At 44.2% G+C, this 72089-nt stretch overlaps 4 protein-coding genes across 9 annotated transcripts in view; 1 reads left to right on the top strand and 3 right to left on the bottom strand.

Annotated features, from left to right (window-relative positions):
* The window catches only part of MYO1D (myosin ID), a 285823-nt gene extending 267748 nt beyond the window's left edge, over positions 1-18075 (top strand). The window contains exon 22 of the mRNA XM_081027840.1: positions 15678-18075. Within this exon, the coding sequence (XP_080883966.1) occupies positions 15678-15834 (157 nt within the window). The 3' untranslated portion in view covers positions 15835-18075. The remainder of the gene's footprint in view (positions 1-15677) is intronic.
* A 1476-nt stretch (positions 18076-19551) lies between these two features.
* Positions 19552-23814, bottom strand: CDK5R1 (cyclin dependent kinase 5 regulatory subunit 1). The gene is made up of 2 exons (XM_081027842.1): positions 23674-23814; positions 19552-23385 (listed from the first exon to the last, which is right to left on the bottom strand). The coding sequence occupies exon 2, from the start codon at positions 23242-23244 to the stop codon at positions 22321-22323; it is 924 nt and encodes a 307-aa protein (XP_080883968.1). The 5' UTR covers positions 23245-23385; positions 23674-23814; the 3' UTR covers positions 19552-22320.
* A 5992-nt stretch (positions 23815-29806) lies between these two features.
* On the bottom strand, positions 29807-56438 carry PSMD11 (proteasome 26S subunit, non-ATPase 11). The gene is made up of 14 exons (XM_081028128.1): positions 56295-56438; positions 53925-54026; positions 48301-48425; positions 43354-43425; positions 42900-42957; positions 40578-40772; positions 35788-35932; positions 34916-34976; positions 32863-32925; positions 31481-31606; positions 30947-30982; positions 30635-30686; positions 30196-30338; positions 29807-30079 (listed from the first exon to the last, which is right to left on the bottom strand). The coding sequence occupies exons 1-13, from the start codon at positions 56383-56385 to the stop codon at positions 30196-30198; spliced, it is 1269 nt and encodes a 422-aa protein (XP_080884254.1). The 5' UTR covers positions 56386-56438; the 3' UTR covers positions 29807-30079.
* A 14164-nt stretch (positions 56439-70602) lies between these two features.
* ZNF207 (zinc finger protein 207) overlaps positions 70603-72089 on the bottom strand; it is a 23540-nt gene continuing 22053 nt past the window's right edge. For all 6 annotated transcript variants that reach the window (XR_013991982.1, XR_013991983.1, XR_013991984.1 and 3 more), the window contains one exon: positions 70603-72089. This exon is cut by the window's right edge. The gene's annotated coding sequence lies outside the window, so the exon portion shown is untranslated.

Below are 72089 nucleotides of genomic sequence, written 5' to 3'. Positions count from 1 at the left end.
AAGAACAATTATAACAGTGTACTCTAACACAAGTTACATGAACGTGGTCTGTCGCGCTGATAACTGATCGGATAACGAAGATGGCTTCTAAGTGACTAACGGGCAGACAGCATATACCTCATATACACCAGACAAAGGGATGATTCACATCCCAGGCAGGACAGAGTGGGGCGGCATGAGATTTCATTCCGCTGCTCAGACCAGTGCACAATTTAAAATTTATGAATTATTTCTGGAATTTTCCATTTAATATTTTCAGATCATGGTTGATCGTGGGTAATTGAAACTGCAGGAAGCAAAAGCATAGATTGGTGGGGAGACTACTGTATCTTTGCAAATCTTATACAATCTCACATAAATGACTTAATTTTTATTTTCTGGAGAGTATCTTCCTAGTGAACTACTCTTTGATAAAGAAAACAGTTATCTAATGAGCTGTTTTCCCAGCAATGCTTTTTGCCAGCTTTCTTGTGACTAATATTTGCCTTGTATATCTTGCTCCCTTCCTTATTTCTAACTTTTCTTTGTTGTTATGTTTAGACGGCTCTCTTGCAAATAGCACATAGATGCATTTCTAAATTAAATCTGAGAAGTCCTTTTTAATGGGTTCACACACTAGTTTCACAGCCACATTAGTTTGTGTTTTCTTGTTCCCACGTTTCTTCCTTGCTTCTTTTGTTCCCCTTTTCTACCTTCCATTAGATCAAGCAGACTTTCTTTTTCCCTTCCTTCTACTTCTTTGAAAGTTGTACTCTAGCATTCTAGATTTCATTTACCATGAATTTTCTTCATACTTATGCTTGTCTGTGAAGTCTAAACTTCATCAGTCTCCCTACCTCCCTCCCAGACGAGACAAGGACCTCCGAATGCTTCCCTAGGACCTCCATCCCATCTTTCATGTTGTAAGGCAGGATTTAGTTCAACGTTGTTTAAACCCCCAAAGCTAGTCATTTTTCATGTTTTCTTACAGTGAATGCTTATGTAGATTTAATTGTGTGTTTGCCTGTTTATTTGCTACTGACATATCTCACATGCCACTCTTCCTCTGGAGTCAGCATCTTTCTTAATGCCGTATTCTTCAGAAATACTTTACCTGAGAGGTGAGGTTGCCCAATTCTCAAACCCTTATTGTCTGAAAAAGCATTTGGTTTGGCCTCACGCTCAGATGATTGGTTGGGTATAGAATTCTAGGTTAATGGTTATTTTCCTTTTAAACCCTCTGAAGCGTCTATGCTTTCCTTATTTTCTCACATTTTATGAGAAGCCCTTCTCTTCCTTCGCAAGTAGTGTGTCTTCTCTCTCTGGGTATTCTTAAGGTTTGCCCTTTGCCTTTAGTGATTCGCGGTAGATTTGCTTTTCAAGAGGTCAAGAGAGAGGAAAGCTTGAGGTTTCAGATTTTTACTGAAATTTTGTGTGTTTGTGTGTGTGTTTGTTTTCCCACACAGTGATTCCTTGCCACACAGACTTTTTCTGTTGACCTTTTCCTAGACTGGGTAACCTATGAGGACCCACCTCATGCAGGACCTCTGTCTAGTTCCCTTGCATGTGGCCTAGGCATGACTCCTGCTCAATCCAGTACATACCTGAGCTTGACATCCACTGGACCTTCTCTCCATAAAGGCTTCCCATCCCCTCCTTCCTGCTGACACCCAGAGACTACCCTTTCTTTCCTCCAGCCTCCATTTTGATTTTAAAGATTCTTTCTGTGAAATTCTGTTTGCATTATGGGATGCTCGAAGGCAGTCAGGGAAGCTTGTCAGCTCTGATCATGCGGCTGGGACCGGCACAGCATCACGTCATGCTCAGAGCTACGAGAGAACAGGGGACTCAGGTAAACACCCAGCTCAGCCTGGGGGTGGAGGTGGAGGGCAGGAGTCTCTCCAAAGTTCTGGGGAATGACCGAAGGATGTTAGCAGGGGAGTGACAAGATATGTTTGGGCCTTTAAAAGATCTTCCTGATGACAGTATGGAGGACACATTTGAAGCAGGGTATGGGACAAACCGAAGGCAGAGGAGTCAGGAGGCTACCTCAGTAATCAATGAAAAAGGGCTGAGGTTCTGGGCAGGGGCCATGGAAAGAGACCGAGAAAGGGAAATGAGTAGAATGTGGTGACTCGATGTGGGCTGTGGAAGGAGAGGAGGGATTCAGGCTGATCCGGGCTTTTGTACTCCGTGACTGGGTAGATGGGTACACCTCTCACCGAGACAGGCTTGACAGGAGAAGGAATGCAGTTTAGGGAAGGGGCCAATAGGGTGAGCTCAGTGTCGGACACATGAAGACTCAGCTGTCTGTGGAACATTCAAGGGATTTGTCTAGTAGGTGACTGAAAATATGTGCTTGGACATCATCTAGGATACGGACGCGGATTGGGTAACTGAAACCACAGGCATGTGGGATAACGTATAATATGAAAAGGACTAAAAATAAAACAGTATTTTAAGGAGAAAACAAAAAAATAATACTTTTGCAGGATTCCTCCTTCTTGAGGTGTCAATCTGGACGTCACCCTCTGGAAGCCCACCCCAGCCACCAAGCTTCGGCGGGCCTCCTTTGCACATCCTGTGGATATCCCTGGGTATTCACATTTGCCCACCTCCCTGTTAAGAATGCAAGTGCCTTGAGCTCAGGGCCTGCGTCTCACCCATTTTGTGTTCTCTTTCTCCGGGTGGGGCCCAAACTAGCATAGGTGCTCAGTAAATAACTGCCAAGAGAAGGGGTGCAGGTTAGTTGCTGGGTGATGGTGGTCAGTGAGGAGAGAGTGGTGGTGGAAGGGTAGCCTGGCCGGGCAGGGCCAGGAGCAGTAGCAGGGCCACAAGTAGGGTAAGTGGGAATTCTGCCCTGGACCTGGGAGCCAGATCAGTTCAGTGATGTGGTGGAAGCAGACGCCAGGCTCCACTGAGCCTCAGGATGAACTGCCTGATAAGAGCCATTTAGTGATGATAGTTTTATTTTCTAAATAAAAACGGTGTTGCCCCCATCTGTCACCAACGGCAAACCCCAAAAAGACTTAATAGATCAGGAGATATGACAGCCCCACTCTCAGGACTACATGGGCCCTGGACTCTTAAACTTGCTTTAGAAGTGACCGAAGTAAAAGTCCATTTGACTCTGACAAAAACAGAAATAGCATTTCCTATAGCAGGATTTTGAAAGACCTGCCCTCTGTGGTTTGACATGAGCAGAAGCACTTGCCGCTGGAAGGAAGTGAAATGCACTGTGAACAGCTGCAGACATGAGCTCTAGGTGGCCCATCAGTAGCCAGTGTCCTCAGTAAAAGCCAGAGTGCACGCATTTGTGTCCTGGCGGCATCCAGATGGGGAACTGCTTGCCTTGACTACATATACGACCACTTTGTAAAGTATCTATTTGTAAAGCGCACTCGCCTGTGCTTGGTGCAAGGCGAGCTTCCTCCCACCACATCCTGTGTGACCAAACATGAGAGAACGTTGCCTTGGCCGCACATTCTCAGGAACTCCTTGCCACACTCCCAGAGAATATGCTCACCAAGACACTGCACTTCACCTCACTTCCATTCCGCTCCCTTTAAAGATCATCTGTTAGACCAAGGATTATGACGACTCCAGTGGGGAATGCGATCAAGAGGAGACAGTGGCTCACTCTTCCCTGCAAGTCCTGGTATACACAGGGCCGGCCAGTGGGTGACAGTCTCCTAATCCCAGCTGATTTCTGGGCTGATTCAGCTCCTGGAGAGACCTGAGTTGCCCCGTTTTCTGCAGGACCTATAAATGCACGGCTGGCACACATCGATCAAGGCTTACATTTACCCACAGATTTTTCCAATGAGCAGAAGACAGGAGTCTAAATGACAAATGACGGAAAGTAATTTGATAAAGGCCATTTGCCTGCAATGATGGCTTGGAACAGATGAAACAAGATGAAAGTCCCTGAATTCCACAGTTTGCTGAGCCATTAAATCCTGTAACAGAAGATGGGGAGGAAAAAGCCCCTCCCCCTGCAGCCAGCCTCCATGGGCAGCTGTCATTTGGCTTGGCGCACCATCAAAGGGAGATACCCTGCCCCCATCTATAAAATCTGCTTTCTTTCTTTTAAAAAATAAGGACAGTGCTCTGGCTCTATAAAGATGTCCAGTGTGGTGAAACTCCAGCAAGAGATGTCACTTGACCATCCTGCAGTGTCCACTCACTGTCCACTACTCAGGCCCTGCTGCTGCTCTGTCACCACAATAGGCACAGGAAACCCTTTGCTGGTCTTAAAACCAGTATTGGTTGAACTTGAAATGGGGAAAGAAAATATGGTTTGAGGACAGGTTCTTATTTTTCCATTAAATCAGTCCACTTTTTAAAAAGTTATTGTGGTAAAATACACCCGCTTACTATTCGTCACATGCAAGACAGTCATAGAGTTGTGCACCATCCCCAGAAGATTTTCATCACCCCAAAAGAAAACCCCGTACAACTTGAAATGGTCCTGCCATGCCCCCACTCCTCTAATCTGTTTTCTGTCTCATAGATTTGCCTATTCTGGACATCTCATATAAGTGGGATTATGCCACATGTGGCTTTTTGTGTCTGGATTCTTAAATGGAGCGTGATGTTGTCCAGGTTCATCCATGTAGCAGTGCTTTGCTCCTTTTTGTGGCTGAATAATACTAATATTTCATTGAATGGGCATACCACATTCCGTTTGTCCATTCATCAGTTGGTAGTCATTTAGATTGTTTCTACCTTTCATTTATTGCAAATAATGCTGCTGTAAACGTTCCTGTACAAGTTTTTGTTCGAATACCTATTTTTCAGTTCTTTGGGGGGTATATATCCAGGAGTGGAATTGCTGGGTTGAGTGGCAATTCTATGTTTAACTTCTTGAGGAACTACCAGACTCAATGCACATTGTCTTACTTTGTTGTCTGTCGATGGCAGTGTGTGGATGACACCAGCCATGAGTTGCTTAGCCTAGCTCTTCAGACCAGAAGGCTGGTTCTTCTTCCGGCCCTCAATGTTCTGTTATAAACTCAACACATGCAGCCACTCTCAAACCCCTGTTTGTGCCCACACCCCACAAAAGCCCCATGAAGACAGGCTGGGAATCAGGGTAGAGCCATACAGGGCTGTGCCAAGGAAAGGAACAGAAGCATTCATACTGAATGATGAATTATGCTAAAAATGTGTAAAGAACATGAACTGATTCAGTAATAACTCTCCTGAACCATCTCTTGTGGGGGTGCTTAGCACTTAACTGAGGAAGGAGTGAAAGTTGCTTCTGTCAAGCGAAATCACGGTATATGCTCCCCACATACAGGGCTTCACATCTTACAGAGTGGAAGGCTCACTTACCACTCTGCAAGTCCCCGTGGGCAGGCAGCTTGCTGAGGCTGGAAGAAGACCCCTACCTTGGCCATGCACTCATTTTCAATATTTCCAGTGCATAGCACAGTGCCTGACATGGAGTAAGCAGATGGAGAGCAGGTGGCTGCATGCATGGATGGATAGTTATTCATCCATTTACCTTCACTCATGAGGTAGGCAAAGAACCTATTTATTATGCACATTTGATGGTTGCACAAGATAGATTCATGGAGGTTAGAGTGACATGGACAAGGATTGTACAGGACTCCAGACCCTCCAGCCCTCAGGGCCCTGCTCTTGCATTCAGACCTCAAAGGAATCAGGAGAGATCTCAAATTAACTGAGAAGACCCCTAGAAATCCAGGGAAAGTGTGGGGACCACCATTGAATGCTGCCTTTTCTTCCCTAACATATCTCTGATCAATTCTCATTCAGTTGAGGGATGTTGTTGGGAAGTTGGAATTAAATGTGTGCGACACATCGGTATCTGTAGTCTAGGAGAAGGGGCCGTCTGCATAAATATGGCTGAAAGGAGATGGAGGTGAGGCCAGATAACATGTGCTCTGCACACTCATGATGCCCTGCACCATCGTCCCCTGCTCTCCTGCCAAGCCAGGCTCTTCCTCCTTCTGGTGTGGGCCTGTAGGGTTGAATGCCAGAGAGCCAGCATCACCCATGGGAAGGAGAGGACAACCACCTGTCCTAGCACAGTATGTGGGACTACCAGGAAGGGGTCTGAACAGCTGCAGGGCTGGTGCAGGAGGGGTGGGACAGAGAAAGGAAAGGGGGCACAGAACTTATGTGCATCCATCATATCCATACCCTCTGCTTTCTTGGACTCTCAATTCATTTTGGTGCTTGGGGGCCTCTGGTCACCCTCACAGTCCAAATGATAGTTACTTCAAGATGGCTGAGTAGGTAAACACTGTGTTCACCTCTGCCCACAACCACATCAGAATTGCAATTAAATTATAGAACAATCGTTATTGAAAACCACCTGAAGCCTACCGGAACAAAAGTCCTATAACTACGGATATAAAGAAGCATCCACGTTGAGACTGCGAAGAGGGGCAGAGATACAGAACAGGCAGCTCCCACACCCATGGTGTTTCATTAAAAAGGTGTAGCAATTAAGAATCAGGAGGGACATATAAGCTGTGGAGGTCCCCCCTGAGGAGCAAGGGGGTCCCAGCCCCACACTGGGCAACCCCACGTCGGGCACAATGAGTGGCTGACCTTGGTCTACACAAGAGCCCAAGGTGCTCCAGAACCAACACACCCACCAGCCAGCTCAGACCACACCAGAGACGACCTAACCAGCTCCACAAATGACAAACCTGAAAGGCAGACGTGGCTGGCACCACAGCCCCGCTAAAATGACTCCCATTCTGTGGAGTCCACCGCTGCACAAGAGCTTGTCCACTGTAGTCACAGCCAGCCCTCACAGCCAATCAGCCTGAGGGTCAATCTCATCCACTGATGTGCCAATAGCAATCAAGTCTCAACTGCAACAGGAGGGTACACACAACCCACACAGGGACACTCCTGGAGCACCCGGCTCAGATGAACAGGAAGATGCGCCACTGGGCCCCATAGGACACCTACTGTATAAGGCCACTCTACCAAGATGGGGAGACATAGCAGATCTACCTAATACATAGAAGAAAAAAAAATAAAAAACACGGAGTCAGCCAAAATGAGGAGACAAAGAAACATCTCCCAAATGAAAGAACAGGACAAAATTCAAGAAAAAGAACTAAACTAAATGGAGACAAGCAAGCTATCAAATATAGAGTTTAAAACACGGATTATAAGGATGCTTAATGAACCTAGGGAGAGAATAGATGAACTCAGTGAGAATCTCAACAAAGAGATAGAAATCATAAAAACGAGCCAATCAGAAATGAAGAATATAATAACTGAAATGAAGAATACGTTAGAAGGAATCAACAATAAATTAAATGAAGCAGAGGACTGAATCAGCAATCTGAAAGATAAGGCAGCAGGAAAAAAATCAGAACAGCAAAAAGAAAAAAGAATTTTGAAAAGTACTTTAAGGGACCTCTGGGAGAACATCAGTGTACCAACATTCACACCACAGGGACACCAGGAGGAGAATAGAGCAAGCAAGGGATTGAAACCCTATTTGAAGAAATAATGACAGAGGACTTCCCTAACCTGATGAAGTGTAGAGAGTCCCAAACAAGATGAACCCAAAGAAGCTCACACGAAGACACATCATAATTAAAATACCAAAGGTTAAAGACAAAGAGATTATCTTAAAAGTAACAAGAGAAAAGCAGTTAGTTATGTATAAGGGAGCTCTGATAAGACAGTTGATTTTTCAAAAGAAACTTTGCAGGCCAGAAAGGAGTGGCATGAAATATTCAAAGTGATGAAAAGCTAAGGCCTACAACTAAGATTATTCTACCCAACAAAGCTATCATTTAGAATCTACGGAGAGATAAAGAGCTTCCCAGACAAGAAAGAGCTAAAGGAATTCATCGCCACTAAACCTGTATTACAGGAAACGTTAAAGGGACTTCTTTAAGGAGAAAAGATCAACACTATGAAAGTATTTTTGATCAAAAATAAGAAAATATAGGAAAGAAAAAAATTCTCATTGACAAAGGCAAACACTTAGTAAAAGCAGTGTATCAACTAACTGTAAAACTAGTGCAAAGGTTAAAAGGCAAAAGTAGGAAGACCATGTATAATTACAGCAATAAATTAAGGACACACATACACAAGAAGTAAAAAATAATGACAAAAACATAAACATGGAGGAGGTGAGTAAAAATTGTAATGATTTGAGAATGTGTTCAAACTTAGGTGACCATCAACTTAAAATAGACTATAATAAACACAGCTTGGTATATATGAAGCACATGGTAACCACAAACCAAAAACCTACAAGAAATATACAAGAAATAAAGAGAAAGGAATCCAAACACGACAATAGAAGCTCATCAATATACAAGAGAGCAAGAGAATAAGAAACAAACAGAGAAGAATTACAAAAACAATCAGAAAACAATTAATAAAATGGCAATAACTACATACCTATCAATAATTACTTTAAGTGTAAATGAACTAAATGCTCCAACCAAAAGACATAAGGTGGCTGACTGAATTAAAAATAAGACCCATACATATTCTGCCTACAAGAGACCCACTTCAGATCAAAATACACACAGGCTGAAAGTAAAGGGATAGAAAAAGATATTTCATGCAAATAGAAACCAAAAAGAGCTGGGGTAGCAATACTTTGTCTATCAAACAAAATAGACTTTAAAACAAAAGCTATAACATGAGACAAAGACAGGCATTTCATAATGATAAAGAGTCAATCCAACAAAAGGATATAACTCTCGTAAACATCTATGCAACCAGTGTAACAGCACCTAAATACATAAAGCAAACGTTGATGGACATAAACGGAGAGATTAACACTAATGCAGTAATAGTAGGGGACTTTTACACCCCATTGACATCAACAGATAGATCACTCAGACAGAAAATCAGCAAGGAAATAATGACTTTAAATTACACTATAGACCACATGGAACTAATTGATATTTTTAGGACATTTCACCCAAAAGCAGCAGAATATACATTCTTTTCAAGTGCACATGGAACATTTTCCAGGATAGACCATATGTTAGGCCACACAACAAGTCTCGATAAATTTAAGATTGAAATCATATCAGTCATCTTCTCTGATTGCAATGGTATGAAACTAGAAATCAATGACAAGAAGTAAACTAAAAACACACAAACATGTGGAAGCTAAATAACATGTTATCAAACAATGAATGGGTTTACAACAAAATCAAAAGATACCTTCAGACAAACGAAAATGAAAACACAGTGATTCAAAAATCTATGGGACACAGCCAAAGCACTTCTAAGAGGGAAATTTATAGCAATACAGGCCTACCTCAAGCAACAAGAAGAATCTCAAATAAACAATCTAACCTTATATCTAAGGGAAATTTAAAAAAGAACAAACAAAACCCAAAGTAAGTAAAAGGAAGGACAAAATAAAGATGAGAGTGGAAATAAGTGAAATAGAGTTTAAAACAATAAAAAGATCAATGTACCCAAGAGCTGGTTCTTTAAAAAAATAAAATTAATAAACTTTTAGCCAGACTCATCAAGAAAAAAAGAGAGAGGGCCCAAATAAATAAAATCTGAAATGAAAGAGAAGTAACAACAGACAGCACAGAAATACAAAGGACTATAAAGAAATACTACAAACAATTAATTATATGCCAACAAATTAGACAACCTGGCAGAAATGGATAAACTCCTAGAAACATACAAACTTTCAAGGCTTACTCAGAAAGAAACAGAAAATCTGAACAGACCAACCAATTACTAACAAATCAATAATAAAAAAACGCCCAACAAACAAAAGTCCTGAACCAGATGGCTTCACAGGTGAATTTTACCAAACATTCAAAGAACTAATGCCTGTTCTTCTCAAACTACTCCAAAAAATTGAAGAGGAGGAAAGACTCCCAAGCTCATTTTGCAAGGCCAATATTACCCTCCTACTAAAACCAGAGACACTGCAAAAAAAAGAAAAAGAAAAAGAAAAAAATTATAGGTCAATATTCCTGATGAACATAGATGCAAAAATCCTCAACAAAAGATTAGCAAACTGAATTCAGCAATACATTAAGAATACCATACACCATGATCAAGTGGGATTTATTCATGAGATGCAAGGCTGGTTCAATATCCGCAAATCAGCTTTTCACGAAGATTGCGCTGAAAGTAAAGAAGGAAGCCCCTGCTCCTCCCAAAGCCAAAGCCAAGCCAAAGCAAGGCTTTGAAGGCAAAGCAAGCATTGTTGAAAGGCGTCCACAGCCACCAAAAAAAAAAAAAAAGAAGAAGAAGAGGAAGGAGATCTGCACGTCACCCACCTTTCAAAGGCCCAAGACACTGCTGCTCTGAAGGCAGCCCACATGCCCTCGGAGAGCGTCCCCAGGAGAAATGTGTTTGACCACTTTGCCATCATCACATTCCCCCTAACTACGGAGTCGAACATGAAGAAGGTAGTAGACAACAGTACACATGTGTTCATTGTGGACGTCAAGGCCAACAAGCACCAGAGCAAATAGGCTGGGAAGAAGCTCTATGACATTGACGTGGCCAAAGTCAGCACCCTGGTCAGGCCTGATGGACAGAAGAAGGCGTATGTTCCACTGGCTCCTGACTATGATGCTTTGGCTGTTGCCAACAAAAGGGGATCATCTAGTTCAGCTGGCTAATTCTAAATATAAAAAGTTTTTCCACTGTGAAAAAAAAATACATCCACAAATCAATTAATATGATACACCACACTAACAAAATGAAGGATAAAAATCTTATAATCATATCAATAGATGCAGAAAAGGCATTTGACAAAATCCAACATCCATTTATGATAAAAAATTTTTAAAAATAAATAAACCTCTCAGCAAAGTGGGGATAGAGGGGACATAACATAATAAAGGCCATATATATGACAAGCCCACAGCTAACCTCATGTTTAACAGGGAACAGCTAAAAATGTTCTCCTTAAGAACAGGAACGAGACAAGGATGTCCACTTTCACCACTTTTATTCAACATAGTACTGGAAGTCCTCGCCACAGCAATCAGACAGGAAATATAAATACAACTCATCTGAATTGGAAAGGAAGAAGTAAAACTGTCATTTGCAGATAATATACTATATAGAGAGAACCCTAAAGAATCCACACACACACACAAAAAAAAAACTATTAAAACTAATAAATGAATTCAATAAAGGAGCAAGATACAAAATTAATATTCAAAAATGGTTGCATTGTTATACACCAATAATGAACTACCAGAAAGACAAATTAAGAAAATAGTTCCATTTACAATTGCATCAAAAAGAATAAAATGCCTAGGAATTAGTTTAACCACTAGACAAAAGACCTGTACTCAGAAAACTATAAGACATTGAAGAAAGAAATTGAAGATACAAATAAATGGAAGCATATACCATGCTCACGGATAGGAGGAATTAATATAGTTTAAATGTCCAAATCAATCTATAGATTCAGTGCAATCCCCATCAAACTACCAATGGCACTTTTCACAGATCTAGAACAAATAATCTTTAAAAATGTCTATGGAACCACAAAAAACTCCCAAATAGCCACAGCAATCTTGAAAAAGAAGAACAAAGTTGGAAGTATCACACTACCTGATATCAAAGTATACTACAAGGCTGTAGTAATAAAAAAAAAAATATATGGTACTGGCATAAAAACAGACACATAGATCAATGGAACAGAACAGAGAATCGAGAAGTAAACCCAAACTTATATGGTCAATTACTCTATGACAAAGAATGCAAGAATACACAGTGGGGTAAAAACAGTTTCTTCCATAAGTGGTGTTGGGAAAACTGGACAGATACATGTGAAAGAATGAAACTGGATCACTTTCTTACACCATATACAAGAATAAATTCAAAATGAATTAAAGACTATATTTATAAATATGCGACCCCAAACCATAAAACTCCTAGAAAAAACATAGGCAGTAAATTCTGTGACATTGCTCTTAGTAATATTTGGGGGGAAATAATGGGAGAGGGCAGGGGGGATGTGTCTCCTCGGGCATGGGAAACAAAAGAAAAAATAAATAGGACTGCATCAAACTAAAAAGTTTTTGCACAGCGAAGGAAACCATCAAGAAAAATGAAGACAACCTACTGAATAGAAAAAGATATTCCCCAATAATACATCCAATAAGGGGTTAATATCCAAAATACATAAGAAACTCATACAACTTAACACCCAAAAAATCCTATTATAACATGGGCAGAGGACCTGAATAGACATTTCTCCCGGGAGGACACACAGATGGCCAATAGACATATGAAAAGATGCTCAACATGGCTAATCATCAGGGAAATGCAAATTAAACCACAATAAGATACCACCTCACACCTGTCAGAATAGCTATCATCAATTATTGTAAATTGGTGCAGCCACTAGAGAAAACACTATGGAGGTTCCTCAAAAAATTAAAACTAGAACGACCATATGACCCAGCAATTCCACTTCTGAGTATTTATCCAAAGAAATCCAAATCACAATTTGAAAAGCTATGTGCACCCCTATGTTCCTTGCAGCATTATTTATGATAGCCAAGATTTGGGAGCAACCTACGTGTCCACGGATAGATGACTGGATAAAGAAGACAGGTCATCTATATCCATGTATGTATATCTCTATGTGCTTGTGTGTGTGTATTACACACACACAATGAAGTACTACTCAGCCATAGAAAAAAGAATGCAATCTTGCCATTTGTGACAACACGGACGGATGTGGAGGACATTATGCTAAGTGAAATAAATCAGTACAAATTGCCGTTATAAAAACAGTCACAGCGATGTAAAGTACAGCATAGGGAATATAGTCAATAATATGGTAATAACTATGGATGGTGTCGGGGGTAGTAGATTTATCAGGGGGATCATTTTGTAAGTTATAGAAACATCTAATCACTGTGCTGTACACCTGGAACTAATATGATAGTGTATGTCAACTGTATTCAGAAAAACACTTTTTTAAAAATTTTTAAAAAATAAATGATGGTTACTGTGCTTTATGGGGTTGGCTCTCCCAGAGCACAGTTCTGCTTTAGCTCTGCTCCCTAAGGAAGGGGACTGTCCCTCCTCCCTCAGCCAGTGTTGACTCCATAGTGCTGATGGACAGGGACACAAAAAGGGTGGCAGAGATGCTTTGAGCCCAGCCACCTGGAGCAGTGGTTGTCTGCTGTTTCTTTTTTATCCTGCCACCCCCACCCCCTCCCAGGGGCTCCGTTTTCAAGGTGAAGTTGTACCGTTGTGATCCTGGGGTGCTGTCCTATAATAGCCATTTGCTCCTCTTCGTTTTCCCACCAGCCCAAGCCCTGCACTAAGATCATAGGACAGATACTAGAGAAGCACAGAACTCAAAAAGAGGAAGGTTGAAATCGGGCCACTCTGCTGATGCTGAACTCCTGGCTGGGAAGGGGTCTCCCGACAGAAGCACTGTGTTGAAAGCGGCATGTCCTGAGAGAATGAACATGGGGTGGGCTAGTGATTCATAGTCTCTCTGTTAGTTTTTACAAGTTGACTTGGAATGTGGCCCTTGTAAAAGCCTTTCCCTAAGACTGTGAGTCCCCAGGTGGTTCTGGAATGCCCCATGTGTGTACTACTGTGCCAGGCTCCACAGATAGGGGAGGGCAGACGCAGGAAGTGGGAGGCAGAGCCTGTCCCTGGCCGTGGCCTAGAGGAAGGACACAATCCACCCGCAGGCCAGGGCAAGGGGAGGTCTCTGCCAGGGCCTCTTCCACAGCGTGCAAGTCCAGCGTGGAGGGACCCACGGGCGGTGCTGGGCTGACAGGGAAGCTGCCCAAGCTTGGGAATCAGCAGCGAAGGTACAGGATCCGGCCGGGGGGAAGGTTCCGGCTGGGGGGAAGTCCAGTCCTGGAGGCAAGTCGAGCTGCAGGTAGGGGTGCTGTGCTGACCTTTGCTTGCTCCGGGCCAGGACAAGGGCCTCAGGGCCCCACACCCAGAGCCAGCAGCCATGGCCACGCATCTACCCGGCAGAGCGGGGCTGGATCCCACAGGAACGGAGAAGTGCCTGAGTCACTGCCTCTGATGGGCTCTGCTATTTTTATGTCCAAATCTGGTTAAAAATAGCTGTCTAAGCCAAGGTTTTAGCTGCAGCTGATAAGACATTAAGTATTAGACACCTAATGCCCACAAGTGATAACCATGGGTCTCTTCCTGTGTCCATTTGCTGCCTCTACGACATGTTGAATGAGAAAGCAGGTAGGAAACAGGCGTGAGAACGCCTTGCGTGACTTCCCAGTCTGTGGAGTCCATCGTGGGGTGTGCACACTGGCACCCTGGGGAAACGCTTGGGGCAGGTGCTCTAGCGTGAGGCGGGCAGTGCCTGCAGCCTGAGTGCTGGCTGGTGGCCAGGATGGATTGTCTCAGTCAGGGCAGGAGGAAAAGGTGTCAGTGATGGGGCTTCCCAGGCCCCTGGTGCCTAGAAAGCGCCTCACACTCAGCGTGGCCCAGGGAAGCGCGTCTAGGCTGGGCAGGCGCGCAGCGTGTGCTGTGTGCTGTGTGCTGGCCTCCGCCTGGCCTGCCCCTTGCAGTGCACACACTTTGCATTCCTTCCTCAACACTAAGAGCAACATTCGTCCACGATCCCAACAGCGTATTCATGGGGGCCCAGCCTGTCCACATCCCGATGCCGCCCCAGAGAAATGCAGGCAGGCACAGCACTGGGACCAGAGCCAGCCCGTCCCACCTGGAGGCCCCAGGGCCAGCGGGCCTTGCTCTTTTTTCCTCTCACTTCCCAGCGCAAAGAAAGCTGACAAGGCACAGCGTGGGACTGTGCCACCTGAGGTGCCAGCCTATTTCGACAACTTTCTCAGTTCTTAAAATCAGCTACTTCTGCAGTGCATTCTGGGTGACGTGAGGAACTGAAGGAGAGTCTGCTCCTGCTCAGCAGGTGCACACAGCCCACCACCACCCACACTTCAGGCCTCCTCGGCGTGGACCCCACTCGGAGCCCTGGCTGAGCTCCCGTCAGGCAGCAGGCAGGGGGAGCCTCCGTGAGCCCCCACCACCCAGGTCTTCACGCGGCACTGACCTCCCTCCCCAGCTCCCTGGGCGGTGGGGTCCGCCAGCACACGTGGCAAAGCCCAGGCCCCTGGATGAAAAGCACCTGCGCAGAGAATCAGACCCAGTTCTAACATCTGGACCCTGTGACAGGCAGGGGCAAATCGGGACTCCTAGAAGACCTTTCTCTTGTCGGGGAGAGTATGGGGGCGGGGAGTCTCCATTTATCCCTGGACACAGAACCTCCCAGGACTCCCTGTTGCAATCAAAGAGAACTGAAAAATACTCAGGCCTCAGATCCCAGGCTCCTCATGACAAGCCGCCCTGCTGACAGCTTAAGCCCATGTGACTCGGGCCTCAGGCCAGAGACTGGGTGGCTGTGGTTTCACTGCATCTCCCCCTCCTCTGCTCCAGCTCAACATGCTGGGTGCCCTAGAGCCGGGCAGCGGCCGAAGGCCAGAGCTTCAGCCCCTCTGCTCTCTGAGGCCCCAGTTTGAAGCTGCTAGCGCTAGTCTTTCCTGCCCTTGTCTTTCTGGGGGCGTCTCAAGCCCTCCTCTGAAGCCTCCTGTGCCCGTGTGCCCTGGGGCCCCTCTGAGGCCCACGAGAACGTGGCCAAGGGTGGGCCCCAGGGTGGTCGGGAAATTCACCCCCGTCTGGCTGCCTGCTGATGGCCTGTCTGTCTGGTTTTTTTCCAGTGAGAAGCGCCACCTTCAAGTGAACGTCACCAACCCCGTGCAGTGCAGCCTGCATGGGAAGAAGTGCACCGTTTCCGTGGAGACAAGGCTCAACCAGCCACAGCCCGACTTCACCAAGAACCGCTCGGGCTTCATCCTCAGCGTGCCCGGGAACTGACACTCACCCACTGGGGCCCCGCCTGGAGCCCGGAGCGCTGCCACTCAGCATCATAGGTCCCCATCTAATTGCTGATCCCTGCTGCCGCCCAATAGAAATCAGCTCGCAAGGGTCCTGCTGGGGGAGGAGCCCCTCTCTGCCTTCTCTCAGGCCCCTCTCCTGAGGGCTTCTTCCTGGCTTCCTTTGGTCCCCATCTTCGCTGCCCCGACTGCCCACGGTCCCCGCTCAACAAACCAAAGACCCCGGCGCCCTGACATCCAGACCACCTCACACCTCGAGGCCATGTGATGGTGCCTTCAGTGGAGGAAGCCTCCTGGGAATGGCCAAGTCGAGTTAGTGTGCCTGGACCCATTGGCCAGCTGCTGGCCCTGCAAGGGGCGGTGGGGGGAGCCCAGGACATGTGCCCCCACCAAAGATGTGCCCCCCCAGGGAGGTTGGTGGAGCTGAGCTGGGGATGTAGCCCTGCTCTCTCTGCGAGCCCATCCTGCCGCCCCCTCCGCCCTGCCCTCGAGGTGATTGCAGCCCTTGTGACCTGACTCAGGGAGCTTCACAGAGCTCCTCGACCGACCCCCTCCCCCCACAGCCAGCCAAAGCCACCAGGTGAGCAGGTTCACCTGTAGGGCCAGACCCTCAGCCCAGGAGCCAGTGGCCAACAGAACAGCCACACCCAGATGGCAGTGCAGCCTGCCCAGAGCCTGCCCCGCTCCCCCGCCCCCTCTCCAGGAGAGAGCAGTGGGGGCTCCAAGGATCCCCTTGCTTAACCATGCAGCCTGCGCCCAAGATTGCCTGACACTTTTTTTTGCTAAATCAGATATCATGTCTGCTGTGTCCACACTCTTGTCAGGAGTACTAATAAGAAAATGGAGTTGCAGGGGCTGGGGGAGCAGTCAGGCACTTGGCGTTTTCCCCCCTCCAACACCTCTGTTTCGTACTCGTTTGGAGAACGAGGACTGGGAGAGAAGGGTCGGAGCACACAGGAATTTGGGGAAGTAGAGGGACAGAGAACAGCGTGGGGTCCTGGCACTGCAGGCCAGGCCAGGATGCCCACCCCCACCGCACACAGACCCCGTCTGCTGGGCACACAGGCCCCATGCCAGGAGTACAACGCCATCTTGCCAGTCTCTGCCCCGCAGAAAGCACACGCCTTCCTGAGCCTTCCTGAGACCACCCTGTGGTGCCTCCGCTGAGGGGGACGCCGAACCTCTGGGCAGCCTGGGCCCCCTGCCAGGAGCCTTGCAAGGAGACTCAGGACACCCTGTGTGGTGAAGGGGCTGAGGGGGAGCCCACACCTCAGGAGGAGCCTGGCAGGGTGTAAAACAGGGACATGCTGACGTTTTCTTCACTTCCTGCCACAGATGCTGCCCTCTGCTCCCCGCCTCCTGCCCCGCATGGTCCCGTCCCGCCACCCTGACCCCACAAAACACACCACGTGCCTGAGTGCAGCCTCTTGTGCCTCACCCATGACCTGACATGGTCACCTTGCTGACGCCCACATGTCCCAGCAGCCTGGTCTCCTACGCACCCCCACCCCTGCCTCCCAGGGCCTGCAGACATTTGCACCGTGTGCTATTTGCAATGAAGAACCCGACTAGCATCCTGTCCTTGGAAACCCACTCTCACTCCCGGAGCCTGGTCAGCTAGCTACCTGCACAGCGCAGGAGCGCCACCACCCCAGTTTAGCAACGCTCGTAGTTTTGCCAATCATCTTGACAGTAGTGGAACCATCTTAACTGGAACATCTCCTCTCCATTCCACTTATCCCCCCAAACTCGTCGCTTTACACTAGATACATGCAAATGTATGTTGTAGACACCAAAACGGAACATGCCAAATGAGTGCCTTTCAGAGGCTAGAGAGGAAGAGGAGGGTGTCGAGTCCTTCCTCCCACCTTTCCACCTTGCTTATGGCCCCTCAGCCCAGCTCCAGGGCCTCCGGCTGAGGACGTGAGGCCCGCCTGCGTCACAAGCACTTTTTCATGATGTCCTAAGAGCAGTCCGTGTGGCAACTGCAGGAGGATCAGGAAGGTCAGGCGACACCACAGCAACGCTTCCAGGTGCCGAGGGGAAGGCAGGAAGGAGGACACAGTGATTGTATGCAATGAAGTGTTTCTCTTGATTTAGTTCAATGCAGTTTTATGGGTTGGTGCATATATTCCTGTTTTCCATTAAATTAACTATTTCTAAAGCATATTTTGATTTACCATCAAGAGCAATAAAGCATTAAATCTTATTTGTAAAAGTGTTCTGCTTTTCTATAATTGGAAACTACCTATAATTGTGAAATTCTGGCTTATATGAAGTCAACTGTTATCCCAGAGGATGGAAGGGAGCATCAAGCACAAATAAGGTAAAAGAGAGGATAATTTACCTGAGGCTTTTGAACAAAAATATTACACGGTGAGCGAGAAGGAAGCTGGGAAGCTGTCGGAAGGAATGAAGAGGGAAAGGCAGTGGAGTTCTTCCGCCATTGGGAGGCCTGTGCACTAGACTCAAAGTTCAATGTTTGCAAGTTTACTGAAATCAAAGCAGGTATTTTATAAAAGGAAAGGCTGGGATTCCTAGGGCTGTAGCTTGAGGAGAGGTCTGAATGGCAGCCAGGCAGGCTGTCCCCAAGCTGGCTTGGTTGGGGGACAGTGGGAATGGCAGTAGAATGAGTGGGCGAGAGAACATCAGGAACTTCAGGGTGGTGGGAGCTGCAGACGAGGCAAGGGCCCGGCAGCCACAGAATGCCACCCGGTCATCGGTGGGAGAGAATGTGCGGTGAGGCTTCTGTGACTCAGACCACGGGAAATGCCCTGAAGAAAGCGAGTGGCCCTCATCGCTAGGCTGATAGCTCTCAAGTTGCAACCTGAGCAGAAATGCCTTCCTCGTGCCCATAGACAGCTCCAGACCACAAGTGCAGGGCCTGGGGAGGACCGAGTCCCCACCACCTAGTCCTGAAGCTTAGACTGGTGTCCTGAGCGGGTAGAGACCACGGGCAATACAGGCACACGTCGTTTGATGGCGCCTCACAGGTGTTGCATTTTTAACAAACTGAAGGCAAGACCCTCCGCCAGCAAAAAGACTGACTCGCTTGATTGCGATACTTGCTTTATTTCGATGGTCTAGAACCAAACCCATAGTATCTCCAAAGTATGCCCGCACAGCCAGACGGGGCCCCACCCTTGCACCATGATGGGCTGGGTGGCTGTTTATCTGGAAGCCCCAGGGCTGGATATCTCTCCTAGAAACCTGCAGAGCAAAACTGGCAGGGGTGGGCCCCAGGGACAGCAGGCCTGAGAGCCTCTGGGCAGTGGCGCTGAGCACAGCCAGGCCCAGGACACATGAGGGCAGTAGCCTTAGAGCCATGCTCCACAAATGAGGTTTAAGGCATGCTGGCCCTGCAAGACCACTCAGCCAGGCCTCACCAGGGCATGCCTAGGCCTGATCCTCCCCGGCCAGAGGTCCCAGTCACCCAGCGCCACCAAGCCAAGGGAGCCACGCCTGCCCCGCCCAGCAGCTAAACCAGAGTTGACTTAACCTGTGCTTCTTTCTTAATCACCTTAACATCAACGTGCTCGTTAAGCCCTCTCCTCCCCTATCCCTGCCCTCCTCCCAGCTCCCATGTCCTTTCCCTTCCCCGTAACACAAATCCAATTATGCTGAGAGCACGAATCATTTATAAAAGGGGACCCCAGACTGCTCGTGAATGATGTGCCCACAAAAGAGGTCTATGTAATGGATGGTCAGTGCATTTTATTTAATCAGCACGGTACAAAAATAAATAAAAATAAGGGAAGGGGAATTAAATTACAGCCAAACTGAGCTTCATGACCTTGTCAGATTATAAACCACACATACTTACAAACACACTACACATACATACAAAATGAGACAAATATAAATTAATATTAACAATACCCACAGTTTGGTCAAAGAATAGCTACAGAAGAAATTGCACTAAAAAATCAACATACATCGCACGTTGTATAATTAGCAGTTTCAAATATACAGCTATGAATAATTCCGAGTGAAAAAAATGGCACATTTTCTTTTCATTGCAAGTTTAACAACTGTTGGAACAAAACTAAATTCTAATAACTGCATGGAAAGAATATATCAACCCTTCAGCTTTACAAGAAAGAGTAAAACCAAATCCTGAACTATTATTCCTGTGACTTGTTCTGTGCACGGGTATAATTTTCACAGCCATCTGTTCTAAGATTATTTTTCTTACGACACAAAATGTTCCTGGTTTGCATGCACAATATCACTGTAAAAGCAACAATTAAAGAATAAGGGGTTTTTTTGTTGTTGGTGGTTAGTTTTTTCCTTTTTCCTGTTTTTTTGTTGTTGTCCTAAAAGTAGTCTTCATAGCAGCATGTCAAATGGGTTCATTGCTTTCACACCTAAGTGTATCAGTTCCTTTACACAATACTGATGGCCAGTACAAGAAGAGGGAGGACAACAGGACAGGCTTCATTCACATTGATGGAACCACAATTACTTTCTTAGTCCCCAACCACTCCTGAAATTTGCACCTCCTCCAAAAACTAAAAAAATAAATATGGAGAAAGAGAAGGAAACACACAAAACTGGAATCCTGTGGATGCAACGTAACTGCACAGTTTTAGGCCAAGTTCAGCCAGCCAGTCGAGTGACTGCAAACATACACCCCTCTTGAAACTCGGCACCCAAACCAGCCTCTTCCATGCCTCCGGTGCCGCTGCCCCTGAGGGCCTCCTACCTCAGGTCGCCCGTGGCAGCAGGATCTGAACAGACAGGCTGTGTGACAACTCCAGCAGAGAAGCGGCGCTGCATTCGTGAAGTCTGTGCCAGCAGCCGCAGGTTCCTTCCAGCTCTGCATCAGATCATCTGGCCATCCCAGGAATGGCTCGGCACGTGGGCCTTGAGGCACAGCTGGGGCAAATGCTCCCGGCCCAGCCAGGCCCTCTTCCTCATATCCGGGCATACCTCGGGCCCAGCGAGCTCTGCTCCAGGGCTCTTAAACTGGGACCTCAATTTCACAGCTTTCTTTTCATGTGAATTTCAGTAGTGCTTGTGCTGAAATTGGCAGCCACCAGGGACCTAATCCTATGTAAAACGACCCTCTGGCTTCCCTCCCCCCTCCCAGCCACCCATTCCAACACTCCCTGGGGGATTGGGCAGAGAGAATTCTCTGTAGCATTCACACTGGTCTTTGTTCCCCAAAGCCGGAGTGATGGGCCATGGAGGAAGACTGCTCCCTTCTCTTGGTCCTTTCCCAAGTCCCAAGCCACCAATCTGGGAGACTTAGGAAGAAAATTGATTAAGTACACATCATGTGTTTTTACAGCCACTAAATTCGAAACCCAAACCAGCAGCTGCAAACGATCAGTTGTAGAATCAGCAGGCTTCCAAAGCAATCAGGAGTTCTACTCCCATCTTGTAATTGTCCCCAAGATCCAGCTGTTTCACTGGGCCTCGCCGGGCAAGGCTTCGTCTTCAGAAGACACTGAACTGTTTTAAATTAACAGTTTTAAATTAACAGGGGTAGGGGTGAGGGTACATCATGACCACTCCCCACCCTCCAGCTCTGCAGAACAAATGTCGTGTGCACCAGCAAGAGGCCTTAGCCCTTCGGTGGGCACCGGCTTAGTCTCAGGCATGGCACCCCGACCTGCCCAGCAGGCAGGTGGTTGATAATGGGCACCTGCAGCTGTCCTGGCCTTCCCCACAGGGTGACTGAGCTGCATTATCCAAATGAAAAATTCACCCAGTAAAGGAGCTGTCCCCAGCTTCACCCCAACCTCTTTAGCTGGGACCCAAAATAAAAAGAATTTCATGAGTCAAACCAGCTCATTAACCAATACTACCAACACAGCTGGGAGCAGGGGACAAGGGGTTGGGGGACAAGTTCCGTGTCTCCACTACAGGAAAGCCCTTCTCCCTTAAAAAAAAAAAAAAAGAGAGCAAAACAGGGTTGTGTACGGCCAAACAACAGGACGCAATCTGGGCATCAGGCCGGCTTCTCTTCAACTGAAGCAGCATCTTGCCTCACAACCCACGGCAGAGCTCAGTCAAGGCGGCTGCTCCAGGAGCCTCTGGGAGAACGGACAACCCAAAACAGGAGCCAGAACAGGGCTTCCAACCAGAAGTGCTCGCTCTTCCTTGGGCCACCTGGCCAGAGGCCCCTCTCCAGCTCCCAGGCAAGGAGCAGCAGACAGCCTCACCTGCCCTGGTCCAGCAAGGGCGCAGGTGGCAGAAGCAGGTCAGTCCTTTGAATTCCCCAAAGTAGGAGGTCAGGGGCCCGGGTGGCTCTGAATACATCTTCTGGGTTTTGCACAAGGTGCTGGAGTTCAAAAACGCCCAGAGTTCTTGGCAGGGCTGAAGAAAACCCCAAGGAGAGAAGGTGGGCCAGGAGAGGCCCTTGGTGGCTTTGATAGGCGTACTGTACATAAAATCTGATTTGTTTAATAAATTTTTAAAAATGAATTGAATCCTTGAGCCATGACGCAGGCGACAGGGCTCACCGATCCAGCCCTAGGAGGAGCCGCTTCTTGTCCTCCTGGCCACTCTCGTTCTTCAGGTCGGAGAACACCTGTGTGAAGTAGTGTGGGTCGGCATTGATCTGCAGCATCTTGGAGCTCATGAGGTTGATGACAGAGAGGCAGCGGTCCCAAAAGGCCTCCTTGCAGCTCTCTACTAGGAAAGGCTTGAGCGGGTAGGAGATCTCGTTGCCCATGTAGGAATAAGAGAGGTACAGGCAGGTCAGCAGCACAGCCTGGAGCTCGTGGTCGGAGCCCACCTCAGAGGAGATCACGTCCCTGCAGAGCATGTAGAGGAAGACCACATTGGCGGGCGTGATGAAGCCCTGATCCTGCCAGCCCTGCAGAAGCAGCGAGCGGTCCACGCTGCGCAGCCAGAGCACAGGGTCCGTAGGGGACAGGTGCTTCAGGCGGTAGCACCGACGGCAGAGAAACTCGCCCAGGCAGCGTAGCAGCTCGCTGGTGGACGCCTGGACGATGACCCGCTTGGGCGTCCCCGCGGAGGTGACGGCAGGGTGCGGGGCCTTCTTGACGGAGGAAGAGACCCCGGTCTGGGAACCGGGAAGCTGGCTGGCAGCGGGGGCGGGCGGCTGGGCCGGTGGGGGCTGGGCGAATGTGGACAGGTTGGCGCACGACAGCGACTTCTTCAGGTTCTCATTGTTGAGATGGGTGACATTGTTCTGGTAGCTGCTGTTGGGCTGCACCTTCTTGGAGTTCTTCTTCTTGGCCGACACGGCCACGATCCTCTTCCACGGCAGCACGGAGATAATGGAGTGCCGCTTCAGGTTCTTGTCCTTGGCATTCTTGCTGTTCTGTACGGCCGTGTAGTGGCCCACCGTGGCCGCGCCATCCTCAAACAGCGTGGCCTTGCGGTAGCTGGGGGACAGGGACAGCACCGTGCCCATGGTGCCGTTGCGCGCCGGGCGGGGGCCCGCGCCCCTGCGCGCCCAGCCTGCCGGCCGGAGGGAAAAAACAGCTCACCAAGCCCGCGGTGGCCCAGGGGAGGAGACAGGGCGCTCGTGGGGGCGCGTGCTGCCCCTTGGGATCTGCGTGTAAAACAAGATGGTTCTCAGCACCCGGCGGGGCTCGCGCCGCGCTCCTCGGCCCCGGCCTTGGCGGGCCCCGCGGACCTGGCCCCCAGTCCCGCGCCCGAGCCTTCCCGGGGCTCCGCGGCCCCGCCCGCGCCGCAGCCCGGCCGCCTCCACTGCGGCACCCCCCGCCCGCCGCCGCGCTCCGTACCGCCGCGGAAGACACCCCCGCCTCGCCCCCGCGCGCGGCCCCGACCCCGGCCCTGGTTTCTCGGGGCAGCGGGGGGCCGCGAGGCGCAGGCTTACCTGGCGACGGCGGCTCCTGCGCTCCGCGCCCTCTGCAATGCGCGCCGCGGTCCCCGCGCTCAGCGGCGCTCGGTGGGGCTCGTGCGCGGCGGCGGCGTCGGGAGCTTCTGTCCAAGGTTCTGCAGGCGTCGCGGCCCCGCCCCCCGCCCGGCCGTCTTCGCCGCCGCCGCGCTCCCGCCCCGGCGCGCACTTCAGCGGCCTCCCTCTCGGGAGCGCGCGCGGCCCACGCGCCGGCGCGGGCGGACCTGGTGTCACCCGGGAGCCGGGGCCGCCGCGGTCGTCAGCACGAGCCGCGCGCGGTGCGGGCAGAGATGTGGCCGCGAGCCCGGGGCGTCTTTACTCGCCCCGCCCCGGCGAGGACCCGGACTCGGGCGGCGGCGGGGACTCGTGGAACCGCCCGGTCCCCGGGGCCGTCCCCCCTCGCACAGTTCGCCGCCAGCTCTGCGCCGCCGCGCCAGCAGCAGCCCGGCCGCGTGAGAGTCCGGGGCGCCCCGCGCAGCCACGCTCCGGCCGGTGGGGAGCAGCGGGGCGGGGCCGAGGACCGACCCCACCCGCCGCCCCGCCCAGACACGTGCTGCCTTTGTTCCCGCCGCGGCGCCCGCGGCTGTGGGCCGCGGGGGCGCTCTAGGCCGTGTCCCCGCCCTGGCGACGCGCGGCCAGCCGGGACCGAGGCTGCCTCTCGAGCGGTGCGAGAAGCCATCCACCGAGGCCGGGACACTGAGCTCCCTCCTCCTATTTAACATCCTCGGCCACCCGAAAAGAAGCTTGGGAGCTCGGGGAGGAAGACGGGGAGAGCCGAAGCCTTTACTGAGGCTGCCTGAATGACACGCGCATCCCGAGTGGATTGTCCCCATCGGTTTTAGTGCCCTCCCCTCCGGGACCTCCTTTCCCCCATCCCAGGTAAATGCGCACGCCTGCGTGGGTCTCGGAAATCCAGGCTAGAGAGGCGTAGCTTCCCCACACCACACCTGAGACAGGAAGGGCCCTGAGGCCCCTGGCCCAGCCGCAGCCGGAGATGAGCCAATGAATTCTAAGCTCATCACAAATGTGACCTCGAAATTTCCACTTGCCCTCTTCTCTCTTAAAAGTACAACTGAAGCAACTGCTTCTCCAACCAGCTGCTGACCCGCTGATTTGAATGTTTTTGATGCTAAACGTGTATACCCGGTTTGCCCGAAAATAAGACCTAGCTGAACCATCAGTTTTAATGCGTCTTTTGGAGCAAAAATTAATGTAAGACCCAGTCTTATTTTACTATAAGACCGGGTCTTATCTAACATAGGATGTTATTTTCGGGGAAACGTGGTAATTTGAAAATGGTGCCAGTAAAATTATTAAATGCTGAGTAAAATCCTGGTTCTAATTAAGAACTGCTCCTCTCACAGACAAGAACTCAGATCCTTCACAAAGGACATTCCTCATTTGTTATTCTTTTAGTTCGGTTCTGGAGATTGATTCAGATTTGACCACAAACCTGGGAAGAGATTCAAATCCTATCTTAATTCAAATTCTCACCCCTGGATCTCGTGAGGAGGAAGCAGCAATCCAGAAGAGAATGCCCACATCCCTGACTACCAGACCACTCTGGCATACCAGGCTGTCAATCTGTGCCAGCTCTGCCTACTGCCCTAAACAGAACAGAAATCTGGTACCATTCAGAACAATGCTATCATCAGAAAACACTAGAATTTGCTTATGTACTACCCAGAGATTTCTCCATCAATAGTGGCAATTGAAAACTTTAGGAAAGTATGGTGACCATACAGTGCAAAATGCATTGCTCTGCACCCAGAAGGCTACTTCTTCCATAGCCCTTCAGAAACATCCACAGCAACTGTCATCTTAACTTAAATGATGAAGGATACGCCGGTCCCTGTGAGTGTTCCTCAGTGTATAACCCCTACCTGATCTTCAGATGGAGCTGTTCTCAACCTTCCCTCTCTGTAGCAAGAAGTAATCTCCTTCAGGTTCCCTGAGTCAAAGACTCTCTTCCTAAAACAGCTGAACCCCCAGTCTTTTATCCTCCAGCCCCTTGTGGAGAGGCCCAGCTCCTGAGTTGGCCCATGTCTACATTGCATTTGCTGTTTCAAGGTCCCCTTCAGATTCTGGCATTGAGCAAAGGTTAAGTGCTTTCCACTTCCCCATATATGCCTAGATTTCTAAGGCTGTAACCCACCCCCAGGAACCATCGGGACCCACCCTGTTACCTAGATCTGCAAATTTCAGTTGTAGCTATTCCAATTCATGGTGGACAGTACCAAGCTCCGCTTCATGCCACTCCATTTCCTCTCCCGCCTTTGTCCAACCAGCTCTTCCCCACCACCTGCAAAGAGCTCTTGGCAGAATTACCTCAATCTCCTCCTCACACTTGTCAAAGGCATGTTTGCAGCAGAGCGTGAATGAGTTAGCACTGCCAGCCCGCTTGCTGTTGTGACTGACAAGGGGCTGTCCAGAACCCATCCACCATGCCATTCCTGCTGTTTCAAGATACCACATAGTGCCTCTGTTCACCTAACTCCCCCACCCCCAAGCTCTCATCACCACTCCAACTGCGAAGCAAGGAAGAAAGGGCAATAATCTGCCAGAAATGGCAGAATCAAAGACCCAGAAGGCAGACCTGGCTGAATGATGCGGAGCTGTTTTCCAAAGAACTGCAGGGAAGATCTCCAAATCCCACCCCCATCAATCAGCCTATTTATCCTATAGTCTATCTCTAGCTGCCAGCAGGGCCGGCCTGCATGTCATCTGCACCGCTGGGCGGGGGTGTCCATGCATCGCAGGAGAGTCCCTGCCCTCTGCATGCCCCCTGCCCTTACGAACCTGGGGAAGGCCAAGGCCAGCCAATAGCTTCCAGAAGGGCTTCCAAACAGAGCCTGGCTCCTGAGGAAGTCGTGCTTTGTTCTTCCAGGGATCACAGAGCAGCATCTAGTGGCCCTTCTGGGCAGCACAGATTACGTAACTAGCAGGCAGCAGGGCTCCAGAACCACGGCTGAGCTGGGCCTCTGCTCCCAACACCATCAGAATCTCATTAACACACAAGAAAGCCCTGGCCCCATGAAGGCTGGTGCCGGAAAGGGTCCCTAGGTGAGGGGGCCAGGCCCAGGCCACCTGAACCTCTCAGCTGAGTCTAGACCCAGCTTATTTGAGGCCTGGAAGGGAAGCAGTCCTGGAGGTCTAGAGCAGCACTGTCCAAAAACACAGAGCGTAAGCCACAAAAGTGAGCCACACGGCTCATTTAAGTAGTAGCCATATTTCAAAAAACAAACAAACAAAAAAGGTGAATTTAAATATTTAACCAAATAATGCTCAAAATATTTCAACATATAGCATTTATAAAAAGCTGAGCTGGGGCGGCCCATTAGCTCAGTTGGTTAGAGCAAGGTACTCTGAACAAGGTCGCCAGTTCCATCCCTACATGGGCCACTGTGAGCTGCGACCTCCACAACTAGATTGAAACACACTTAAATAAGTTTAAAAAAACTTTTTTAAAGCTATTTTTACTTTTTTTTTTTTTTTTAAGGTTTTACTGGGCAAGGGGAACAGGACTTTATTGGGGAACAGTGTGTACTTCCAGGCCTTTTTTCCAAGTTAAGTTGTTGTCCTTTCAGTCTTAGTTGTGGAGGGCGCAGCTCAGCTCCAGGTCCAGTTACCATTGCTAGTTACAGGGGCGCAGCCCACCATCCCTTGGGGGACTCGAGGAATCAAACTGGCAACCTTGTGGTTGAGAGCCCACTGGCCCATGTGGGAATCGAACCGGCAGCCTTCGGAGTTAGGAGCACAGAGCTCCAACCGCCTGAGCCACGGGCCGGCCCTGCATTTTTTTCAATACTAAGTCTTCAAAGTCAGGTTTTTGTTCCATGGGCAGTGAGTGCACCCCTGTTCAAAAGCTACATCTCAAGAGCTCAGCAGCCACATGTGGCTCATGGCTACCCACTGGACAGCAGAGGTCTGGAGGAGTCATCAGACCTGTGAAGGGAGCAAAGGAAAGGGCTGCAGCCCGACTGAGCTCCTCGGGACTGCCCTGGGCTTGAGAAACCCCTCTGCTCCAGCTCTGGAACCCTTTGTAATCTTTTGTCAAGTCCTTTATTGAATCAAATCTCTTTCTGCAAGGGAAACCATACACAGAAATACAGTACCGAAAAACAGAATAGCAGAGTTTCTCAGACTGAAGTAGAGTTGGCAGCTGGAGCTCACCCCACCCTCCTTGTGGCCCCAGCGCCCCTCAGAAGAACCATTCCCAGGGTCTGACAGTATAACAACCTGCTTTTTAGGGTTTTTTTGTTTTTCTGGGGGGGAATATTGAGGAACAGTTTTTCCAGGACCCATCAGCTCCAAGTCAAGTCGTCGTTTTCAATCTAGTTGTGGAGGGCACAGCTCACTGACCCATGTGGGAATCAAACCGGCGACCTCGGTGTTATGAGCGCCGCACTCCAACCACTGAGCCAACCGGCAACCCCAACAATCTGCTTTTGAAGATTTCAAATGGACACTAAACCACAGCTGTGTCAGGACTCTCCAAACACTTGCATTTCCATGACTTCATGTAACCATCAAACCACAATTACCAAGGAAGTGCCATCCACATCGTGCAGATGAGGAAGTAGGCTGAGGACACACCCCCACCACGTCCGTGTTGCCTTGGAAATACAGACGATACCTGAACACCATATCCCATTTCAGGCCTCACAGACCAACTTTCTTCCCCAAAGCCCCCCCCCCCCATTTTACCCCAGATCTAAACGTCTCCCAGGAAGCAAATGAGACAGTAGAGCTCTAGCCAGTCTAGAGGGCCACACAGAGCTGTCTGGGTCAATCTAGAAGCCCTCAGCACTCAAGAAAGAACACTTTTTGAAAAAAAAAATTGTTTTTATTGGAACTCATCTGAACATCAGATATACCTGGTGTTGGTTAGCAAGAACCGTTTGTACATTTGATATTGATGGTGCCAAAACCAAAACAGTGACTGGACATGATGGGGAGAGATGTCGAGAACAAAAACCTGATTTTGGAGAGGAAAATAAAAGCCAGTCAGATTCAGTGAGGATGCAAAACCTGGTACAACAAAATCCTTTTACAAAATATAAATTTATTACGAAAACCTGTAAGGATAATCTGAGAAAGGGAAAGATAATAGGAGGCCAACAGGAAGGAGGCAGAAGGAGGTGGAAAGAGAGAAGACAAGGAAGAGATGAGAGGAAGAAGAGAATAGAGCTGAGCACAACAGAGGTGCAGAAGCTTACCTGCCCAGTGGCATTAAAGCCTTGCTATGTAATCTCATCATAAAACAAAGCATGCGGAAACAGTGCCCTACCTCCCATCCGTTTGATTTCTAAGAGGTAAATAAAGAAGCTCCCTGGGAGGGGAAGGTTGTTCGAAAACCCAACAACAAAAATTAAAAAACAAACAAACAAACAAAAAACCCACCAAACCACACCCCAGTCTCATTTCCAATGTTCACTGTTTAAAAAAGGAATAAATCCATCTGACAGCAGGAGAGGAGGAGTGGGACAGGGTGAGAAGCTAATGGACTGCAGAAAGCCTGACTCCCCCAGAGGGGGGAAGGAAGAAGGAAGAGAGACATGTGATGGTCTCCTGGATGAGACAGGGGAGACCAGGGAGAGAGAAGGAGCAGAGGAGAGGGGCAATTAAAACGCTGACGTCTAATCTAGTTCACTGTGTTAAAAAGCCGCATGCACAGCAGGCCCCGAGAGCCCACACTGCTCCCCGTGTGGCCATGGTGGACACTAGCTCCTGGCCTTGTCCCCATTCCTTCACAGGTCGGAGCGGAGCCGTGCAGGTGCTGCGGCGGCGGCGGCGGCGGCGGCGGCGGCGTCTTCAGCCAGTCTGCTGGAGCCGTTGTTGGAGGGAAGGGTGAGTGGACAGGCCGTATGACAGGGCAAAGAACACTGAAACGCCTCATTTCAAATAAAAAAGAAAACAGCAGTCTATACACAGTTGTTTGTTTTGGTTCAGTACAAACAGAATAAAAAGTCGTTGCTTTGATGGTCAGGCAAACACCCAATTCTGGAGAGGAGGAGAGGTGACGCCCAGCGGGTGGGTTAGGAGCCCCAGTGGCTGGCGGGGCGCCTGGCTCGGTGGCCCTCTCCCAAGAGGCAGAGAGCACAGCTTTAGGTAGTGTAAGCCTTGTTCCTTTTATTTAGAATAACCTTTTTTTTTCTTTTTCTTTTTTTTTTTTAAGCAATGTCCCCACTCCCAAGTTGGGCCAGTAAAGATTACATGAAAACTGGCACACCTATAGGCTGGAATCCAGATGCACCAAATGAGGAATTAAAAACTTTCCGAGCGAAAAGTAGAACAAAAAGAAAAAAGAATCTCCTAGCATTTTCCCCAAAGGTTTCACTCTCCCGCCACACATACTCTCCAAAGGACCGCTACACATCCAACTCTGTAAGAGAAGACAGAGCAGTGTCAATGGGGAAGCTGGGAGGCCACCAGGAGGCTTTCAGGCCCGACAGGCAGAAGCCGGTGCCGCCTGGGCCGGGCCCTGCAGCCAGCACTCACCTATGTCAGTTTCTTGGCCTTGTTGTAGAGAGAATCCACTACTTTGCTCATGTTCTGAATTGTTTCCAGAGCAGCTTCGTAAGTTTTATCTACTGGGGGTTCATCGAAAATAATCAAGACACCCTCCCCCTGGTCCAAGATCCCTGCAGGAGACACAAGGGCAACCCACATAAAGAAGGGATTAGACACAAAAGCATCTGAGAAGCAACCCACGCCCTAGTTGCCTCACTTTCTCCAGAAAGGAGGAGAAACACATGTATCCCTGTTCCACTTGCATGTTATCACACACTCTCATCCCAGGGACACAAGGGCCAAGGATCCCAGGGAACCACCAAGGAAACAAGTGGAATTATCTTCTTGCAAGATAACAAGAGCATGATGTCTCTTCAACCATTTCATCGCCACCACTAGTCCCCTTGCCTGTGTGACTGTTACTCACCATGAAACTTCTTGTCAAGAATCATCTGTGATAATTTCCTTTCCACATCGGCCTAAAATCAAAGCACATGATTAAAAGGACTGGTATCCACTAGGCAGAGATCACACTGACACGAAAGCCTTGTGTAAAAGGGTCTCGGGGCAAATGGACTGAAAACAAAAGAGCAACAATGCAACTCCAGCTTCGAGCCCATGGCCCCCATTCCCCACTAAGAAGCTGGAGAGCTTTCCAACAGGCGTACTGGGTGTAAACACCAGCCCCTCCATACACCCCTTCCCTCATCCCTACCAAGACAAGCTCCGGGCTCCTTACCTTGGAGAGTTTGATGAGGCTAGATATGTGTTCAATCTAAAAGGAAACATAGAGAGACACCAACACTGAAAGCTTTGCTTTGCCTCTAATATGGGGAGAGGGGGTAGGGACTGCTGTAGCTCTTGAAATCCTGCTGGCTGTCTCTATGGCCAGACTCTTTGGCCACGCTTAGGTGTCTTGTGCTCTGTCCATCTGCCTTCATCACTACAGACATCCCTGTCCCACACACCCAGAAGAGAACACATTTACCACATGGGCAGTGAGGGCAGTGACTACAAAAGCAAGGAGGAGACTGTGCTGAATACAAGAAGGGGACTCTCACCAGCCTCTACCCTACGGCATCTCTCTCGACTCTCGCTCCCTTGTCAAGATCATCTCAATCAAGCTCTTGGTGGCTTCTTGTCCACCAGAAACCGCCCTGGAAGCGAGTTCCTATTGTGGATGCGTGTGGGAAGGGAGGGGCTGCAGTGAAGACACCTCGCCAGAAACCCCCTCCTGCCAGAGAAGAGCTCGAGTCCCCAGGAGAGTTCTTACCTGTACTCGGGAAAAAGGCTCAATGACTCGGATCAGATTCTGTTCCAGTAAGTTATCATACAACTTAGCCAAGTGTGTGTTGATGATTGGGTCATCCCGGAGCTCTGCCCGGTAATCTGTCAGAGCCTGCCAAAAGAGCCAGTCGCAGAGATTGGCAGAGATGCACCTGAAAGTCACACTACTCCTAGCTTCCTAAGTAGTCTGCTGGCCCTTGTAACTATGTGGTTGATTGTAGTTCTAGAGGATTTGGGGAGAACAGCCATCCACGACAGAAGATAGGAAAAAAGGAACACCAAGAACTAAAAGATGGAGCCACCTTGGCAACAGTTTTCCACTCAAAAGCTTCATGTTGACAGTTCAAGCTTGTAACTACACAAGCAGTTCTCAACATGTATTCCCCAGAACAAGTAGGATCTCCATGGGGAAAAAAAAAAAGATTCTGAGGTTAAACGCTGAATTGCACAGCTGGCTCTTGGAGTTTTACAGAGAACACGAGCAGAGTATAGCGCTCAGCCTCATGTCAGCTGTGCTATCAAGTATTAAGGGAAGCAAAGAAATCATACCAACTAAGGCACTGAAATTGACAAGAAACCCCCAGGAAGATGAATCTCGGGGACAGTCAGAGCCACATGGTCTATTCTCTGTCCACATTAAGTTTTTCTTCCAGAATCTAGATTTGTTTTCAGTAAGTTGGCCATGATACTCAGACTAAGGGGAGAAAGGTTCAGAAAAAAAAACATGTCTCACTCTACTGCTTACACAAGTTTTTCTCCCTTTTCAAACTTTCACAAACACTGAGTAAGACGCACAGGAGGCAAAACGAGCCTAGGACGTCATCCTGAGGCAGCGCCCTGCAGCGCAGATGCATACACCGAGACTTCTCTGTCGTCCACCAAGGAGAGCAGCAGACCTGGCATGTCACGAGCTGAAGGAGTAGCTAAGACTGTGCTGTGTGGAACAAACACTAGGCCTGGAGTTGAATGAACCCTGACACACATTTGCTGTGTGACATTAGTCATCCTCTTTGAATCCCAGCTCCCTCAACTGTAAAATGCAGGTAATAGGTTTGCTGCAGAAAATCAAAGTGAAAAAAGGACGACAGAAAGAACTTTTTGAAACGGCAAGAGTACTGTATGTAAATGAGGTATCACAACAACAAATTTCATTGTACAAAAGTGCTTTAACTATTTCCTGGTTCTGACATTGCACTATTTCCCAGTGGGGAAAATTGGGTGAATGGTACATGAGATCATTCTGTACTATCTTTGCAACTTCTCGTGAAACTATAATTATTTAAAAATAAGTTGCTATTTTTTTAAAAAAGTACTTAAATGTCCCCCCTCTCCTCCACCTGTTCCCTACCAACCCAATACCATGCTTACCTTTTCAAAATCTGCCAGTGATCTGTTCTTGCTAGCCTGGGCCACACATTTTAATGCTTCTGTCTAAGAATGAAGACAAAAATAGTGAAAATGACCTGTTCTGCACACCCACATCCCACCAAACAAGTCTCATAAGCAGTATGCTACATCCCAACAACTTCTGGCTCCAAGGGAAAATCTGCCCTGCCACTGTTCTTCAGAGGCTTGGGGAAAAAAGCTAAAAGTATATTACTGTGTGCTATTCAGTTGCCCTTTGAAATCTGAAGTGAATTAAAAATACTAGGCAACAGAGTTTTCAAAAAAAAGGACCCTGACAGAATTCTCCAAAAATGAGAAGCAAAAGGGGAAAATGACCAAAGAACTGTGATTTCTTTCCTCCTCCTCCAAGACTCACTGTCCCCACACCCCCCAGGCTCCTTCCTGCCCAGACCTTAACCTGGGCTTTATCATTCTGCTAGGTTTATACAGAGCACATACCAAGGTGTACTTTCGTTAGGGCTAAGGCATCAAAATTCTACATATTACACTGAACGTTAAACTCCAGAGTGATGAAAGTACAATCAGTGGTTGAGGGCAACTTCTAACCTAGTTATAAAAGGCACTTGGCCAAGCTATCGAGTCTCCAATCAGCAAGAAATCTACAACATTCATCTTTCTAGAACGGCCTGACTCCTGCTTGAAAGCTGTCATCAAGATACACAGAACCAGAAGGAGCTCTTCTTGTACCAGCCTAAATACTTAAATAAGGATGGTGTGTCTTACACAACAGACTTTAAAAATGATGCAAAGCTAATCATTAGTGTAGTTTGTCTCTGACAGCTATCCTATAGAAAGTGTCATATTGAGAAAAACCTGAAACTTAGAGCCAGATAACCCAAGTTCAAAGTCTGGCTCCACCATTCCTAGTTACCTGACCTTGTCCTGGACATTTAACCTCTTTTAGTCCATCTCAACTCTAGTTCTAGACAGTGTAGTTAAGTCTTTCACGATAGTAATAACCAGTATTCTTTTGGTCAAAACTAGGAGCTCATCTGAAACTTCTTCTGATGAAAAGCCAATTAAAGCCATTTGTAGAGAAGGAAGAAATCATCTGCTGTGGCCGTTCCTCTAAAGCAGGGGTATCAAAACTTTTTTCAACTTTTTTACCAAGGGCCATATGAGGTAAAATACACAAACAGCCGGGCCACTCAGTCTAGGTGAAGTACTTATTGCCTCACCTGGTTTATTTAACTAAATATATTTTTGGAATTTGCTGCGGGCCAATTAACAATGGATTGGGGGCCAATTAACAATGGACTGGTGACCACAGTTGGCCCAAAGGCCGCAGTTTTGACACCCCTGCTCTAAAGACACAGTGAGACAGCCAATGCGCTTACAAACGACCACATTTGAATCTACAAAGATTACTGTTACCTTAGTAGTAATAATCAAGCAAAGTACAAATAGAGATGGTGCAGACATCTGAGACATCATCCTTACACAGGTCATACTCATAGCTACTTAGGCACGAAAGGTAGCACAAGAAGGGCTACTGACCTTCAAAGGCTCTTCTCCACATCCAAAACTCAGGGCATGAGTGCAAGGGCACTATTTGTATGAGAAGCACTCAGGTGAGTCATAAAAACCTAAGTTTCTGCACCAAGTAATCCAACCCTCCCTAAAGCACATGTGCACCTGACCATACCAGGCTTCAGATGCGGAGAATCCAAGATTTCATATTCTACACATGTCAAATTTGCAAGTCAGGCTCATGGTAGATAAATGTTCTGGTCAAAGCGAAATACAAACTAACTCAATGCAAATGCTACAATTCAATTCTGTAAACCCCTCAAACCACCTGATGTCTGTAAGAGTACCAAACACTGACTTTTCAGGATAAGAATTTAACAGTACAGGAAATACACTGAATGATCTTACAGGAAAGAAAAGGAGGAAAATAATGAAATGTAGAACGGAGACCTGAAGAGCACTGGTCTCACCCAAACACCATGTCTGACAACATGCTGGCTTCAGGGTGAGCAGAGATCAGAACTGCAGTCGAGGTTTTCCCTACCTGCCTCCCAGCATACCGAAGTGCAAGCTTTCCGCTCACCAAAGCCTGGACATCTTCTGGGCTGGAGAAAAAGCATACGTGGTCAACTGCTCCAGGATATTATGCTTGTAAGTACAGGTTTAGGCAAATTTTTTTCTCAGAATTCCACTGAGAATCAATCCCCACCCCTAAATCCGTATGTCCCTCACAGTGCAGAAGCCAGGCTTTCCACACTCTGGAAGAAAGCTCAGCACTGAAGAGTAGAAAAACTCCAACATTAAAAAGAAAGCCAAAAAAAAAAATAAAGAAAGAAAGAAAGCCACACTGAACCTACTAAAAGTAATAAACCCAACAGGCAGAGTGAATGTAAGTTAAATCTCAATAGAATATATCTTATTAAAACCCCTGCGTAACCCAAAGATCCAAAAAGAATCCCAGAGAATATCTCATTTATTCCCAAAAGACTGGATAAATTCTGTATTATTCTTTATAAAAAGACCTAACTGTCATATTTGCTGTTGTCCCCTTTTTCAAACCTCTTCCTAACCTCTTCCTTAACTCACCCCCATTCTGGGTGGCCCAATTGGCTGGTGCTGGTCTATAAGCTATTTCCTGGCCCTCTGTCCTATACTCAGCAACCCTCTGGACAGAATAATTGCAGGATGAGGAGAACACTCCGAGCGCCTGGGAAGGAGACTTCTCAAATCCATCTGCCTGATTCTGGAAGGCTAGCAAGCAGAAGTGCTCTGGATTACCTTCGAACCTCCCCCTCTACCCCAACCAGCCCAGGGGCAGCTGCTGCTGCTTCTATAACTGGCCAAACTCCTTGCCCAAGCAGAAAAACTTAGTTGAAGAGCTTGAGTTCTCATATCCCAAAGTTAATGTGCACTTACGTATTGAGCATGATTTTGCAGAGCAACATGTACTTCAGAGATGTGATGGCCTTGGGGCTATCGATGGAGTCGTACCCCTCAAATGCCTCGTAGAAATATGAGTATGCAGTTTTCCAGTCTTTTTCCTCTGCTGCATGGATAATACCTGGGCATTGAAAAGAGTAAGAGCCGTATGAAATCATAAAACCGTACCGTACAAGATCAGAGATGGAAAGGGCCTCAGAAATCCACCCGCGCCCCGTCTACTTACTGATGAGGTCAGGAAAGGAAGAAGGACCTGCCCAAAGTCACTGCCAGCTAGTGGCAAAGCGGGGAATAGAGCCCAGGTCTTTGGCCTCCCAATTCAGTGTCATATTGCCAATATAAATTCCCAAGGAGTTAAGACCCAACTCAAAGGGGACCCTAAAACCTACATCTTTCTCCATGCTTCTCACCCCTACTGCAATCCTACTAGCTTTTAGAGCCCCTAGAAAAGGCCATGTTTACCCTGCATTACATCACCTTCACAGGTCAGGAAGTTGACCCAAACATCCCTGCACTGCCTGAATGACTTATAATAACATTAACCATTTCTTTAAAACTGCTTTTCTAAGCTTGACATTTTTATAATGTCAAGTAAGCAGCTTTCATGGGAGAATAAAAATCCAACTTTTTATATTCTCATTTCAGGTATTTGTCATTTATGGATGTGCTTTTGCCTAGATGCAATCAGTATATAGATTTCACATAAAGCCAAATCCATGAACTTAAACGCAGTTAAGCAGTATTTCCTTAGGCTGATATACCATACATAGTTCATCTAACCAATTCTCTGTTTAGAAATTGGGTTGCTCGCAATGAGCCTAACTTTAATTGAACCTGCTATTACTTCCAACCTATGCTATCATGTGGGATAAGCTCTGCAATTCTGTATAATCTGTTCTAACTCTGCCTCAGCCCCTTATGAGGTTATAGACCTCAGCACATTCCACTTGTGTACCACAGGGCTTCTCAACATTTTTCACTCAAGGTACACGTAGAAAGTATTCAGCACACTGTGAAAGGAGTGAAAGGATGTAACTGTTTGCACATGACCGACCCCAAGGGATCAATGTTTCAGCACACCTAACCCACCTGACACATACCAGTGTCTGGTACGCTAACTGGGAACATCTGACTTAATAACCATTTAGTGACTGATATGTGCCATACCCCAGTACTTTAACCCTACCCAAATCAGATCCTCCTCCTACTGTTCATAACTACAGAAGTCCACCATTCTCTGCAGCCAAGGAAAGCTCCATCAAGAATACACAACAAACTATTAACACTGCTAAACTAGATGAGACAAATCTTCATTTTTCAATACCTCCCAGTCCAGACGTAGAGAACAGACTAGACCCAAACTAAGCTTAAAAAAAAAAAAAGGTAAAATAAGCTCTCCACAAACACACCAAAATATGGTATATTGTTTTCCCAAACGCATTAGTAAATAGGAGCCACATCAGAACTATGAGCTTCATGGTTGGGATAAGATTTACTGTTTAAAAAGACAAAAACAAAAAAAACTAGACCATCGCTCATTGAATACAAATACTAATAAGGGCCTACCACGTGCCAAGTGCTGATATAGCTACTATAGAGAAAATAAATATGAATGAGGCCCTCACGGAGCTCAGAATCTCACAGCGGAATGATGGTCACCAAAACAGAAACAAGGGGATTAGTACCATAATATGTACACAATAATATACCTTTAATAGGGAAGTCTGAAAGCAACTAAGAGGGTTTATAGACAAGACATTTGAGCTGGATCTGGAGTTTGCCAAGGGGACAAGATGAAAAAGGGAATTTCCAGGCAGAGATGTCAAAATATATAAACACCCAGAATCAGGAACACATGAAGTCATTTGATGACTAGGAATTAAAGCCAGAGATGAGGATGAAAAGGAAATGATGCCTTTCTTTTGAATATCATGTTCAAGTATAATTTAGCCTGGGGATAACGGGGAACCATTGGAGAATTTTAAACATAGGAGTATATGATCAGTTATGTGATTAGTTATATGTATTTCAGAAAAATGACTTTAGGACCAGTAAGGAAAATGGATTGGGAAGTGACTATGGACAGTCAGACCAGTAAAAGACTCCAGTGGTCTAGGCATTAATTAAAGCGATGATTGTAGAGATGGAAAACGAAGGACAGATTTGGAGACAAACTCAACCTGATCTGGCAACTGACTGGATATGAGGGGTAAAGGAGAGGAAAAAGTCAAATTACTCCAAAGACATAAGCTTGAGCAACTAAGTCAATAATGATACCATTAACTAAAATAGAAATTGCAGAAAAGAATGGTTGAGGGGGGAGGGGTGAGATAATAATTTTGTTTTTTGACATGTTGAATTGAGATACCTCTGGGAAACTTAGGTGTGCATGTCCATTACACAGCTGGAAATCTGGATCTGGAATTTAGGAGAAGGTGAAGTTACTGAAGATCTAGATTAGTGCTGTGTGGCAGCTAAAGCCATGGGAGAATACGGGGTTAGACAGGAAACAGGGTAACAGGAAGCAAAAAGAACTAAGCAAACAACACCGAGGAACACACACAGAGAAAAGGCAGTCAGGGAGGGGGTCCAAGATGGCGGATTAGGTAAACGCCATGCCTACTACATCCCAGGATCACACCAAAATTACAAATACATTATAGAACAATCAGCCTCAAAGCTTCTGTTTAACTGAAGACTAGTTAAACAGAAGCTTTGAGGCTGATTGTTTAACTGAAGACTAGTTAACTGAAGACTAGTTAAACAGAACCCCTACAACTAAGGGTATAAAGAAGAGGCCACATGGAGACTGAAAAGAAAACAGAGGCACTCAGAAGGAAAAGGAAATAGCAAAGGGTAACCAAGGATAATTAGTCAAAGGAGGAGACCAAGAGGACAGCAATGTCCAAGAAGCCTGGAGTGTTCAACAGGGTCCCCCCCCCCAGAGGTTATAAGGTCGTTACTGACTGCTTTCAAGGAGTCAAGAGGGACAAGAAAGAGATACTCTTTCAATTTTTTCAAGAAGCTTGAGAGAAAAGGAGAACATAGCAACTTAAAAAGGAGAGAGCTGTGCCTTTTTTAGCTGCTGTAGTTCAAAGCCTGAGAAGAAGCTCCAAGTGGAGAAGAAAGACTACAGACTTAGAACGGACCTAAAGGACAGGCAGAAGGATCACTCTTGATAAGGGGTAAAAATGGATAGTGATACACATTCTGGAGAAGAAGAAGTAAAGAGGTTCGCATAAAAATGGCCTCTATTTTCTCTGAGAAATCAGATGCAAATTCATCCCTTGACCATGAAGGAAGGGCATGATTAAAGAGGAAGGGCTTAAAGCAAGTGCCCAGAGTTGGTCAAAGCTAGGTGCTGTGATAAAGGCTTCACATTCATCATCACATTTAATCCCCACCATAACCTTATGAAGAGGTACACTTATGATCACCATTTTACAGATGAGCTAAAGCTAAAGCTAAATTACCATAGTATAATATACTCCCACTTTTTTGGACCAAATTTTCAGGGAAAAAATTCTTTCGTTTTTATTTTCTAATTCAAATTTTTATTTGTTTTCATTTAGGTACTTGTTTTTTGTATTATAAAGGAATTCCAGCATTCATTTTTTAACATATTACAGTACAAGAAATTTTATGTAATAAATAATTACAAGACACAAGAACAAATACAAGGTACAGGAAATTTTATGTACCTGTAACAAATTTATGGTATTTACGCATCATAGAAGGCCAAGAACTCATCATCGTTGCAAGTTCATCGTAAGTTCAACAAACCCGATTATCATATTCCAGGGTTATTATTTTGCATACGGATATCGTTATTGATTTCTAGAGTTACACTTTTAACCCAGAAGCATAAATAAAAGAAGTAAAAACATTTATATAGATACGGAATTAGTACTACCTGTGTATAACATGCATCCTTATTTTTCCCTCACAAATTTGGGCAAAAAGGAGCCCATTTATATATGGCAAAATACGATAAGTAACTTGCCCAAAGTCAGACAGTTAGAAATTGGCAGAACCAAAATTTCCATATAAAGTCTATATGTATAAAGTCGGTTTCTACTCTTCTTAACCTCCAAATGACAAAACATGCCATTTGATACAATACCTGAAAGGCATGTAGGGCAGGTATTATCTCTTGTATAGACATGGAAACAAAGACTACAGAGAGATAACAACACCAGGGCTTAAACTAGTCTTCTGCATCCAATTCCAGTGCTCCTTCAATTACGATAATAAATTACAACTAATAAAAGTTGCTGACTGTAATAAAAAGTATTCTACTGGCCATGCCTCCTAGCCCCAACATTCACATTTTCCATCAGAAAGCTGAAATGGAAGGGTGGGAGGTGCCTTTCCTCAGCCCTAATCTGAGGCCTTTCGGAAAAGTCCAACATGCTTCACAAAGATTTCCAAGTAACAACAGACTTGGGTTAATCAATCCTGGAAAGCAACTAAGATGGAAATGAAAGGAGCTTTTTAAAGCTAAGTGAGACCTCTTTAGGGTCTTACCTCTAAAAATCAGGTTGCCTGGTCAACCAAGGATAAGCATGTTGTTAATATATTTTAGGCAGTTATTAGCAAGTTAATTGGAGGGGGGCAGCTAGTTAGAGAGGTAGCTTTCTGTTTGGTTTCTCTGAGGAAGTTCAAGTCAAATTAGCCAATTTTATTTTCCAGCCCCAACCCCATTCCTTCCACCTGTGAAATAAGAAGTTTTAAGAAAACATCCCATGAGTAGCTACAGGTATTACCTGACTGCATATCCAAGGTGGCCTGCAACTTAGGGGGGCAGTAGATGGCATTTGCTGTGGTTCGAGCAGAGGTTAAGGCAGCTCGGGCTTTCGGCAAGTTGCTCAGGGCATGGTATGTTTTGCTTTCTAAAAGCTGTACTTCCACCAAAAGGGCTTTGTCATCCATCTTTTTCAACTCCCGCAACAGCTGAGAACCTGGAGAAGGAAAAAGAATACACCGTTTTCTCATTCATAATCTTAATACCTTAATGCCATAACATCTCCCTCTCCACCCTTAGAAGAACACTCAGGATAAAGAAACCTACCTGAACTCAAAAAGAGGTTATCTATTTACAAGAATTGAATTTTCTGCTAATGGGCTGTCTTCCAAAAGAGAAACTAGGATCTCTGTGAAGCTTTCTGCATTCTAAGGACAACATTAGAGCCAAGAGTCCTATAAGCTTACTTCTAAGATTGGAATACAGGGGAAATCTCCACACCGAAAATGCTGTAACTAGTTTTCCAGTTCAGATAGGCACTTGATCTCACTCTCTTCCTGGTCAGCAATCACAACACTACATAAGAAACACCAGGGTTGGTGCAGGAAGGAAAGAGTTCAGACTTGCATAGTAACAAAAATTAACTTAAAGACCAAATGCAAGACCTAAACCTATAAAACATAGGCGTAAATCTTTGTGATCTTGGATTAGGCAATGATTTCTTAGGTATGATACCAAAAACATAAGCAACAAAAGAAAATAGACACATGGGATTTAATCAAAATTAAAATGTGCTTCAAAGGACACCATCAAGAAATTGAAAAAAACAACTCATAGGATGGTAAAAAATATTTGCAGATCACACATCTGGTAAGGGATTAATAAACAGTAAAAAGATAGAATAAACAGTAAAAAGACAAATAACCCAATTAAAAAATAGCAAAGGATTTGAACAGCGATTTCTCCAAAGACATACAAATGGCTAATAAGTACATGAAAAGATGCTCAACATCATTAGTCATTAGGGAAATGCAAATCAAAACCATGAGATACCACTTCATGCCCAATAAAATGGCTAAAGTAAAAAAAGACAGACTATATTAACAACTGTTGGTGAGGATGGAGACACCGAAACCCTCACACATTGCTGGTAAAAATGGTGCCACCACTTTGGAAATTAGTTTGTTAGTTACTTAAAGCTAAAGAGAATTACCGTATCACCCAGCAATTCCACTCCTAGCCATTCCAAAAGAAAAACATGTCCACATAAAACCTGCTCACAGCAGTATTCAGGATAGCCAAAAAGTGGAAACAATCTAAATGGCTATCATCGAATGAATGGATAAAATGTGGTATAGCCATACAACGGAATATTATTTACCAATAAAAAGGAATGAAATATTGATATATGATATGACAGGGATGAACCTTGAAAACATTATTCTAAGTGAAAGAAGGCAATCACAAGAGACCATATATTACATGATTCCATTTATATAAAATGTCCAGAACAGGCAAATCTACAAAGGCAGAAAGTAGATAAGTGACTGCCTGGGGGGTTTGTGGTAGGGGAGGGGAAGGGCAGACAGAAGACGAGTGGAGATTAATGGGAAGTGATAACTAATGGGTATAAGGTTTCTTTCTGGGGTCATTAAACTGTTCAGAAATCAGACAGTGGTGATGGCTGCACAACTTTGTGAAGTTCATGCTAAAAAACCACTTAACTGTACAATTTAAAAGGGTAAACTTTATGGTCTGTGAATTGTATCTTAATAAAACTTATTTTTTTAAATGCTACTATTCATTTGAATATGAAATTGCCATTTTTGCAGGATAAAAATGGAATATTAGCAGTTTTTTTCAACTTGATAAAGATTATAAAAACCCATGTTCTTCCATCTGGGAAAAATAGTCCAGGATCTACCCATTAATTAAAAACAAAAAAGCAGCAAGCATAGATTTCAGGATGTTTAAAGGTCACATAGGAGAAAGAATTTAGTTGGCCCACTCCAACTTCCATATATATTTGCACTCAATTTCTTTAATTTCTTTAAAACAGATTTTATGTATAATTATAAACAGATATAGTAAATGTGATAGACAGTAAAACACTTTCAATTTGACCCTTTTGTTCTCTAAATTTAAAAGATTAATTCTAGTTAGTTTGTTAGAACTTCCAAATGGCATTTTTCCATGAGAGTCAGTAAATATAAGCCATCTTAAATCCTTTGTAGAAGTAGGAAGAATATAATTTATTATTTCATAACTAATAAGAGTAGTCAGGTTCTAGAATACATTCACTAGCCAGTTAGGATGACTTATGAATTTCTCCCAGCTTACTCACCCAAATGCAATGCTTCCTGGTACCTCTTGGTATCAAAGTACAAAGACACCAGTCTTGCCTAGGAAAGAGAAAAGGCATTGACTGATGAAAAGGGGGAAAAAAGCCAAAGAAAGAAATCAAAGATTAACAGTCACAGAACTGTTACTGTTAAATATTCAAGTCCTTATGAGAGCACCAAATTCAGCCTAAAAAAGTTATCTAGCCCATGGTATGGTCTCCTATGATGGCCAGTGACTGTTAACTTTACCCTGTCGCTTCTTCTTTGACTCAAGTCAGCAGGTCTGTCTCAAAACTTCCACCAGAGCAATTCTCATGAGTGGGACTACTACCAGTAATATTTGGGTGTCTGGATAATACAAAGTTGCTGAAAATACTTTCGATTAGGATGACGATACTTACGTTCAGTCTGTCTAATGCCTAGAGACCTGAAATCAGTACTAATACAGGCACATACCTCCAAAGCTTGGCGTAAGAAAGTTCTTTTCTCTGATTTGGCCCATTCGATGCACTCTAAACACAACTCGACCTACAACAGGGAGAGAGAGTACATGCAACATTATGTCCTCATTCTTCCCACAGACCTTGGTTTGGAGACTAGCTTTCATTCCCTTCTTATATATTACCCATGTTGCTCTATTTAATGTCTCAGGGGACATGCTTTGATCCACAGTATCTCAATGTGCAATGGTTATATCATAATGGAGAACCAACTAGGTTTTTAACACACAAATTATCTTTGTGCTTAGATTGTGTTCCTTTGGAAAAGAACTTCATTGTAGGGATTCCTCTTCTACCTTCCCAGGAGGGACCCAGAATTTCCAACATACGTAGCCCTGGAATGTAGATTTCTATGATGGCTGAGAAATTTTTAATGCAGAAATTTCTCCCTGAATAGTTGCAAACAGTAACAGTAACGTGTTAATGTGAATACACTAGTAATAAAGGGGAGAAATTCTCAGCCCAAGTACAAATGCCTTGTTTCTAACAGTTGCTTGTCCAGCTAGCTCCTCCCGTTCAGATTCTAAGAAGGGCAATACTGCAAACTTAGCTTGTACTAAAGGGAGCAAAAAGAAATTAAAATGAACCTAATACTTAAAAGGGCCTTTAAGATTTAAAGGCAATCTGAACCCCCAGTTCTACCTGCCCAAGCAGTGATGCCATGTGCAAAACAACTGATTTAAAGTAGTGTTCTGTGCTAGACGGTCTACTTGCCATCAGGTATCCTTGACATATGAGCTTTGACAAAGTACATATTAAGTACTGCAGGTTTTATATCACTTTTGTATTAAGATTCCCAGTTAGAGCCTAAGATAAAAAGAAACTGAGCTTTCTTGGGAACTAATTGCTAATTCAACAGGTTTTTATAGAAATCCAAAATTCTCTTAAGACATGTTGTAAGGAGAGAAAAATAAAGGAACATAATCCAAACTGACACATCTTCTGCCTTTCAATCCTAAATGCAAGTTCAGTATGTAAATGGATGACATTAAATGGTGTTTGGAGGATTCAACAGTGATTCAACGAAACCTTTACAACTCAGTGGAGCCCTCTGCTGGCTACTTTAATCTCCAACTGTAAACACAACTGACCTCATAAAAATTCTACAAAAATCAAAATAAAAGCAAGCCAATCACAATTTCAGAGTTTTGTGTATGTTCTGGAAAACCAAATTGAAAGTAAGATCTCTTTCACGACATGAATGGAACTGAAAATATTTTGCTGACTATTTTAGCAACAAAAATACAAGAGTCTGTAGTCTTGTGCACCTTGGCAAGGAAAGTCCCCTCCCCCATACTCTTGGTACCAAACTCCCCAACACAAAACTCCTAGCTCTCTTAACAGTGTCCTAAAACTTCATACTTTGCCACAGGCCTACTATGACAGTGAGCCACCTATGACTTGCTCCTCTGTCCTTTCCCATGACTCAATCAAATAATTTTAAAAGAACCAAGAATTTTCCAAGATGAAGACTATAACCAATGTCCCCAAGTCAGAGACCTTGAGTTACCTAGACAAATGTAGTAACAACAACCCCTGCTTATACCTCAATTCAATAAACTTAAGTCTTAATTCAATAAAATATCTCCTGAGCATCTACCATGGGGAAGGCATAATCCATATATTCCTTCAACAAATACTAGTTATGTAGCTCTTCTGGGCCAAACTATTACTGCAGAGGGTGCAGCAGAGAACAGGACGAAGTAGCTATCCTCATGGAAAATGCATTCTGAGGAGACAGATGTTAATAAGTGAAATCAATATGAGGAAAAGTAAAGCATAGACAGGGTATTTTAGATAATGTGATCAAGGAAAGTCTTTGAAGAAGAGAGATATAAATAAAGACTTGAAATCATGTGAAGAAAAACGCCATATTAAGATCAGGCCGAGGGCAATCAAGATGTACAAAAATGCCCCAAGCCTAAAACAGCTTAAAGTTAAGTCAAAAAAGGCCAATATTGTAGCTATAAATAAAGTAAGAGGGAGAATAGCATGGTGGGTAAGGAACAGCCGTGTATAGGCAGACCTCAGACACGGCAGGTCTGGTTCCAGACCACTGCTATAAAGCAAGTAAAGCAATAAAGAGAGTCGTAATCTTTTTTGTGTAAAAACCACAACATCTGTGGAGCACAATAAAGCAAAGCGCACTGCACTGAAACAAGGTATGCCTGTATTACCATGTTTCCCCGAAAATAAGACCTAATTGGAAAATAAGCCCTAGCATGCTTTTTCAGGATGACATCCCTGAACATAAGCCCTAATGCGTCTTTTGGAGCAAAACTTAATATAAGACCCAGACTTATTTTCGGGGAAACACAGTAAGAATGGGAAAGACATGCGCTACTGCAAGGTATTTAGGGCTTCACCTGAATGGGATAATATTAAAGAAAATAAGGCAAATGTTCAAGTAATTGTCCTATAAGACAAAATAATCAGAAATATAACACGTAGGGGGCGGCCAGATGGCTCAGTTGGTTAGAGTGTGAGCTCTGAACAACAGGGTTGTCAGTTCGATTCCCACGTGGGCCAGTGAGCTGTGCCCTCCACAACTAGATTGAAGACAATGAGCTGCCACTGAGCTTCCGGAGGGGCGGCCAGATGGCTCAGTTGGTTAGAGCGCCAGCTCCGAACAAGGTTGCTGGTTCAATTCCTACATGGAATAGTGGGCTGTGCCCCCTGCAATTAAAGACTGAAAACGGCGACTGGACTTGGAGCTGATGGACCCTGGAAAAACACACTGTTCCCCAATATTCCTCAATTATATATAAAAAAAAAAGTTTCACACACACACACACAAAAAGCTAAACTGATAATCAATCCAAAAAAAAGACCAGCCTATACTTAGCACTAAAACGACTTAATGCCTCAGTTTCCTTTCACTATAGGAAAAGGAAGACAGGGTTCTAGTTGACAAAAATGTTATGAGCAATGAACAGCAGAAATGTACACACACAGTTAAGGGAGGGCCTAACCAGACACAGAGTCACATGATGAAGGCCAGTAAAGCCCACCAGCCAGTGAGTGACAGGAGAGCACTAAACTATGATTTGGATATACTTCCACAAAGAAGTAGGAGAACTGATCATTAAACAAATGTGGTTCTACCCACTGAGACAGCTCTGTTATTGGAAGGGGCAATGGAGCAGCTTGGATAATTAATTTTTCTGCCTAAAAAGTTCTAAGTAACATTTATTAGTCTGTTTCAAACTCACATTTATTTGGTCAGCCCATTCTAAGGCACCCTATTTCAAACAAAAGATGGTGCCAAGTTTTCATGAGAACAAAGCACACATACACACCCAAAAGTTGTGGCCCGGTCAGTGACTCAGGTGGAGCGCCGTGCTCCTAACACGGAGGTCGCTGGTTCGATTCCCACATGGGCCAATGAGCTGCGCCCTCTATATCTAAGATTGTGAACAACGGCTCTCCCTGGAGCTGGGCTGCAGTGTGCTGCCAGGAGCGGCTGGTGGCCAGCTTGAGCGGCCGGCAGCTGGCGAGAGCTGCCGTGAGCTGCTGTGAGCAGCAGTGGGCGACCAGTCGGGGGAGCGCAAAGCTCATAACACCAGCATGGGCCAGGGAGCTGTGTCCTACACAACTAGACTGAGAAACACAGCTTGAACCGGAGTTGGGGGGAAAGGGAAGAAAGAGGGAGGGGGAAGTTAGGATTAAATAAGACTAACACCCCTTTAAAAATCACTTTTTCTTTTAAATTATTCATAAAAAATAATTCTAATGGCTTTGTTCAAAAGGCAGCCATCTAAATAATTATTTTTGACCTACTATCATGAGACAGCTCTATCAGAAACAAAAGAATTTTGAAGACTTCTCTACAAGTGAATTTTCTACAAATAATGTTAGATTATGGTGTTTAAACCACATCTCAAAGAATCACTACGGCAAGAAACCAGATTTTACAAATAATATTTCAAAGTGGGATCCATTATGTCCTAGGTTTCTGAATTCCTCATTATTTACTCAATATGCTACTATGCCCTTTCAGACCTCCTACTTGTACACCCAGAGGCCACGCAAACAATTAGGCATATAACCAACCAGCAATTCCTACCCTTGACCTTATACTATCTGACATTTTATATATTTGTTTACTGCCTTACTTCCTCTTTAAAATGTAATCCTCATGAGAGTGGTGGCTGTGTGTTTTTACAAATGTATCCCTAGTACTTGTAACAGTACCTACCACACAGTAGGCACTCAACAGTACTGATCAATGTTATCTATAGGAAAGACAACTTTATTCTTCCTACAGATTCAAGCAACCACAATATAACTTACTTGAATCTCCCACTTTTTTACAAAATGAGTTTTAACTTTGGTAGTATCTCCTTCCCCTGAATCACAGCCACCATTGAAAATACAGCGACCACTGAAAAGGTGGGACGAGGCTCAGTGATTCCAATGAGGCACTCTTCAACGCAGCTCAGGGTCTACTCTGAACTGGTAGAGGACACATACTGGCACACCAGAGTCACTGATGCTCACCCCTCAATAAAGGCCTGCACGCAGTACAAAACATGCCAAGAGGGGATGCCACAAGATTTAATTAGTGCTCATAGGAGCTTTGTGACACAGACTAAAAGGTACCACAGACACAGAAAACATTACAAAGGTGTGGCAATACAATACCTCAAAGACAAGAATCAGTTTGTGACCCTGATGTAATGAGGATTCCAGGGACCACTGACAATCTCCACTTACAAAGCAAAGCATGGAACAGACCCAAAGTATCAAATGCCCTGTAACAAAAAGAAACTGACATGATAAGTCCTGAGCTGTCTTCCCAGCTGTCCCTTCCACATTAGTACCACAGTGCAGGCAGGCATTTCTTTCACTGAAACCCTTTTTTTTTCCATATTGTCCACCTTCTGTCATTAAAGTAGCTTACCTCCTGCCCTGTAGCTGCTTCCATATCAAGAAACAGATCGAGAAGAGATCGGACAAGACGAGCAGCTTTAGCCTTGCTGATGGAATTCAAGAAGGGGCGTACATACTTCAGGAGTCCTCCAAGCTCTGTACGGAAGGCAATTCAGACAGGAAAATGTAAACATCAATATTACTAGGAACAAATACCCATTTAAAAAATGACCCACGATCATACACTTAGTACTTATGTCACTGGAATCAGTCTAAATGAAACTTAGTAGAAAATAAAAGCATTCTTAGCAGGTTAAGAGTAGCAAAAATAAGTTAACAACATACACCAAATTTGTGCTATCTTATACCCCATTCAGCCACTGGATTACTATGAGGGCCCCGGGAAAAGCTCATGTCTCTCACCTTAATGAAAGATAAACAGTAAAGTACTCAATACTCCGAGAGCAGTTTTCTAGAATATAAAAATATGTTATGCCTCTTCCACCTTGGACAAAATCACTTCCCCACAACCAACAAATCTGATCAGATTATAAGATTTTGTTTGTTTGCTTTTTAATTTTCAAGTCTGCCTTAGTTCTCCTTGAACAGACAAGAGATTTTTGCTTCCAGGTTCCGTTTTTCCTCCCTTCCCAAAGTACTCCCCAGTTTAGCTTTTTAGTAATATCACCTCCTTGGCATCCTTCTGAATAAACTTCACATGAAAGTTAAGATGTTTTTCCCTTAAAATTATACTACCCCCTTTTAAAATTCCTCATTAATCTGCAAAACCTAAGTCTTAAACTATGACCAAAAAAGGTGCCTACCACAGACACATTTTCCCCCTCATGTCAGAAAAAAGGGTAGTACACAGTAACCCTAAGGGAGCATCTTTAGAAACAAGAGTTTCTAAAAATCAGAGAATATTTCCACTAAACAAATAAGTACTTTTGGAATGTAGGTTAAAATGCCTTTAGTGCCACTGCCTCTTTAATATTCTCCAATTGTAGACTCACCCTCTTGAGAACTCTAATTCAGGGCAAGCAAACCTCACCCTCCTGAGAATGCTAATTCAGGGCCCTGAAATCTTCATCTGCCTGAAAAGTCACAGGATGCATGGGACTGTGTCAGGTACAAAAGGAACTTTACACAGAGTGGAAAAGTTCATCTTTCCCTCCCCGCCCCAGTACTGACCTTCGATTCCCACTGAGTTTGTTTCCCATTCGCCACTCCATTCACCCTTGCATAGACTACACACACTCATGCTTCCATGCCTCACTCACGCTGCGTTCCCATCTGGGATTTCTTCCCATCTTCTGGACCTATATAAATCTGAGATATCTTTTTCGGTCCAGCTAAAGTCCTATTGGGTTTTCCATGCCAACTCCAGGCTATAATTGCTCCCCCTCAAATTCGTTTTGCATTTATGCAAATTTCAATGATAGTATATAATCATAGCTTTTTAAAAGGAGTCTAGTGCAGTGTCCCTTCTCCCACAGCATGTCGTACTATGCTTGAACAATTCTAAACAATTTCTAGTGACAGAAATGTTCAAATAGCAGACTATTCCAGCTCAACTTGGTCAAGCTCAATTGTTCTTTTTGAAACATGAGTCTATACTCTCCTTCCACATGGCTTCAGAGATTTGAAGATCGCTATCATTTATGTCTCCCCAACTTTCCCTTTCTCCAAGCTGAACATCTTTAGCTATTTCAACTGTTCCTCCAATGTCATGGTTTCCAGATTCCTTATTACCTGAGTTGCCCTCCTCTGAATACACTCTAGTTTGCAAACGTACCACTTGTGGTACCCAGAACTAAAAACAATGCTCTAGGGTCTAACCAGTAGGGTCAGGGCTTAATTCTCTTGATCTGGCCACCGCATGAACAAAACAGCACGTTTTCCCTTTTCCAATAGCATTCTTTGTTCACACTGAGTCCATTAAGGTCTTTTTTGCAGAGACAGGTAATTTCCCCACCTTCCTCTGTTTTGATAAATATTTTAAGTATATCACTTTATACTTACCACACTGAATTTAACCTTACTGGTTTTGGCAATAACTCTGCATCTTAATTCTATCCTCTACTATACTGAGTCATCTACAAAAATAAGCACGCCTTCTGAAATTGCTTTAGCCATAATGCCAGGTGCTGACCAGAACAAGGACAGATCCCTACGACATGATGCTAGAGACGTCTCTTCAGGTTGACAAATGATCAATTCGTCATCATAAATTCATAACCTGTACCTGTTATTAGTATTATGGCAAATGTTCAAATACCCTGCTTATATCAGATATGTAGTCATTATCACTCCCCTAACACAGGGGTTGGTTAACCTTTTCTGTGAAGGGCTAGGCAGTAGGTATTTTTGACTTCGGCTCTAAGGTCTCGGTGGCAGGTACTCAACTCAGCCACTGTAGTGCAAAGCAGTCAGACAATATGTAAATAAATCGGTGTGGCTATGTTCCAACAATACTTTATTTACGAAAACAGCTGGCCAGCCACTGTCTGTGGAGTCCTGCATACCGTGTTTCCCTGAAAATTAAGACGTAGCCGGACAATCAGCTCTAATGGGTCTTCTGGAGCAAAAATTAATATAAGACCCGGTCTTATTTTACTTATTTTACTATAAGACCGGGTCTTATATTAATTTTTGCTCCAGAAGACGCATTAGAGCTGATTGTCCGGCTACGTCTTATTTTCGGGGAAACAGGTTATCTATCTACTAGTCTGATAAGTCTAACCAAAGAGAACCAAGGTGAGTCTAGAATAATATTTCCTTAATTAACCTACTGTTTTAAGTGATTAAAACCTACTTATCAGATAATCTGTCCCAGAACTTTACTGATGATCACCAGTGTATAGTGTCTAGAATTTATTGTTTTCATTACCTTTTTAAAAAGTGGAACAATGTTTGCCCATCCTCAGTTTCCTTATACCTCTCCATCCTCCATGATTTTTCTCAGAATAATAACAGTGTCTCTATAAATACATCTGCTGGAACTATTCTTTTGATATTAAAAGGCAGACATTGTCAGAGGTGAAGACTTGAACGTATTTAAAGAGACTATCTGCTCTCTCTTCTCTCACCTGCCTTGGCTTTAATTCTCTCTTTCTGATGTTATTTCTATCTTTTTCTTTTTGAAAATTATTTTCCTTCCTGTAAAAGGCAGACGCGAAACATGAGCTAAGCAGTCTGCCTTCTCTCTAGTACCTACTAACATTACAGTATTTTCTCCAAGAACTGAGTGTGTTACTCTTCTCACCCTAACAGAGAAACAAATGACCTCTTCATTGCCAAAAGACTCAGTTCATTTTTCATTTTAGTCTTCTATTTCTTATTCATTCTTGGTTATATTCTGTTTCTCTCCATTTTCCTACATACTGGATTCATTTTTTTAACTACCACAGAATCATACTGACATCTTCCTCCTATTTTTACTGAGGTTATTTGCAATAATATGACCAGCACTTCCTTTTTAGAGCCTCTCAGAACTCAACATAATCCTTTCAGGAGTCTCAGGCTATGACCCTGCAGACCCTGAACCGAGGCATCACGTCTGAGGACGCGCAGCCCGACTTTCAATCACTACTATGCACCAGACTTGTCTTATTCACTAATTCCCAAATGACTGCTGTCAGTCTGGGACCCTGTCTTAAACTTTTTTTATTTTTAAACTTAAGTGAAACTTTATTTAGTCTTTCTAAAGCAATCTAGTTTAAAAAAGAGCTGATATCTTTAACTTTTTAAGTAGAGTACTTAGCACAATATTAGCCATATAGTGAATGCATAAAAATTGAAGATTAATGGAACAGACATAATTTCTTTTCTCAGAAAACCCCAAATCAAAGGAAACAATACAAACCTATCAATTATTAATAGCTCAGTAAGGTAAATGAATATAGGCCCCAAGACTTCTGTAGGGTTTCTATTGTATGTACTTATACTCATCAAACTCTTTCTTAGAAAACAAGTTTTTAAAAGTCCTTATGATTCCCCTGTTCAATTCCAAAAGGTTTAGCAGTATACTTCTAAACTGCTCAGGCAGGGATCACAAGGAACGAGGGCAAGGAACAAGGAAAGAGTAAAGCAAGAAAAAGGAATTTCAAGCAAAACAGTAACATTTTTGGATAAATTTTCTGAAGTATTGACTACACTACATGCTGTTTCTAATTATCCCATGCTAGGGGAGAAAAAAAGACCTTTGGATGTTTCAACAGAAAAATCTTAAATCACTTCACCTGGCTTTCTAACTCTTTCAAGAAAATTACCTTACTAATTATATTTTGTGTGGACTAATTATCAAAACTATTTTCTAACCCCCAAACTCACATTAACTGACAGGAAAAAGGAATTCATAAAAATGTTAAATAGCAGGAAGTCAGCATACAATGTAAAAACACCACTCACCACTGATAGTCCCTAAGTAGATAACTATGCAAAGTAATAACCATTATACCATGAGGCCGTGAGCTCTGAGGTTGGACTACCTGGGTTCAAATCCTGCCTCTCGCGTGAACTAGCTCAGTGACCCTGGGTAAAACAGTCAACGTTTCTGTGCTCCGTTTCCTCAGGTGTAAATGGATAATAGTATCTACCTTATCGAGTTGTTTCAAGTGTTCAATATGCTAAACTATGTTTGTGCTTAAAACAGTAACTAGTTCATAGGAAGCACTGAAAAACTGTTCTTATTACAGATATTTTAACCACTTTTAAAAAAATACAAGACCCATATAATTTCATATATCTTTACTGAACTTTCTAGTGATTGAGCCTAATAATTAATACGTCAGTCATCCTTCATTGGCAAACACCTTGGTTCTCAAGTTCAAGCAGTTTTGCTAGCTTACACCTATCATTCTCTTGGATAACAACATAATTTAGGGGAAAGTAATTCATGAGGTCATTTAGCAGAGTTTAATCTATTTTAATCAGATAAACTCTAAGTTCACTTTAAGGCTGACAAAAAAAAAAATCTTCCGTTTTAAGTTGAAGCAAGCTTCTCTCTAAATACTGTTTCCACTGATCAAAGGCCCTTCCTGGTCAACAGGACACTCTCATTCCAAGGACACACCCACCATCATCTGGAGCCTGGGAAGTCAATGGTTCAACGACAACTACTAGAATGTTGGGCAATCACATACATAAATTCCTAGTGACCAATAGAGAAATCTTGGGAAGACTCTTCCCATTTACTGTCTGACTCATTTTGTGTCAGAAATAAAAAACAGCAAGTCACTTACTTAGATGCAAAATCCCTACTCATTTTCACTCCAGGAACATAAAGTCACTGTCCACTTTTAAAACATCAGAACTGCTCAATGAAATCACTGAAGACTGCTGCTGCCCATATGTAAGGGAACGCAGTAAAAATTTACACCAGAAACAAATCACAGATCACTGCATCCAACACAAACAAGATTTCCCTGCACCTGCAGACCAAAACTCTTCCATGAAAGAACTGAATTTCAAAGCCATTTAACTTCCTGCTAAAAACTGAAGTTCAACAAATTGGCAGTACAAGGGAACTGTCCATGCATTATGCCTTCTACATGGAGAATGGATGCATTCCCCTGCTCCTTCACTCCAACAGAACACTGAAACTTCACCCAGCGTTTCAGGTAGAAGAGAACGCAATCCATCTGTAGCACTTACCTGCAGCTTGTCCAGTCTTCGCCAGGAGAGACCCCAGCTCCAGGATGCTCTGCTCTTTGACCTGCACGGCCTCCTCATCGTTCTCCTGAATGTCACGCTTCACTGGGAGAGGAAAATGCAAACCTCTGAAAGTTCTGACAAAAAATGAAGCCTGAAGGAAGTTTCACCTTCACAAGAGCAATTACAAACTCAGTTACCAAAACACAAATTTTAGAAAGCTTCAAAAAGTAAATTGATCATCTAGGACATGACCCATATAAATCATAGATTCTCCTCCTTGATTTTAGATGTGCCTTTGCAGCCTATCAATTAAAATTTCCCTTACCCACATACACTGAGGTTTCCGTTGCAGTCATTTCATGAAAGCAAAAATTCAAACAAGTTCTGCATACCTGTGGTGGTAAGCCCCAGGCTGAGCACTGTAATGTGAAAATATTAAACATACCTGTGCATTTAGCTGCCACAAACTAAAATCAAATGACGAAGTTACTAATGACTATAAAGTCAAAAGCTTTTCAATAAACTTCAGGCCTGTGGAAAGCCTCAGCTAATGGGTGTATTAGGGATAAGCAATTCTATAAAGCCATTCAAGAAAAATAACCCTATCAAAGCTCCCATAGGATCCTTAGAAGAGACTGCTGCTTTTTTACTGGATTCAGGACCTGTTAAAATAACTGTGCTACCTGTCCCACTTTCAACTGTTAATAACTATTCTATCCCTGGCACACTGAATAGCCTCTTAAATCTGTAGTGGTGATTTTAGTGACCATCACTAGTTCTCACTTCCCTTACAAAGCATCATGACTTGACAAAACCTAGACTTTGATACTCCACAATGGAGTCGGGATAAAGGAGGGCCGTCAACCATCATGACTCCAGCTTGCTCTAACAGGGATGCTTTCAGGGAACTCTCTCCTGGCATAGTGGGCAAGCAAGAAATACTCTAATTATATTTACCATAATTGCCATTTTATAAGACCGTAGCAGGCACCAGGCATGAAAAAGAATAAAACGCATGCTTTTCACAGTAGTTCCAAACGTTAGTGTGTATTCACGGAACATAAATACGTAACAGTGATCGGGATGGCTCTGGTCCTGTAGCTGTAACTGACTTAAGGTCAGAACTTCAAAGTGAAACACCCTTCATGTGCCAGCACCACCCAATTCACGGATGCATCTTCGCGCCCACCTCCTCTCTCTCTCCTTTACCCCCAAAGAGAAGGACATCAGGATCTCGTCACCTGTGCTTCCTCCATGCAGGTCGGTCGGGACCACCAAAGTCCAAGACTCGGAAGCCCGCACAGCAGCCCAAAGCCCGGAGGCCCGCCCTACCCGTGCGTTTTCCTGCCACTTGTTGATCCAACTAAAAAGACGGCACGACCGCCTGGGCGGTGAAGGACCAGCCCGAGCCCCAGCTGAACCCTTCGTGACTGCACGTCAAAAGCCCTTCTGTCCGCAGGAATGTATTTCTGCTCACACCTGAATCTCAGTAGAAAGCTGTCGGAAGGGACCGGCCGGGGCCCCCATTTCAGTTCCCCGTGGCGTGCCAAGTGTAAAGTTAGGGAAGCCACACGACGGTGTTACAATGCTCCCTCCCCCTCCCGGCGCGGGGCGCGGGGCGCGGGGCGGCCCCAGGAAGGTGCCCGCACGCCGCGGCCGGCCCACACCCAGCTCCGGGGCTCCCTCCCCGCCTCCCCGGGGACGCCGGGGCCACTGGTCCCCCCCGCTGGCCGCGCGGTCCCGCCCCGGCCTCCCGCTCCGGCACCCGCACGCGGGCAAAGGCACGGCGGGGCCACCTGCTCGGGCCGGCGCCGGTGCCCTCGGGGTTTCCCACGCTCAGGGGCAGCCCCCCCGGAGTGGAGCCTTCGGCCGGGGGACCTGGGAGGACAGCAGCTCCCGGCGCCCCGCGGGAGGAAACTCCACGAGAGAAGCAGGAGCTCGCTCTCCCTCCCCGAGCGGGCTGTGCCGGTAACGACGGCGGGAAGTGCCCGTCCGGAACGGGCTCCTGCAAAGCCAGCCCACCGCGGTTCTCAGACCAGCTCCCCACACGCACGCCAGCCGCCACCGCTCCGCGTCCCGGGCCAGCTCGCACCGGACCCGGCTCGGCCCACTGTCCCGCCCCGCGCGGAGCCCACCGTGAGTCAGCAGCTGGCGAGTGGACGCCGGGGTTGCCTCGGGGCCTCCCACCCGCGTGGGACCCCGGGGGCTCCAGGGAGCTCCGGGCGGCCTGTGCCCCCGGCCCGGCCCCCCTCACACACACAGTGAGTCAGCAGCACCGGAGCCGGCTAACCCGGCCCCGCTCCGCCGCCGCTGACCGACACAGGCCGAGCCGGGCCAGCAGAGCCGGGGAGGGGGCGCGACAGCCTTTACCGATGGAATGGAGGATGTCGATGGAGGCCTCCCGGTCGGTGCTCAATAAAGACTGGGCTCTCTGGAACTCCACCACCGCCGCCGCCGCCATCTTACCGCTCTCACACCGTCCCCCGCCGCGGCCGCCGACGCCGGAAGCACACTCCCGGAAGACCCGCCCTCGTGTCCCTCCCCCATTGCTCTTTGACTCCCGAAGCACCACGGGAGTTGTAGTCTCTCCGCCGGGCGAAGCGGGTGAGGGTGAGAGCTGAGGCGCCTCGCAAGTGGGCGGCGAGCTCCCTAGCACCCCCTAGCGGCCTTCCCGCGAGTAAAAGAGGCGGTGCCTAATAATAGGAGCCCAAGGCTAGTCCCCAACCACCCTAAAAAGGGTCTCAATCCCAAGTCCCCTCGCTCGCCCCTCGCTGAAAGGCGTATTTGAACACCAGGCAAAGGGCTTTTTTTGTAGCTTCTACGTTTAACCATTCGTTCAGGGCAATAAATGGTCTTACAAAGTGCTCACTATGTGGCAAAGAACAGCATCATTCAAATGAGTCCAACTGTCAAACGACACGTGGGCAACACACACACACACACACACACACACACTTTCCAGACTAGAATCCTACAGAATTCTAGCCACCCTTTGATTAAACCCATCAGTGTCAGAGAAAAGTGATGTTAGAAAGTGAAATACCATCTTTGCCCCATGCACTCAATAAATCCCTCTTGCGGGTCACACAGAAGTCTAACAGCTACCCAAACTCCAGTTCAAAAAAGAAAACCTGGATTTTTCTTTCCAATATCTTCAGTTGTTTCAACTAAAATCACAGATACCTGAAAGTTTTGACATTCTATGCGACCACTGAGGATTGAGCTTAAAGGGATTGAGGACTGAGTTCAGTATGAGGAAGATCTCCAGGTGAAAACCCAAAAATGGAATATGCTGTCACCTAAAAGGGCCTGTAAAGGGAAACAACATTGCAGTGCTCTGAATCTAAGTTAGGCAACTTATATATCTATCACCTTTTATCTTCCCAACAATGTTCTGTGAAGAAGACATTATCTACACCCCTTTCACAGACTAGGAAGCGGAGTTTTAAGTGACTTGGTGAAGCTCATATAGTAATTAACAGAGCTGAGGTCTAAAAGTTAGGGAATGTGTTCCTAGTTCCCAGACGTGTTCAAACGAAAACTGAACATCTCATCTAGTTATTGTAAACAGGATTCATGATGTTGATAGGAATTGTATTAAATGACTCCTAAATTTCTCCTAACTCTGAGATTCTTTGAACCTCAGTGTAAAACTGAACTTTTCTTTACTCAAAAAGGCATTCCTCCCTTCTCAATTTCGCGTGCAATTAATATTGTACCAGAATGCTAATGGGCTATGAAATTCCAAAGCTGAGAACAACTGGCCATAAGTATCCCCACCTTCTATAGAACTACTAGTTACATCCCTAAAGAACTTGCTCAAAAGTGACTAGGCCAGTCCTGTCACCTTCATTCACTTCACCAGGGAGACACAAAAATTCAAAAGGAATTCAAAAGGAATTCATTAGAAGACATCACAGGAGAGGACAGAGTACTCACCTCATACAAAGAGGAAATACTACAAAATACTGGGGATGCCTGCCAGATCTTTCTCCCAAGTCAGTGCATCTTACTGGCTGTGGGAACTTATAAGCTCACCTCTGTGCAACCACCCTGGTGAAAGTTTGGAGGTGAACCAGACAAGATGGTTACCCACTTTCAGCCCGCAGAATTCTGAATTAGGGAAGGTGGATACACTCCATAATAGGACAAGGAGAAAGGGCAGCAAGGGGACAACCTCCACTATCTGTGTTTGGCATGCGCCAAATGGATGATGCAAAGGTAGATTATCCAGGATCGTCTTCAAAGGACAGACTCAATAGAGCCACCTGCCAGAGTGAGGACCTTACTAGAAGTTGGAAGGATGGACTTCAGAAAGCCCAGAAATGCTCCCAACATGAGAGACCCAACACCTGGTCCCTGCCTCTGATGGCATTCACCATGTAAGACACTTTTTAACTCTTTTCTTTTAGTCCCTTCTCCTCCTTTGCCCTCCCCAAACCAACTCCACCCCTGCATGCTGGAGGAGACCCAGACACAGCAGAGGGAAAGAGGGAGGAGAAAGAAAGGAATGAAAGTATAAGCAAAACACATCATTTCAATTGAGAGTTAGAAAGGGGTGAAGCTTTAAATTAAATATGAAATTGAAACTCTGATTAGACTCAAGTGAACATTTTGTTAATAAATTATATTTTTTGGAGAACAGTTTCAGGTTGACAGTGAAAATGAGCAGCAAGTAGAAATAGACTGGACTTTTAATCATGACAAATGATCTAAAACTTAGATTTGCCTGAGATGTTATCCAGGGGAAGGGAAGGGAGATCCTACAGAGAATGGATGTAATTTGTACCCACATCAGGTCCTTCAACACATCTATTACAGTATCATCATCTGTTCAATTTCCTAGGTACCTAACCTGATTCCTCTATCTTCTCCAACCACTGCCAAGGCTAATTATTACCTCTAGTTATTCTCCTGAAAATGTTCCTCGGTTACTAGTTCCACACTATCTTCTCTAACACTATCTAAGATTACGAATGAATGGTTATTATGTATACGTATGTGTGTGTGCATATACATACGTTACACACACACATATATATGAGCTCAAACTGCTCCTACTATTTGGAGCCACACAGGGATCTCCTGGGAGATGCAATAGGCATACAGGGCTGGTTTATTATACCAGTCACCATTGATCATTTCCCTTTTTTCACACTAAGTCCAAGAGGGTGATCTCAAAACGTAAGTTGTACCTTTCTCGTAATCTTTCAAAATGTATCATCAAACAGAAAAATGCAATAAAAGGACCACAGGTTTGGGGGTCCCATTCTTGCTTTCAAATTCCAGGCCAGCCACTTAGTAGCTGCTGATTTTATCGTGTTTTAAAATTTCTTTGATCTTGTCTGGAAAACAGGGATATCAAAACTTACTTCTCAAGGTTGTTGTAAGGATAGGAGATAAGATAATATGGGGACATGGTGAATGTTTTCTTTCCCTAAAGCATCTTCATTACGTGACACTGAAAAGTAACTGATTATCATAGGGATCACTAGCTATTACCTAATAGTCACCTTTCATTGATTGCATTGAGAGGTAGCCTGTGTTTCTAAACTTTAGTACTGTAAATGAACATCATTCCCAGGAATGACATTCTCAAGGTCACCAACAGCTCCCATTCAGTCTTACCATTGTGCCATTCTTCTCCATTCCTTCCTGTCGAGCTTCTTCATTCCTCTCTGCGTGAATCTGACATTCGGGGCCTTGTGAGGGTCTGGTCAGCATCCCCCTTACGGGGGTCCACAAAGTGTTGCATAGCCTGGCTGGTTCCTGCCTACTTCTCCAACCTCCACTCTTAACGCTTTGCCCCTTACTGGCTCTGCTCGGCTGGCTCCTTTATTTTTTTTGTTCTTTTCTTTTTTTCTCAAACATGTCGAGTTCTTTCCCACGTCAAAGCCTTGATATTCCCTCCTTGTGTTTCAGCCCAAAGATAATTTCCTTCCATTCCATACCATTAAAAGTAATGTCCTATACCTTCAATCCAGTAACCAACAGATCACTGTTTATTTCCTTTCTACGACTTAACAGTCATTAACACATTTTACTGTTTCACTTGTTTAAAGCTCATCTCCCTCCACAAGGTTTCAGAGACCTCGTCAATCTTGTCCGTAGTTATAGTCTCAGTTCCTACAAGAGTGGCTAGCACACATGGCACACACTCAGTGAATATTTGCTGAATGAGTGCTAGAATCTGTCCTGCCACAACCTTCTGCTTCCCTAAAGGCCCATGTCCTACCATCTGCGACTCTGTTCACCTTAGTCATTGCTGACTGGATTGGGTTGCTGGTGAAGGGACTGACACAGGTCCGCCAATGGCCTAGGATTTAAATGGCCTGGTTTGGCAAGATTAGCTGGATCCATCTAATTTCTACCTCAGGAATTGGGGGATGGAGAGACTGTGCCAGTTAGCCAAGGGAAATTAATTCAAAATCTATCACTTGGAACCACCCAGGACCAAGCTGACAGACAGGACTCAGGAGACGAGTGGGGAGAAGCAGCAGTATCATGGAAGGGAATTTAAACACCTCCAGAGAAGGCCACTTCAGTTCCCAACAACTTTCTACTTTCCAGTTCCATTCCCAGGAGGCCTCCTATACCACAGTCCCCATTCCTGGAATACTGTGACATGTTCCATTTCCAAATATCTTCCAATCTTTATTATGTTTAGAAGAAAGGTTCAGTGTGGTGCAATGTTTTTAATGGCTCTCTAATATTGTCTTTCTTTTTTTAAAAAAAGTGAGAGGAGGCAACAATATCTAGATAGACTCTAGGTGTGTCTGTCTTTTATTTTTATGGATACATTCTATGTATAGCCAATACTCCTACAGGTTTTTCCATTGAAGGTAGAGACAAAGTTACAATTTACATTCTGATGAGGACTCACTGTGCTTTCTGAATCTTTAGGATTCATTTCTTCCTTTAATTTCTTAGCCATTATCTCTTCAAATATGGCCTTCTCTCTCTCTCTCCTCTCCTGGAAATCCTTTCAGATGTAAAATGCAGACCTGCATTGTCCAATACAGTAGTCACCAGCCACACGTGGCTGCTGAGCACCTGCAATGTGGCTGATCCAACTCAGCTGTGGTGTTAAGAGCAAAATACACATAGGATTTTAAAGACACAATGAAAAAAAGAATGTAAAACATCTTTCATAATTTTTATGTTGATTACATGTTGAAATATTTTGGATTATTTTCACCTGTTTACTTTGTCATGTTGGTACTAGAAAATTTTTAATTATGTATCTCACATTGTATTTCTACTGGACAGCACTGTATTCTTTTCACATTTCTTATCTTTTCCATCTCCTTCTCTCTGTGCTACATTATAGGCAATTTTTAAATATTTAATAGTTCACTGATCATATCAGCTGGTTCTGATCTACTATTTAATGCATATATTTTAACTTTAATCAAATTGAAATATATATTTCCAGTTATACATGATTTGGTGCTTTTCTAACACTGCCCTTTTTTTTCCTAAAGATTTTATTGGGGAAGGGGAACAGGATTTTATTGGGGAACAGTGCGTACTTCCAGGACTTTTTTTTTGCAAGTCAAGTTGTCCTTTCAATCTTAGTTATGGAGGATGCTGTTCAGCTTCAAATTGTTGTCTTTTCAGTCTTAGTTGTGGAGGGCGCAGCTCAGCTTCAGCTCCAGGTCCAGTTGCCACTGCTAGTTGCAGGGGGCGGAGCCCACCATCCCTTGTGGGGACTCGAGAAATTGAATTGGCAACCTTGTGGTTGAGAGCCCACTGGCCCATGTGGAAATCGAACCACAGCCTTTGGAGTTAGCAGCATGGGGGTCTAACTGCCTGAGGCACTGGGCCGGCAACACTGCCCTTTTTACAAAGTATTAAATTGTTTTGTGTTCTTTCTTTTATGTTCTTAATCATTTCAACCAAAGTCTATAATCTGTATTTGATCATTATTGATGTTCTTAGGGGTCTATTCTTGCAGTTTCTAGAGTCTACTAACTCTTCCTCCTGGATGATTTTCTCATGTGTTTGTAATTTTACGTTGTGAGCTTATCTTCAGTGGGGTTGTATCTTCGTTATTCCTTGGAGAACTGGGTTGGGTTTGCTTCTATCTTACCCCAATACCACTGTTTCAAGACTGTAATTTATGTTAGTTCACAGACATTGGGGAAGTCCTGGACTATAAAAATAATTAGTATTAAGAACAAAGTCATCTACATATAAATAATGTCCCTGAAGTAAAGAAGCTAACAAATAAAACAGGAAAACTATTCAAAGAAATACCGTGTTTGCCCCAAAATAAGACATAGCTGGACAATCAGCTCTAATGCGTCTTTTGGAGCAAAAATTAATATAAGAAAAGACTGGGTCTCATATTAATTTTTGCTCCAAAAGGCGCATTACAGCTGATTGTATGGCTCGGTCTTATTTTCGGAGATACATGGTATTTAAATATACTGAAGTGAAGCCCAAAGAAATACTGTTAAAAGTAGTTCTTTATGGTTGTTCAGTGTAGACCTGGTACCTCTTTTGTGAAGCAGCAGCTGAGGAGACTCCAGCGCTCGCCAAGCCTGAGGAACAGCCCAAAAGAGGAGTCAAGACTGAGAACAATGATCACATTAACTTGAAGGGGCAGGATGGTTCTGTGGCGCAGTTTAAGATTGAGATGCAGACACCACTTAGTAAACTAATGAAAGCCAATAGTGAACAACAGGGTTTGTCAACGAGGCAGGTCAGATATGATATCTGATTTGACAGGCAGCCAATACCTCCCCAGTTGGAAATAGTGACGATGTAACTGATGTGTTCCAGCAGCAGACAGGAGGTGTCTGCTAAAATGGGAAGCTGCTACTTTACTCCAGAACTCAGTTCCTCCAGACCAAGAAGACATTCTCAATTAGGAAACCGCAATTTGGTTCCACTGCATCCTGACTGCTACAGTACAGTTTTCTCTATACAGCAGTTTCCTCTTCCCCATTCCTTTATTGTACATAAAGTAACTGATATATATGTACACAAGCATTTGCATTTTTTAAAAACTAAATGGCCAGTGGCATGTTTTGACCGACATCAAATGGAGATGGGATGGGATAAGGTACTGCTTCTGTGAAAATACCCTTTCTCCATTAGTGGCATGTGCATTCAGCTCTTATTTTTATATTCCAGGAAGTTATTTTGCTGTTTAATGAGAAAAAAAAGAACATAAAAATTTTTGCATACCTTGTTCAATTGGAGAATTTTAATGTTTTCCATTTATCACTGTAAAACCAAGGATAATTTTATAACTTTTTTGAACGAAGCTGTTCTTTGTAGGGCAATCTGTCTTTAAGCACGGATAAATTATTCTAAAAGAAATGAAGCCTAGATTGTTTTACCTTCAAGTCAAGCATCTTGCTGTTTAAATTTTTTTTAAATGAAACAAAAAAGTAGTTCATCCTTGGGACTATGCTTTGGGACCCACCCTTGGGGGTGGGGCAGGGAACTATTGCTTTTTTTTTAATCCACATTAAATTTTTAAAAGCGATATGCAATACTTTAAACAAAAATTTACTTTTCAAAAAAGGAATGGTATGAACTTTGAACACTATGAACAAATGTCTAGGAACCAGGTAAAAGATTACATGCCCTTAGTAATTATGAACTACTGGACTTAAATCCTTTGCCTTTTGATTTCACTATTTGCTGAATGAAAAACAAAACTGAGATATGCTTTGTCAATATCCTGGCAGTTATCACAGCGGTTTTTGAGGATAATATAGAGGTGGTCCTATTCACTGTAACATTTAGGGCCCACTATGTTCCAGACACTATGAACCAGAGGCAGAATAACCTCTTTCAAACACCAGAATAATAAACTTAGTCATCTATTATGACTATTTCCAAGACATGCCCTCTCCCACCCAAACGTGTTCCTTGTGTTCTGAAGTTTTATTTTTGTGATCTCAATCCTCTTGAGGATTTGATTTGCCCAAAAATCCTTCCCGGAGCTGAAATCCTGATGCTGAACACTAATAGCTGTATTTATTCTAACCTACAACCTGTGAGTGGATCCCAGTGGCCAATTATTTATTCAAATGCACCAGTCTTGTCCCCTAACATCACACTGACAGATCATTTGCTGCTTGTCTATTATTAAACCTTCCTCTCTGGGACTATCTGAGTTTCCTGCTATTGACATCTGCTAGATAAATTCCCACAAACATCAGCTTCCATCCAAGAATTCCCACACTCGTAACACACAGAATTTGCCTGCAGGTATGTTTGGCCCCGTAGTGTTTCACCTTAATTTTTTAAACATAACTACCTTTTGGCCAAATTTGAAAAAGGTTTCTAACTTCCCTAGAAAAATTAAATCGGGCACCCCTGACCAAACATTACACATGATATGAACCTCATTTAGAAGGGCCATGAGTTCACCACTCTTCCCTGGCTTGTTTCACTCATTTCTATTACCTTTCTGGTTCTTGCTGGAATTTTAGTTTGCAATCCCTAGTCTAGCCTACCTCCATTCTAAACTACAGCTCATCTTTCACCGTGACAGCTAAACTTCCAGAATAAAAATAGAAGCTTTCTATTCTGGCAGACATCTCATAGGAAAAGTTACTTCTCAAAAATTCTGTTTTTTCCCGGAAAAATACAAATCAACATTGTTTCTCAGAATAGTTCTGTGCAAGAGACCTTTGCTGTTGCAAAAGGTTATTCTTTAGTCAATCAATAAATACCCGCTAAAGATCCTGCTCAGAAGAACAGCATGACTGAGCCAGACTTCAATTGCACAAAGTTCAAATAGAGGCACACGTCTATCTGGACCTTTAGTCTGTTTTGAAGAAATCAATCAACCCACTACTGGCAAATTATTAGTTGAAATCAGCAATTATTAAGTGCCTCTCTTTAAGTACCGTGCAGCAGCATGCTAGGTTTTAGGAATGCAATGACAAGACACACACCTGCCTCCAAGGAGGCTGCAGTCCAGTAAAAACAGGCAACATTAACATTTAAGTAGCTGGTGCAACGAAAGCACATACTCGTCTGAAGGTCATCATGAAGACTCAAGAATGCATACAACGAAATCACCTCTATACTAAAATTTGGTTAAGTTTGAGAAAGTGGACGTTTACAAAGTCAAAGAGGTAAGGGAAGGGCATATGGTGTTCAGGCAGAGAGAAGTGAGAGCTAGAGCTGAGTACCATGGGAGAATGTCAAGAAATGAAACTGGGAAGATAAACAGGGGTCAGATTATGAAAGGTCTTCTGAGCCAAAGAGAGAAGTAAAACCTAAGCAACATTGTTGACTCCTACCCCTTATGCCACTACCAACCATTCAAGTGTTATCCTGAGGGAAAAAGAGGAGTCAATAAAAGAATGAGAAACAGGAAAAGAAACTGAACACCAAAAGGAATAATCTAGAAACCACTAAGGCAGAAACTGCTCTGTGAAAGACACCATCAAGAGAATTAGAGGTCAAGCCACAGACTGGGAGAAAACATTTGCAAAAGACACATTTGATAAAGGACTTCGTATACCCAAAATATACCAAAAAAAAAACTCTTAAAATTCAACAACCCAATTAAAAACTGGGTCAATGACCTCAACACTTTAGCAAATAAAATCTAAATATATGAAAAGATGCTCCACGTTATGTTCTCAGGGAAAAACAAATTAAAACAAGATACCACTATACACCTATTAGAATGACCAAAATCCTACACCACCAAATTCTGATAAGGATTGGAGCAACGGGAACTCTCACACATCACTGGTTGGAATGCAAAATGGTACAGCCACTTTGGAAGACAGCTTGGCAATTTCTTCATTTTTACCATACAATCCAGCAATTGCACTCCTCGGCATTTACCCAAAGGAGTTGAAAAATTATATCCACACAAAAACCTGCACACAGATGTTTATAGCAGCTCTATTCATAATTGCCAAAACCTGGAAACCAAGATGTCCTTAAGTAGGTGAACAGATAAACTGGTACGTTCAATGAAGTATTCAGTACTAAAATGAAATGAGCTATCAAGCCATGGAACGATATGGAGGAAACTTAAATGCCTATTACCAAGTGAAAAAAGACAATCTGAAAAGGCTATATACTGATCACAACTATGACATATTGGAAAAGGTAATACTATGGAGAAAATACAATCAGTGACGCCACTAGTGGCAGTGGGGGCTCCTCAGGCAGAGCCAAGAGGATTCTTAGGGCGGTGAAACACTCTGTATGGTGATTTTTTTCATTACACTTTTATCCAAACTCATAGAACATTCACTAAGAGTGAACCCTATGTTTTAAAAAAACGTAGGGCTGGCCCAGTGGCTCAGGTGGTTGGAGCACCGTGCTAATGCCGAGGTCACCGGTTCAATTCCCACATGGGCCAGTGAGCTGCACCCTCTACAGCTAAGATTGTGAACAAAAGCTCTCCCTGGAGCTGGGCTGCCGTGAGCAGCCAGAGGTCGGCATGAGCTGCTGCACAGCTACCATGTGCTGCCATGAGCAGCCGGCGGGCGAGCGAGTGATCGACAACCAGCAACCAACTGCCTCAGCGGGGGGGAGGGGGTGCAAGGCTCATAACACCAGCATGGGCCAGGGAGCTGTGTCCTACACAATGGCTTGAACCGGAGTGGGGGTTTGGGGAAGGAAGTACCATTCTGGTTAACAGAGTATGTGAAAAATTTCTGTACCATCCCCTCAATTTTGTTGTTAAAACTAAACTTGCACTATAAAAGAAAAAAGGGAAGAAAAAAATAAAAAATGCATGAGTTGGTGGGATTCCAGAGCATAGTAAAAGAGGTTAGCTACAAAGAACACCTGGTCTAAATCAATGAGTGTAAATACAGGCTTGTATTTATGGTAAGTTAAAAGGCTTTGACTTTTACTATCTTCATGAATTAGCAAGTTACCAGACAAGTGCATGTGTGGTGGCAGGGAGTGGTGATGGAAGTGAACAAAGGTTTGTAGAGATGTGGAACAACGAATGGAAAAGGTGACTGCCCTTATGAAGAATTGCTTTGCAGCATCATGGACCCAGCGAAGGATGAAATGTATGGTCTACAGTATACATCTACAACGTATGATTATATACATCGTTAGACACCAATGTGCAAGGTCGTGTGATTCTCTTCAGTAGTACGGCACTATAACCAATATTCTTCAGAGAACACCCCCAAAAAATGTATTTAGCACCTACGACGTAATATACCAGACTTGAATGAAGGGAAACTCCCAGTAGTCAGTAGATTAAAGCACTGGAGTGAAAGACGTCGAGGACAAATGGAGCAAATGTTTCTAACGTCTTGGTGTGTTTTTTTTTAAAGTAATAAGCCACTCACTGGTCTTGGCTCCAACTTCAGGTACAAATAATCTAGAAGAATGAACCGCACTCACTTCATACAACTATAAGAAACTACCTTTGTTGAGAACCAGGTTTCAGGAAGGTTCTATGAATACAGATAGAGGGGAACTCAGTTATATGACAAAGGACTTGTGGGAGCATAACAGACATTTTTGAGGGAGGGGAGCAATGTCTTACAATTGAGAAAATAGTAGAAAAAAATGAGACATTTATAGGAAGGTGACTAAGGAAAATAAAGTCTGAGGTATAGAGGTCTTCCAAAATATTTTAAGCTTGTCCTAGTGAACAGAAGGAATTCTAGTTTTAACCTGACCAAGTCAATACCGTTTCCCTGAAAATAAGACCTAGCCGGACCATCAACTCTAATGTGTCTTTTGGAGCAAAAATGAAGACCCCATCTAATTTTACTCTGACTTTTTACTTATGTTTATTTTGCTTATTTATAGTAAAATAAGACTGGGTCTTATATTTTTGTTCCAAAAGACGCATTAGAGCTGATGGTCCGGCTAGGTCTCATTTCCGGGAAAACATGGTACCAGCCAGGGCCAATATGGCTCCTGAAACCTACTATTCTGTATCACATCAGCAGTGAGCCTCTGTAATGCAAGTAGCATCTGGGTACTTCTGAAGAGATGTGGAGTGCAAAACCACAGCTCTTAAATATTTATGCTTAAAATCAAAGGCACTTCAATTCCTAGAGCCAAGTGTGTACCCCTAACATTATTCAAGTACCTGTACATCTTAGTCTCAAAATTATCTTATCCCATTCTCTACAACTTTCATTCACATACCTCTATCTCTATACTGTTGTTTTCCAGTCCTTTCTTTAATCCTTATTTCAATGTGTCCAAATTCTAGTAATCCTTCAAGACCTAGTTCAATGCCACCCTTCCCGACACAATGCAGGTGGTTACCTTTCTCCCAACTTGACTTCCATTGGGGGATTTTCTTCTTAGACTCTTAAGACTTGCTTTTTTTTTTTAACCTCTCAGTATCTTACTACTCAGTAAACATTTCCTAAATGAAAGTCTTACACATCAGGTGAGGACTAAATTAAGTGTAAACCAAGTTTAACTTTCAAATCTTTTTGCCTTTTACTGTTAGAGGGTTGGCATCATCTACTCCAGTGATCACCCAGTCTGTAATTCATAACATGTTACTCCTGCGTTTTCAGGCAGGTTCTTCTTGCCTTGTAACTAGGCCCTACACTACCCACCAACCTACTACCAACACAACTTAGAATGAGCTTTAAAAAATCATCAACTATTACTTACCAGCTCAGTCCTTCAATGACTCCCATGGTCCTGTGTTTTGCTCCATCTGTTTCCATCCTGAACTCACACAACAAACTCACACACACCTTTCCCAATCCACCCCCTTTTTGTTGTTCCTCTAAGACGCTAAGCTTTCCCATTTCATACTTTTTACACCTATTATTCCTTCTGCCCGAAATACTGTTACCCAACAAGACCTTCTGCAAGGACTGGCTTCTTAAATCTTTCGCTTCAAGATCCCTTTTCAGATGCACTTCCTGCCTATCTGTACATAGGATAGTATCCAAGCACATAATAGGTGTTCATATGCATTTACTAAAGTCTTTTTAAGTTTTCAGTAATTGCTTGTTCCCACCACTTCTGCCATTTCCACTGGCCTGACAAGGCTAATTTCTTTTACATACAGTAACTTTTTCTCATAAGCCTAGCAAATTTATTACCATCATTCTAAAGAATGAACATGCTGAAGGTCATTAAAACTAGTAAATGATGGAGAATATGACTGCAAGCTCATACATGCTTAATCTAAACCACTATGCTTCTTCTGATTCCATCTATCTTGAACCTCAATTAACACTTTAACATATACCCCACATATCTGCAGTCTAAACATCTTCATTTACCCCTTAAATACTTTTTCCCAATACACATTTTCATATTTAATAAAAATAACTCTTTCTTATATTCCTCAAGGCAAACCAAAAACTGTTCAGGACAGCAGATGCATTATCATTGTAATTCATTCTCAATATAAATTGTTCAGGATACAACTTAATAAAATGGGCTCAGACAAGTATAATAATATATGAAAAATTTTATTCATCTATGTAAATAAGCACTTAAATGTTTTTTAATGGTCAACCATATACTTGGAAAAAGAGGTTTGCTTTTAATGCAGAAGCAAAAATAATTCCACTTTTGAATGAAAACACACAAACTGAAAATTGTTAAGGCCATGAAAATAAAACACCATTTTTCAAATGGTAGTTTTTGGCTTTCTTAAAGCCTAACTAACACCTCTGGACCACGTCCAGAAAAACAAAAAACTTAAGTGCCTTTTTTGAGTCCCAGTCTAATTATTATATGGTGTTACACACTAAGAAACATCTCTTCCCCCCAAAAGCCTACCAGTAGACTAAAATTCAATGTAGGTAAACACTATGTTGTTCCATTTCATTTTTCTTCTGCACCAGCTTCCAGGTGATATATCTAAGTGACAAAGTGCACTAATATTACTTGTGTAAGAAAATTTTATTTTATAATAAGCCTCCACAAAGTGCAAGTATGGTTAGTTTTAATGTTGATATTAAACCTAATATTTAATTACAACCTTTAGTGAGTTCATTTACTTACATTAAAAATTAAGCAATTAGTCACATTTTCTTTGTTTAGCTAGACCATTTACTCATACACATGGTCTAGCCATTTATCCTCCCTTGTGTGTTTTGTTCGGGTCCCCCTTACCATCAGACAGATCCCTTGTATGACTTGCTCTTCATTTCCCTCCTAACCAGTACAATGCTGGACTTAAGCCTGGAGACTAAACTGAGGGAAGGGCACCCTCTTTCCTACAACTCTTTGGGATCTTGTCCAGCTTCACAAAACAATGCTATACTATTTTGGAAAGAAATGGACACATTATTCAGAAATAAATCACCTTCCCTGCTGTAGCAATTAAATGTTTTCACTTCAACTTCCATTTATTATCTTCTTAACACAACAATCCCAGGGAGGAGGGGAGAGTTCAAATCTCATCACCTTTTCCATGAAAATTACATATTGGATTAATGACGTTTTACTGTAATACAATGATTCCTACAAATATTCCAGAGAGCAAAGGTCCTTTCCCCCCATTTTTGCGATCAGTTGCCTACTATCATTTTTAACTGGAGCTGGAAAACAGAAGACTTAAGTAGACTGAAAAGAAACCACTGGGTTTTTAAACAGAAACATTTAAGAAATTCTTCTTGAAGATATTTTCTTTACCAGTCACTTAGTTTTACCCTGAAAAAAGCTTGAAATATAAAATTAGTATTTAAAGCACCATATAAAATAAAAAGAAAAGCCAAAGGAGTACGGTACATTTCAATTTAATCATTGTACACACAAATTTATAAAACGGCTAGACACACATACATTTATTAGGTCGCAAAGAGTCGAGAATTCTTATTCGTATCTAAATGTTATCTTAAAACTATGGCAATTTGGCTACTTTACTCTCAGCACTACCACCACATGCATTTAAAGTTAAATACTTACCAAATTTTCAATGTCTGCTTATCCTTGCTAGGAAAGGACAGAGTTCCTTAGAAATTTACTTCACTTTAAATCTTAAAGACATAAATTGGGATTCCATACTTTGTTTAGTACTTATCTAGAAGAATACATCACCATTATGACATACTCAGATAACAATTTTCAGACTTTAGAACACTATCACTGTTCAGACTAAAAAGCAGTAGAGCTGCCGGTTCATTTGGTTTACAAAGATCAGCAGGAGATAAAATATGAAAACATCCTTAGTTTATACTGACACCAGCTAGGATGTGGCTCAAGACGAGAGGGGGAAAAAACCCATGTGTTACACTTAGAGAAGGTATTAAACAGGGCATAAAGTAACTAAAAATATACCAAGAAGCTAATTTTCACAGGTATACAAGTCCCAGAAACCAGTATCTCTAACCTAAGTTTTTCATGCAAGGTTCGATTTAAGAATACACTGGAAGACTTATTGGGGCAAATCACTTTGTAAATTATATAACCACTATGCTGTACACTTGAAACTAATATTGAATGTCAACTATAATTGAAAAATACCAACAAAAAAATTAAAAATAAATTTAAGAATACACTGGCAATTTTCAAGCCTCAAAGAGAATCCTGTAAGCAATTAGTCCATATAAACATATTTTTAGGCCAGCCCTCCTTCAACCTCACCCTCAGTTTCATTGCTTATAAATCACTGCAACAGCTTCAACAAGAACAGACAGGAATCCTGCCTGGTATTTTAATTTTACACCCACACAACGTGGGAACCAATAGCATAGAGGGAAATCTTTTGGTTGTCAACAAAAAAAAATTTTAAGCTTAAAAAAAATTGTAAATGCTAGATAAAGTAAAAACCTTTCCATCTAAACAAAAGGAAATAATTTGTGCAAGTTTTTGCAGTTACAATTTGTTAAGTGGAGGTCAGAAAAACAGCCCAGATTACGAGGGAAATGTTACTAGCTAAACAATCACCTTCTTATTCTTAATATTCCCAATTCAGATAATATCTAGAGTGTAAAAATTCAGATTGCTCACTCTTTGATCAAAGTGTCCTGTTTCAGTTAAATTTAAAAGGAAAAATTGTGATATGTAAAAGTATAAAACAGTACTCACCAGAAAGGCAGCTTTAAAGAGATGGTTTTAAGGAAAACCATTTCCACTGTATCTACGCCATTTCTTATACAGATTAAACTGTGAAAGGCAATGAAACTTAAGCCCTTAGGCAATTTTATATTAAAAACAAATGGATATCTTATAAAATATATTTTATGTTGATAAATTGAGGTTTTAAAA

This window comes from Rhinolophus hipposideros, assembly GCF_964194185.1.
Source record: "Rhinolophus hipposideros genome assembly, chromosome: 20".
In the NCBI taxonomy this organism is placed as follows: Eukaryota; Metazoa; Chordata; class Mammalia; order Chiroptera; family Rhinolophidae; genus Rhinolophus; species Rhinolophus hipposideros.
This window is presented reverse-complemented; position numbering and strand designations above follow the sequence as displayed.

Coding starts and splice junctions, on each gene's coding strand:
- CDK5R1 (XM_081027842.1), bottom strand. CDS start 23,244: ATGGGCACGGTGCTGTCCCTGTCCCCCAGCTACCGCAAGGCCACGCTG.
- PSMD11 (XM_081028128.1), bottom strand. CDS start 56,385: ATGGCGGCGGCGGCGGTGGTGGAGTTCCAGAGAGCCCAGTCTTTATTG. Junction 43,426..48,300: donor AAGCAGCTACAGGGCAGGAG/GTAAGCTACTTT, acceptor TCCCTGTTGTAG/GTCGAGTTGTGTTTAGAGTG. Junction 42,958..43,353: donor TCTTACGCCAAGCTTTGGAG/GTATGTGCCTGT, acceptor TCTCTTTCCTAG/GCAAGACTGGTGTCTTTGTA.